This window comes from Scyliorhinus canicula, chromosome 18 (genome assembly GCF_902713615.1).
Source record: "Scyliorhinus canicula chromosome 18, sScyCan1.1, whole genome shotgun sequence".
In the NCBI taxonomy this organism is placed as follows: Eukaryota; Metazoa; Chordata; class Chondrichthyes; order Carcharhiniformes; family Scyliorhinidae; genus Scyliorhinus; species Scyliorhinus canicula.
The window spans coordinates 130519374-130591209 of NC_052163.1; the positions used below are offsets into that span (position 1 = coordinate 130519374).

The 71836-nt window shown below is 49.8% G+C and overlaps 3 long non-coding RNA genes across 5 annotated transcripts in view; 1 reads left to right on the forward strand and 2 right to left on the reverse strand.

Moving 5' to 3' along the window:
• Window positions 1-27375: 27375 nt before the first annotated feature.
• LOC119953272 lies at window positions 27376-55708 on the reverse strand. Its single transcript, XR_005457977.1, has 4 exons — window positions 55401-55708; window positions 54991-55118; window positions 54237-54437; window positions 27376-28110 (listed from the first exon to the last, which is right to left on the reverse strand). It is a non-coding gene; the product is annotated as an uncharacterized LOC119953272 (long non-coding RNA).
• On the reverse strand, window positions 33579-36742 carry LOC119953273. Of its 3 annotated transcripts, none has more exons than XR_005457979.1 (4): window positions 36561-36742; window positions 35810-35876; window positions 35590-35629; window positions 33579-35236 (listed from the first exon to the last, which is right to left on the reverse strand). It is a non-coding gene; the product is annotated as an uncharacterized LOC119953273 (long non-coding RNA). The 3 variants fall into 3 exon arrangements; XR_005457980.1 differs by lacking the exon at window positions 36561-36742 and having other exon boundaries at window positions 33583-33675; window positions 33743-35236; window positions 35810-35969; XR_005457978.1 differs by lacking the exon at window positions 36561-36742 and having other exon boundaries at window positions 35810-35969.
• A 12563-nt stretch (window positions 55709-68271) lies between the features above and the next one.
• LOC119953274 overlaps window positions 68272-71836 on the forward strand; it is a 5218-nt gene continuing 1653 nt past the window's right edge. Inside the window, exons 1-2 of the long non-coding RNA XR_005457981.1 lie at window positions 68272-69533; window positions 70412-70445. This is a non-coding gene — a long non-coding RNA (uncharacterized LOC119953274). The remainder of the gene's footprint in view (window positions 69534-70411; window positions 70446-71836) is intronic.

A 71836-nucleotide genomic window follows, 5' to 3' on the forward strand; every position in this document is an offset into this window, starting at 1 on the left:
ACTTACAATATCGGTACATATGTACAATGGGAACAGAGTGACATTGGTAACTTATAATACCGTGTGAATCTCGTTCACCACATTCAAGTCCGGCGGGGGTGGTGGCTCACAGAGTTAGTCTGTCCGGTGGACGAATTGTTCGTTGCGATCTGTGGAGCACCGGGGTTGCAGCCTCTTGCGGTGGCTGTGTGGGTGTTGAGAGCTGGGGTACGATGGCAGACTCCGGGACGGGTCTCATCCAAACTTCATACACCTCTGCCTCGACCGGAGACTGGGGGCGGGCTGGTGCTGGCGCGTGGAACCGGTGGGGCGAGCTTGCGGGATCGGGAGCGCTAGGGGGCGGCAGCATAGGGAACGGGGTAAGGGGTACCTCAGTGGGGGTGGGGGGGGCTGGATCCAGCGGGTGCCAGGTCCCGAAGGGATACTGTGTCCTGGCAACCGTCCGGGAACTCCACGAATGCGTACTGGGGGTTGGAATGGAGGAGGCGCACCTTTTCAACAAGGGGGTCAGTTTTGTGCCCCCTGACGTGCTTCCTCAGGAGGACCGGGCCTGGTGTCCTCAGCCACGCCGGAAGTGTGACCCCGGTGGTAGTGCCCCTAGAAAAAATGAAGAGCCGCTCGTGAGGGGTTTGATTGGTCGCTGTACAGAGGAGGGATCTGATAGCGTGGAGCGCGTCTGGGAGGACTTCTTGCTATTGGGAGACTTGGAGTTTTCTAGACTGGAGGGTCAGTAGGACGGTCTTCCAGACCGTCACGTTCTCCCTCTCCACCTGCCCGTTCCCCAGGGGTTGTAACTGGTAGTCCTGCTCGAGGCGATGCCCTTGTCGAGCAGGTACTGACGCAGCTCGTCGCTCATAAAGGACGAACCCGGTCGCTGTGCACGTAGCTGGGGAAACCGAACAGGGTGAAGACACTATGCAGGGCCCTAATGACCGTGTGGGAGGTCATGTCGGGGCATGGAATGGCAAAAGGGAATCGGGAGAACTCGTCTATGATGTTGAGGAAATAAATGTTCTTGTTAGTTGAGGGGAGTGGCCCTTTGAAATTGATCGCAAGGCGTTCAAAGGGCCTAGAAGCCTTGACCAGATGGGCCCTCTCTGGTCTATAGAAGTGCGGTTTGCACTCTGCACAGATCGGGCAATCCCTGGCGACCGCTTTTACCTCCTCGTTGGAGAAAGGCAGATTTCGGGCTCTGATGTAGTGGGCGAGCCGGGTGACCCCTGGATGGCAGAGGTCATCGTGGATGGCTTTCAGACGGCTGATCTGCGCGCTGGCACATATCCCGCGGGATAGGGCATCCGAGGGCTCGTTGAGCTTCCCCGGTTGATATTTAATATCGTAACTATAGGTTGAGAGTTCGATCCTCCACCGAAGGATTTTATCGTTTTTTATTTTGCCCCTTTGCGAGTTGTCAAACATAAAGGCAACTGATCGTTGGTCGGTAATGAGGGTGAACCTCCTACCTGCGAGGTAGTGCCTCCAGTGACGAACAGCCTCCACGATGGCTTGTGCTTCCTTCTCGACTGAGGAGTGTCGGAGTTCTGAAGTGGAGAGGGTACGGGAGAAAAATGCAACGGGCATCCCTGCCTGATTTAAAGTGGCTGCTAGAGCTACCTCTGAGGCGTCGCTCTCAACCTGATAGGGAGTGGATTCATCCACCGCCCGCATGGCTGCTTTGGCGATGTCCTCCTTGATGCAGCTGAAGGCCTGGCGCGCCTCAGCAGACAGGGGAAATCGTGTGGCCTTGAAGAGTGGGCGGGCTTTGTCTGCGTATTGAGGGACCCACTGGGCGTAGTATGAAAAGAACCCCAAGCACCGTTTGAGGGCCTTGGGGCAATGAGGGAGGGGGAGTTCTAAGAGAGGGCGCATACGGTCCGGGTCTGAGCCCAGGACTCCGTTCTCCACGACATAGCCGAGGATGGCCAGTCTGTTTGTGCGGAAAACGCATTTCTCCTTGTTATAAGTGAGGTTTAATTTCTGTGCCGTTTGGAGAAAACGGTGGAGGTTGGCGTCGTGGTCCTGCTGGTCATAGCCGCAGATGGTAACATTGTCCAGATACGGAAACGTAGCCCGCAGCCCGTACTGGTCTACCATTCGGTCCATTGCTCGTTGGAACACCGAAACCCCGTTAGTGACGCCGAAGGGAACCCGGAGGAAATGGAAGAGGCGGCTATCGGCCTCGAACGCCGTGTAGTGGCGGTCCTCCGGGCGGATTGGGAGCTGGTGGTATGCAGACTTCAGATCCACCGTGGAAAAGAGCCGATATTGGGCGATCTGATTGTCTGCAATTCTGGGGAGGGGATACGCGTCTAGGAGCGTAAAGCGATTTATGGTCTGACTATAGTCGACGACCATGCGAAATTTTTCCCCTGTCTTGACGACCACCACCTGAGCTCTCCGGGGACTATTACTGGCCTCTATGATCCCCTCACTGAGCAGCCGTCAGACCTCCGATCGGATAAAGATCCTATCCTGTAGGCTGTATCGCCTGCTGCGAGTAGCTACTGGCTTGCAATCTGGAGTGAGATTGGCGAAGAGAGGAGGGGGGGAGATGCGCAGCGTGGCTAGGCTGCAGATAGTGAGTGGGGGCAGGGGCCCGCCGAAGCTGAGGGTGAGGCTCTTGAGGTTGCACTGGATATCCAGGCCTAATAAGAGTGGCGCGCAGAGGTCAGGCAGGACATAAAGTTTAAATTTAGAATAACTAGCGCCTCGAATTGTGAGCGTAGCGACGGTGTGTCCTTGGATTTGGACTGAGTGGGAGCCCGAAGCGAGGGCGATAGTTTGGCTCACAGGAAAAATAGAAAGCGAAGAGCGTCTTACCAGCTCTGGGTGTATAAAGCTCTCGGTGCTGTCGGAGTCAAAGAGGCATTTTGTCCAATATCGCCAGCGCTGCGGTGTAAGAAGCGGCCGGATTTAGCTGTGTGGAGATTCTGTAGGCTTACCCTCGCGTGCAGTAGGCTGAGCTTTTGTTCCTCCGTTGTTTCAGCGGTGCTGGCTTCTGCCAGGAAGGCCTTAAAACATCTCAGCCAGTGGGAGAAAATTTCTTTAGCCTCTGCATCCTGCGGGTCGTGTTCTAGGCTTGAGGGCTGCTTCCATGATTTACTTCGACTGTTTCGTAAGTATATTAAATTGATGGAACCATCAATTCTACGGACACGTGCTTGTAGGATTAGAATAGCGATTTTAATATACTTACAACAGAGCCAGCCTGTTCGCCGTTGAACTTTCGATGAACTGGCCAGCTGGCTCTGTGCCACTGGTCTTTATACAGCAGCTCCAGGGGGAGGAGTTCTGGGCGGAACCAAGGGGGGAGCCCAGTACAAATTATCGAGTACTCCCAGAGCTACTCCCCCTGGTGGTCAGGTAGTGCAACTGCACTTACAATATCGGTACATATATATACTGGGAACAGAGTGACATTGGTAACTTATAATACCGTGTGAATCTCATTCACCCCATCTTGTGCCTTAATTTTATCTGAAAACATCTGGTGTATATTGTGTGGGCTCTTGCTGTTCGTCATCTCTTTAGAAGGCAGCCTCAGTGACTCGTTTAAAGTGTGGTCACACCTCAGCACTGAGGGATTGTTGACGATATACTAATACAACTGGACCAGCCCAGCAGGTTTGACCAAACATTGATTATTTTCATCAAATTGAACAGGGTTGTTTGATTAGTAAAAAAAAAATGATGGACGGAACCCAGATGTAAGAAATCAGGGAGATCTTCCCAAAGCTTGGTCCCAATTCTTCTGGCCAAAACTTGAATTTATTGTGTGAAGTTCTTTTCCCCCTTTTTGCAGCATAATCCATTGTACAGACGTCTGACCAGCATAGTTAAAGTCTCTGTGTTCTGTCATTTGACAGTAAACAGGCTGACGTGGTGAATTTGATACCACAATGCCATCCCCACCACATTTCCTGCTGCGTACAGACACTTGGCTGCTTCTGTGCCAGAGAGCCCAAGAGCATCAGAAATCTCGATTGTAAACAGCGTGACCCAGAACTTTGTATTTGTCTGATATTTGAACTGGAATGGTAACGCTGAAACAACCTTTGCTGGTTCAACTCAGAATCATTGCTTTTGCCTCAAGTACAAATTCTCTGCCCCCCCCCCCCCCCCCCCCCCCCCCTCCGGGAACCTCACAGTTTCCAGCTAATCAGCTCCATTTCAATGAGAGAGAAAAGTAGAGGTTGTTTCAAAGCTACAGCTGAATTAAAATACGGAAGCACAGATCCACATCTTTTGTTTTTTTTTTTAACTTGTCCAATTATCACTTCCTTTTGTCTGTTTTTAAAACATTCCCACCTGCCTAGACCTTTGCTTCCAGGTTAAGCTTTCCCTTTCCTACCCTCCTTGACCCAGGATTTGTTTTGAACTGTCCTGGGCAGGATTCTCCGGCCCTGGACCGGGTCGGAGAATCGGTGGGGAGGGTGCAATTCACGCGACGCCGCCCCAACGCTAGCCCACCGATTCTCTGGTGACTGCAGAACTGGCACCATTGGAGCCAGCGCGGTGGGCGTGGCGCCAGTCGTGGCCCGCCCCGGCGATTCTCCGCGTGCGATAGGCCGAGTGCCCTCCGAGTTAGGCCAAGTCCCACCGCCGCCGTCCACGTGTGGTCCTACCCGGCGGGAGCTCGTCATTCATGTTGCAGAGGATGGCCTGGTGGGGGGCAGGGGGGAACGACCCCAGGGGGGGGTCTCCATGGTGGCCTGGCCCGCGATCGGGGCCTAGCGATCGGTGGCCGGGCTTCTCTTGGTGGGGGCCTATGTTCCTCCGCACCGGGCCTCTGTAGCTCTCTGCCATGTTGCGTCAGGGCCAGCATGGAGAAGGCAAATAGTGCCCATGCGTGAATTCGCACCGGCCGTAGCGCACGTGTGGAAATTCGCGCCAGCAGAAGTGCGTACGCACGGACCGCGGCGCCTGTTCTGACGGTGGTATGGGCAGCTGGAGCTGTGTGAAGTGCTCCAGTGCCGTGCTGCCCCCCTGTGCGGAGCAGGATCGCTGACCCTAGGGCCTGTTGATGCCGTCGTAAAACGTGACGGCGTTTACGATGTCGTCAACACTTAGCCTCAGGATCAGAGAATCCCGCCCATCTCTTTCAGCCATGCTCAAATGTCAAAAGTTGGGGATAATTTTCCCAGCCGAATGCAGGCAAGTTTCCTCGTTGTGGCAGGATTAACTCCTTGAACCTTCAAATGCATCACACCCTCCCCCTCCCGCACTCCTCCTGAATGGCTCGGAAGCCCAGAGGTGGGATGGAATGTTCTGGGAAAGAGTGCCTGTTTCTATCTCCGTTGCTGACTTTGCCCGTGTCAGCTCATCTATTGCTAAAAATCTCATTCATGCCTTTGTGACTTCCATTTCCTGCTCTCCCACAATCTTCCCTCCTTAAACCTGAGGTCATCCAAAACTCTGTTACCTGTGTTTTAATCACAGCCAAGTCACATTCTGCTGTCACCCCTGAGCTCACTGACCTATATTAATTTAATTGTTTTAAAAATAAATTTAGAGTACCCAATAATTTTTTCTCAATTAAAAGTCCATTTAGCGTGGCCAACCCACCTAACCTGCACATCTTTGGGTTGTGGGGGCGAAACCCACGCAAACACGGGGAGAATGTGCAAACTCCACACAGACAGTGACCCAGAGTCGGGATCGAACCTGGGTCCTCAGCTCTGTGAGGCAGCAGTGCTAACCACTGTGCCACCGTGCTACCTCTTCTTGACACCTCTTAACCTTGTGTAAATAAACATTGTGAACTTACAGCATAGGTCAGAGGGACACAGCTATCAATCAAGCAATGTTCACTGTGTGGCTCAGGTCATTCAACAGACTAATGGATTCCTGGGCCTAGGTGTCACTATGCAGCTTCTAAACTTTCAAGATCTCAACACCAAAGGGATAACGTTGATAAATGCCAGTCAAGCAAAATGGACTGATACTGAATGGGTTGTCCATTTCACACCAGCCTTTCTTTTCAAGACAGTAACCCCGAGTAAAGAATTAAAGTGCGGATTTATCATGATCAAACCTTCTGCTGTCGACATCTAATGTCCACATTTTCTCGCAGGAATCACTCATTCGATATGATTTGACAAGGTCTCATGTAGCAGATTACTATGTAAAGTTAAAGTGGATGGGATTATGGATAGTGTCTTGAGATGGATAGAAAGCTGGTTAGCAGACAGGAAGCAAAAAGTTGGAATAAATGTGTCTTTTTCCGATTGGCAGGCAGTGACTAGTGGGGTACCACAGGGATCTGTGCTGTAACCCCAACTGTTCACATTATATATTAATGATTTGGACAAGGGAACTAAATGTATTATCTCCAAATTTGCAGATGATACAAAGTTGGGTGGGAGGGTGAGCTGTGAGGAGGATGTAGAGATGCTTCAGTAGGATTTGGACAGGCTGAGTGAGTGGGCAGATGCATGGCAGATACAGTATAATGTGGATAAATGTGAGGTTATCCACTTCGGTAACAAAAATAGGAAGGTAGATTATTGTTTGAATGGGTGTAAATTGAGAGGTGGATACTCAGCGAGACCTTGGTGTCCCCGTACATCAATCACTGAAAGTAAGCGCGCAGGTACAGCAGGCAGTAACAAAGGCAAATGGTATGTTGGCCTTCATAGCGAGAGGATTTGAGTGTAGGAATAGAGATGTTTTACTACAATTGCATAGGACATTGGTGAGGCCACACCTGGAGTATTGTGGGCAGTTTTTGTCTCCTTATCTGAAGACAGATGTTCTTGCTATAGTGGGAGTGCATCGAAGATTTACCAGGCTGATTCCTGGGATGGTGGGACTGACGTATGAGGAGAGACTAAGTCAGTTAGGATTATATTCATTGGAGTTTAGAAGATTGAGACGTGATCTCATAGAAACTGGCACAATTCTAACAGGGTTAGATAGGGTAGATTCAGACGGCATGTGGCACAGTGGTTAGCACTGGGACTGTGGCGCTGAGGACCCAGTTTCGAATCCCAGCCATGGGTCACTGTCTGTGTGGAGTTTGCATATTCTCCCCGTGTCTGCTGTGGGTTTCGCCCCCACAACCCAAACATGTGCAGGGTAGGCAAATTGGCCACGCTAAATTGCCCCTTCATTGGAAAAAAAAATAACTGGGTACTCTAAATTTATTTTTTAAAAAGGGAGGGTAGATTCAGAAAGAATGTTCCCGATGGTGGAGGAGTCCAGAACTAGGGATCATAGTTTGAGGATAAGGGGTAAACCTTTTAGGGCTGAGGTGAGGAGAAATTTCTTCACCCAGAGAGCGGGGAATCTGTGGAATCCACTCCCACAGAAAGTAGTTGAAAAATGAAATGAAAATCACTTATTGTCACGAGTAGGCTTCAATTAAGTTACTGTGAAAAGCCCCTAGTTGCCACATTCCGGCACCTGTCCGGGGAGGCTGGTACGGGAATTGGCCTGCTTGGTCTGCTTTAAAAGCCAGTGATTTATCCGAGTGAGCTAAACCAGCCCCAATAGTTGAAGCCAACGGTTGTGTAATTTTAAGAAGGAATTAGATATAGCTCTTGGGGCTAAAGGGATCGGGGGATATGGAGGGAAGGCGGGACCAAGGTATTGAACTTGATGATCAGCCATGATCATAATCAATGGCGGAGCAGGCTGGAAGGGCTGAATGGCCTCCTCCTACTTCTATTTTCCATGTATGTTTCTATGTATTAATGCAGAAACCTTGAATGATTTTTCCCTCACGAGCCTTGGGAGGTCAGTTATAGGATCTGAATTATTGTGCCTGGTTGAGAGCAGCTAATTCAGCACAGATAATGATTGGTCTGGCGTAATATTACATTAGTGAGGGGAACACCACTGCTACGCTCAATTTCCTCCACACGGCCATTATCCACGTTGGTGTACTTCCCACTGTTGAATGTTGGATAGTGAACCAATGCAGAAGGAATCCAATACACAGCAGGAATCCTGCTTAATTCCCCCAGACCTCTAGCCAGAGACACTGAAACTAATGTCAAAATTCTCTCAGAGCAGCACGGTGGCACAGTGGTTAGCACTGCTGCCTCATGACACTGAGGTCCCAGGTTCGATCCTGTCTCTGGGTCACTGTCCGTGTGGAGTTTGCACATTCTCCCCATGTTTGCGTGGGTTTCGCCCCCACAACCCAAAGATGTGCAGGCTAGGTGGATTGGCCACGCTAAATTGCCCCTTCATTGGAAAAATGAATTGGGTACTCTAAATTTGTAAAACAAACAAACATTCTCCCTTCTACTCCAGCCAGCTCAGCACTGAGTCAGGACTCTACCTGGGAGCTTCCAGACCTAAAATCCATTTAGTAGCACGTTTACCAAGTAAACCATTAGAATGTGGCTTGATACCACTTTCAAAGAAATTAAAATAACTTTTTGTTTCAGAACATTGACTTTAATTTGTTAAAACTGCAGATTGAAACCTCTAAATTAATTGTTCCCATAGTAATATTAAAAAAGCATTTCTCTGGGTATGGACATCACTGGCAAGGCAGAATCTATTGCCCGTGCCTAGTTGCCCTTTGCAAGGTGGTGTTTTAGTCCCTGTGGAGTGCCCTGCTCCAGCTCTGCTGTCACACAGAGTGAAAGTGGTTGCAGAAAGTGGACTTTAACATTGCAATCAAACAGTCTGATGCAGAAACCGTAGCAGTTCAACAAGGCAACTCAACATCACCTTCACAAGGGCAACTAGGGATGGGCAATAAATGCTGGCCCAACCAGCGACACCCATGAACCCTGGATGAATTTTAATAAAAGCCAATAACAAATCAACAATTGTGAGATAATGGAGAGGCTGTTCCGTTAATCTGTAAAGCTGTTGTAGGAGAATGACTTTGATGCTGTAAACCAACCAGTGACAGACTGAAGAATGCTCAGACGCACTTTACTCTGGCTCCTCACAGCAACAAACAAAAGCTGATTTTATCTTGCATTTGTTTAGATCAGAGATCTCTCCACATTTACACTATTTGTTCTCTGATTCACTCCATTAATTTTCCATGGGTCTATAATTCTCCTCTCGGGATCAGGGTGTTAGGAAATGTCAGGAACCAGGCGTTAGTCTCCCAGAACCTGACTTTAAACATGTTCTAGTGGCTGGAGCAGATTGATGATCATTCAAAGTCAAATTCAACTGTAGCTCAGAAGTGAAAGGGACGGCACTAACCCACTGGGAGTAAAGTCAAAAGCTTTATGTGTTACTGTGGAGTAGTGCAAATTAAAATGTGTCAAATCATGTACACAAGTGAATCAAAGCAGAGCACTCGACACGTCTCTGTCCTTAACTAGAAAATCCTTCACACTGTTGAGAATTGTTTTCACTTTTCCTCAGTGTAGCTGATCCCTCGCACTCACCCTCGCCCCATACCTTCATAAACTTGCTGCTTCTCTCTTTCTCATTTCTCTAGATGAAGCCTAACATAGTTAATCAGCAGTTTATAATAAATAAATACACTTTGAGAGGAAGAACAGGGACAGACAATTCTTAAAGAGGTGTAGGCGCATGTACCTGGGGGTACATGTGTAGAAATCACGAGAGGTGGCAGGACAGGTGGGGAGAGCAGTTAATGAAATATATAGAGTGCAGGAACAAGGAGGTTACATTGGACGTAGATAGACCTCAGCTGGGATATTGTGCACAGTTCTGGGTGCCACACTATAGAAAGGTTGTGAATGCATTGGAGGGAGAACAGAAGAGTTTTACAGCACTTACCTTCCCCCCACATGCTGCTCTCTGCTTCTCCTGGTCACAGCTCCTGAGATGAAAGGAATGGAGGGAACAGACTTGTTGAGGTGCTTTCAGGAGAATCTTTTTGGCCAGTATGTAGCACAACAAGAGAGGTTCTGGACATTTTTTTAGAAAATGAAACTGGGCAGGTAGAATGAGTGGCAATCGGGGAGAATATCGGTAGTAGTGATCATAGAATCGTAGAATCCCTACAGTGCAGAAGGAGGCCATTTGGTCCATCGAGTTTATACCAGCCCTCTGAAACGGCACCCTACCAAGTCCAAACCCCACACTATCACCGTAACTCCACCTTGGGCCAATTTATCACGGCCAATTCACCCAACCTGCACATCTTTGGACTGCGGAGTAAGTTGGAGCACCCGGAGGAAACACACACAGACACGGGGAAAAAGTGAAAACTCCACACAGGCAGTCACCCGAGTTTGGAATCAAACCTGGGTCCCTGGCGCGGTGAGGAAGCAGTGCTAACCACAATGCCACCGACAGTACATCTATTGGCTGCATGGTTGATAGTGGGGAGGGATACTGTAGACTGCAGGAAGATATCAATGGACTGACCAGATAGGCAGCAAAAGTGGCAAAGGGAATTCAACCCAGAGAAGTGTGAGGTGCTGAACTTGGGGTGATTAAAGAAGGAAAAGGATTAGAGAATGAATGGGAGGATACTGGGAAGGGGCCCATTCATAAATCTGTCTAGATGCATCTTAAATGATCTTAAATGATGCTATTGTACCCGCCTCTACCACCTCCGCTGGTAAAGCGTTCCAGGCACCCACCACCCTCTGCGTAAAAACTTTCCACGCACATCTCCCTTAAACTTTCCCCCTCTCACCTTGAAATCGTGACCCCTTGTAATTGACACCCCCACTCTTGGGAAAAGCTTGTTGCTATCCACCCTGTCCATACCTCTCATAATTTTGTAGACCTCAATCAGGTCCGACCTCAACCTCCGTCTTTCCAACGAAAACAATCCTAATCTACTCAACCTTTCTTCATAGCTAGCACCCTCCATACCAGGCAACATCCTGGTGAACCTCCTCTGCACCCTCTCCAAGGCATCCACATCCTTCTGGTAATGTGGCGACCAGAATTGAACGCAGTATTCCAAATGTGGCCTAACCAAAGTCCTATACAACTGTAACATGACCTGCTGACTCTTGTACTCAATACCCCGTCCGATGAAGGCAAGCATGCTGTATGCCTTCTTGACCACTCTATCAACCTGCATTGACACCTTCAGGGTACAATGGACCTGAACTCCCAGATCTCTCTGTACATCAATTTTCCCCAGCACTCTTCCATTGACCATATAGTCTGCTCTTGAATTAGATCTTCCAAAATGCATCACCTAGCATTTGCCTGGATTGAACTCCATCTGCCATTTTTCTGCCCAACTCTCCAATCTATCTATATTTTGCTGTATTCTCTGACAGTCCGCCTCGCTATCTGCAACTCCACCAATCTTAATATCATCTGCAAACTTGCTCATCAAACCACTTATACCTTCGTCCAGATCATTTATGTATATCACAAACAACAGTGGTCCGAGCACGGATCCCTGTGGAACACCACTAGTCACCTTTCTCCATTTTGAGACACTCCCTTCCACCACTACTCTCTGTCTCCTGTTGCCCAGCCAGTTCTTTATCCATCTAGCTAGTACACCCTGAACCCCATACGACTTCACTTTTTCCATCAACCTGCCATGGGAAACTTTATCAAACGCCTTACTGAAGTCCATATATATGAAATCTACAGCCCTTCCCTCATCAATTAACTTTGTCACTTCCTCAAAGAATTCTATTAGGTTTGTAAGACATGACCTTCCCTGCACAAAACCATGCTGCCTATCACTGATAAGTCTATTTTCTTCCAAATGTGAATAGATCCTGTCCCTCGGTATCTTCTCCAACAGTTTGCCTACCACTGACGTCAAGCTCACAGGTCTATAATTCCCTGGATTATCCCTGCTACCCTTCTTAAACAAAGGGACAACATTAGCAATTCTCCAGTCCTCCGGGACCTCACCCGTGCTCAAGGATGCTGCAAAGATATCTGTTAAGGCCCCAGCTATTTCGTCCCTCGCGTCCCTCAGTAACCTGGGATAGATCCCATCCGGACCTGGGGACTTGTCCACCTTAATGCCTTTTAGAATACCCAAAACCTCCCCCTTCCTTATGCCGACTTGACCTAGAGTATTTAAACATTCATCCCTAACCTCAACATCCGTCATATCCCTCTCCTTGGTGAATACCGATGCAAAGTACTCATTAAGAATCTCACCCATTTCCTCTGACTCCATGCATAAATTCCCTCTTTTGTCTTTGAGTGGGCCAATCCTTTCTCTAGTTACCCTCTTGCACCTTACATACGAATAACAGGCTTTGGGATTTTCCTTAACCCTGTTAGCCAAAGATATTTCATGGCCCCTTTTAGCCCTCTTTATTGCGCATTTGAGATTTGTCCTACTTTCCCGATATTCCTCCAAAGCTTCATCAGTTTTAAGTTGCCTAGATTTTATGTATGCTTCCTTTTTCATCTTAGCTAGTCTCACAATTCCACCCGTCATCCATGGTTCCCTAATCTTACCATTTCTATCTCTCATTTTCACAGGGACATGTCTGTCCTGCACTCTAATCAATCTTTCCTTAAAAGACTCCCACATTTCAAATGTGGATTTACCCTTAAAAAGCTGCTCCCAATCCACATTCCTGAGCTCCTGCCGAATTTTGTTATACTTGGCCTTTCCCCAATTTCGCTCTCTTCCTTTAGGACCACTCTCGTCTTTGTCCATGAGTATTCTAAAACTTACGGAATTGTGATCGCTATTCCCAAAGTAATCACCGACTGAAACGTCAACCACGTGGCCGGGATCATTCCCCAATACCAGGTCCAGTATGGCCCCTTCCCGAGTTGGACTATTTACATACTGCTCTAAAAAACTCTCCTGGATGCTCCTTACAAATTCTGCTCCATCTACGCCTCCAACACTACATGAGTCCCATTCAATTTTGGGGAAGTTAAAATCTCCCATCACGACCACCCTATTGCTCCTACATTTTTCTATAATCTGTCTACGTATTTGTGCCTCTACTTCACGCTCGCTTTTGGGAGGCCTGTAGTAAAGTCCCAACAATGTCACTGCACCCTTCCTATTTCTTAGCTCTATCCATATTGCCTCAGTGCTCAAAACCTCCATCGTGCCCTCCTTAATCACACCTGGGATATCATCTCTGACCAGTAATGCAACTCCTCCACCCCTTCTACCTCCCTCTCTATCCCACCTGAAGCATCTATACCATGGGATATTCAGTTGCTATTCAGCACTATCCACAACTCCACCGACCTTGTGTCATCTGCAAATTTACTAACCCATCCTTCTACACCCTCTTCCAGGTAATTTATAAAAATGACAAACAGCAGTGGCCCCAAAACAGATCCTTGCGGTACACCACTAGTAACTGAACTCCAGGATGAACATTTGCCATCAACCACCACCCTCTGTCTTCTTTCAGCTAGCCAATTACTGATCCAAACCGCTAAATCACCTTCAATCCCATACTTCCTTATTTTCTGCAATAGCCTACCGTGGGGAACCTTATCAAACGCCTTACTGAAATCCATATACACCACAGCAACCGCTTTACCCTCATCCACCTGTTTGGTCACCTTCTCAAAAAACTCAATAAGGTTTGTGAGGCATGACCTACCCATCACATAACCGTGTTGACTATCGCTAATCAACTTGTTCTTTTCAAGATGATTATAAACCCTATCTCTTATAACCTTTTCCAACATTTTACCCACAACCAAAGTAAGGCTCACAGGTCTATAATTACCAGGGTTGTCTCTACTCCCCTTCTTGAACAAGGGGACAACATTTGCTATCCTCCAGTCTTCCGGCACTATTCCTGTCGACAAAGACGACATAAAGATCAAGGACAAAGGCTCTGCAATCTCCTCCCTGGCTTCCCAGAGAATCCCAGGATAAATCCCATCTGGCCCAGGGGACTTATCTATTTTTACATTTTCCAAAATTGCTAACACCTCCTCCTTGTGAACCTCAATTCCATCTAGCCTGGTCGACTGAACCTGAGTATTCTCCTCGACAACATTGTCTTTCTCCAGTGTAAACACTGATGAAAAATATCCATTTAACGCTTCCCCTACCTCCTCTGATTCCACACACAACTTTCCACTACACAGCTGATCTGCTGCGTCCTGAGTGCAAGTTGAGAATATGGCCTCTATCTTGGTTTCCAGGTTGCGTCGACTGACAAACCTGTTGGACTTTAACCTGGTGTTGTAAGACTTCTTCCAGTGCGGAAGGATGTTACAAGTTACAGTGGGACATAGATAAGCTGCAGAGCTGGGCTGAGAGGTGGCAGATGGAGTTTGATGCAGAAAAGTGTGAGGTGATTCATTTTGGAAGGAATAACAGGAAGACAGAGTACTGGGCTAATGGTAAGATTCTTGGTAGCGTGGATGAGCAGAGAGATCTCGGTGTCCATGTACATAGATCCCTGAAAGTTGCCACCCAGGTTGAGAGGGTTGTTAAGAAGGCGTACGGTGTGTTAGCTTTTATTGGTAGAGGGATTGAGTTTCGGAGCCATGAGGTCATGTTGCAGCTGTACAAAACTCTGGTGCGGCCGCATTTGAAGTATTGCGTGCAGTTCTGGTCGCATTACAGGAAGGATGTGGAAGCATTGGAAAGGGTGCAGAGGAGATTTATCAGGATGTTGCCTGGTATGGAGGGAAGATCTTATGAGGGAAGGCTGAGGGACTTGAGGCTGTTTTCGTTAGAGAGAAGACGGTTAAGAGGTGACTTAATTGAGGCATACAAGATGATCAGAGGATTGGATAGGGTGGACAGTGAGAGCCTTTTTCCTCGGATGGTGATGTCTGGCACGAGGGGACATAGCTTTAAATTGAGGGGAGATAGATATAGGACAGATGTCAGAGGCAGGTTCTTTACTCAGAGAGTAGTAAGGGCGTGGAATGCCCTGCCTGCAACAGTAGTGGACTTGCCAACATTAAGGGCATTAAATGGTCATTGGATAGACATATGGATGATAAGGGAATTGTGTAGATGGGCTTTAGAGGGGTTTCACAGGTCGGCGCAACATCGAGGGCCGAAGGGCCTGTACTGCACTGTAATGTTCTATGTTCTATATTCTATATGTTTGTGGTGGCATCATGTTAGAGTTGGCAAAACTTTGTTTTTTTTAAAATAAATTTCGAGTACCCGATTCATTTTTTCCAATTAAGGGACAATTTAGCATGGCCAATCCACCTACCCTGCACATCTTTGGGTTGTGGGGTCAAACCCCACGCAATCACGGGGAGAATGTGGAAACTCCACATGGACAGTGACCCAGAGCTGGGATTGAACCTGGGATCTCAGCGCCGTGAGGTAACAGGGCTAACCCACTGCGCCACCGTGCTGCCCCGGAGTTGGCAGAACTGACGGAGGATTATTCTTTGAATGCAGAGACTGGTGGGGTGAAAAGTGAGGACAAGTGCGGGAGGTGGGCCAGACACTGGTGAGAGTCCTGTCGACCACAATGGAAGGAAAACCACGATTAAGGAAGAATGAAGATATGTCAGCAGCACCGGTTTTGAAAGTGGCATCATCGGAACGGATGCGACAGAGGTGAAGGAACTGGGAGAATGGGATGCAGTCCTCACAGGGTGTGGGGTGTGAAGAGCTGTAGCCAAGGTAGTTGTGGGAGTCAGTGAGTTTGTAATGGATATTAGTGGATAGTCTATCACCAGAAATGGAGATAGAAAGGTCAAGGAAGGGAAGGAAGATATCGGAGATGGATCATGTGAAGGTGATAGGAAATTGGAAGCAAAATGTATTAATTTTTTCAGGTCCACATGGGAACATGCAACGGCACTGAAACAGTCATCGATGTACTGATAGAGGAATTATGGGATGGGGCAGGAGTAGGACTGGAACAAGAAATGTTCCACATACGCCATAGACAGGCATAACTGGGACGCAAGCAGGTATCCAAAGCCACACCTTTGGTTTGGAGGCAATGAGACATGTCAAAGGGGAAATTGTTGAGTGAGAGGACAAGTTCAGCCAGGCGGAGGAGAGTGGTGGTGGATGGAGATTGTTCAGGCCTCCATTTGAGGTAGAAGTGGATAACATTTATTCCATTCCAATTGATGACTGCAACCATGACAAAATCCTGGAAATAGCAGAACATGAAGTGTGGTGTTGACCAACCTACAATTCTGGGAAATGCAGCTTCTGTAAAATAGAACCAAGTAGTTTTTTCTGCATATCTGTTGCTAGCGGTTGCCACAGGCAGCTGGCAATGATGCAGTGTGCTTCACTGATTTCAGGAATTGCTTTCCTTTGGGGAAAATCGTAACGGAAAAGGAAAAAGAATGGGACTGAAATGACAATCGGATTACTCTGCAATGCAGAAGTGAATAATTCACACTTTACACACCTCGAGTTAAATTTCTCCGTCTGTGAAGTAACATCCTTGCAATACCTCCAGAGTTTGTATTGTTCCATGTGTACACGTTGGGAAAGATGCTCATTAAACACTTGTCTTCCTTTTACACAACACACTTGAGGAAATCGTATCTTGAAAAAGAAACATTATCTTAAATCAGCAGCAAATGTTTGATCGAAATACTCAGACTTCCCAAGGCTAATAGAGAGACAAATCTCACTTTAACCTCTTTCCACTCATATTATTTCTGGTACAGACGGTGTTTGATCAAAGGGACAGTTACTTAGACTGTCTAATCCATGGGCTGTACATGCACCTCGGACACTCAATGATCCTATTTACTGTACTTGGCCATGTGGTCTAAAATGAACCCAGTCTGGGTTTCCTTAAACACTGACTCAGTTCATTTACTTAGGAGGGTCAAGTTTTGGTGAATTGAGCTGAATGACTTCTTTTATAAAGCAAGGAGTTAATTTGGAATCAGGATACACAGAAATAGACTGATTTCTAACCTCAGGACTCCACATTAAATGGATTTGGGTGCTCCATTCTGCAGTAAATACTGACACCTGAAAACACAGTGGATTGGAGAAACTAACCCATTGTTCATTTATATGGACATAGCTTTAAGGCTGTGTGTTTTCAGGCTGTCTCGAGCAGAGATATCACAACTGGAACAGCTGGTCCACTTGTTATAATAATACCGAGAATGGGCAGATGTCATTTTCAATGCCAAGAGCACAGCTAACACCTCATGGATTTCATTTATTTAAGATTGTTTTGAGATATGCCTCTGTAAGGAACCTTGTCAAATTTAGCTGATGACTTAAAGAAGCCAGACTTGAGCAAGCTGTTACAACACAGTTTAAAGAAACCACAATGGATCTCTTGGTTTTATTTACTGTTCAAAACAAAACAGTGTAGAAGGTGGTGAGCTAATCTGGCGTGTCAGAACATGTCACGTGACATCATGGAACTATGAGGCACAATTCCAAACTTCTTGAATGTTTTCTGATCTCAGCATTGACACAGGGATGGAGCCAGAGGCCACAGGCACTTCTTCAGAGAGAGGGAGGAAGTTCAGGGAGGGGGAGTTGCCTCAAGCAGCCTTTTGTGTGACTCATTTCAACACCTTATTGCCAAAGGCCACATGTTCACCTTGTCAGATACAGACTGTGCAGAGCACATGGGCAACTACTCGGAAAGACCCACACACATGAATATGAATCAAGGAATCAGGAGTAGGAATAGGCCACTCGGCCCCTCAAGCCTTCTCCGCCATTCAATAAGATCATGGCAGAACTGATTGCGGCCTTAACGCCACTTCCCCCGCCCCCACCCCAGACCCTCTGACTCACTTGTTAGTCATAGAACCATAGAGTCCCTACAGTGCAGAAGGAGGTCAATCTGCCAATTGAGTCTAAAAAGAGCACCCAAACCTAGACCCACTCCCTTACCCTATCCCCTACAACCCCACCTAACCTTTCGGACACTAGGGGGCAATTTAGCATGGCCAATCCACCTAACCTGCACATCTTTGAAGTTTGGGAGGAAACCGGAGCACCCGGAGGAAACCCACACAGACACGGGGAGAATGTGAAAACACCACACAGGGCTGGAATTGAACCTGGGTCCCTGGAGCTGTGAGGCAGCAGTGCTAACCACTCTGCCACAGTCAAACATCTATCTACCATCCATTTCAGTTTTTAAAAATTTTTTTAGAGTACCCAATTATTTTTTCCAATTAAGGGGCAATTTAGCGTGGCCAATCCACCTATCCTGCACATCTTTGGGTTGTGGGGGTGAAACCCACGCAAACACGGGGCGAATGTGCAAACTCCACACGGACTGTGACCCAGAGCCAGGATCGAACCTGGGACCTCGGCGCCGTAAGGCAGCAGTGCTAACCACTGTGCCACCATGCTGCCCCATTTCAGTTTTAAAAGCCTGTAATGACGCAGCCTCCACTGCTGTCTGGGAAGAGAGTTCCACACACTCAACACCTAGGGCTGGTTTAGCTCAGTGGGCTAGACAGCTGGTTTGTGATGCAGAACAAGGCCAGCAGCGCGGGTTCAATTCCCGTACCAGCTTACCTGAACAGGTGCCAGAATGTGGCGACTAGGGGCTTTTCACAGTAACTTCATACTTGTGACAATAAAGGTTATGATTATTACCTCTTGAGAGAACAAAACCTCCTCATCTCTGTGTTAAATGGGATACCCCTTATTTTTAAGCTGTGTCCCCTGGTTCTGGACTCTGTCATGAGGGAAAATATCCTCTCAGCATCCACTCTATCAAGTCCCTTCAGAATATTATATGTTTCAATAAGATTGCCTCTCATTTCTTTAAACTCCAATGGTTGCAGGCCCAGCCAGTCCAACCTCCCCCCATAAGATAATCCCCTCACCTCAGGAATAGGTTAAGTGAATCTTCTCCAAATGGCTTTAAATATAATTGTGTCCTTTCTTAAGTAAGGAGACCAAAATTGTCCACAGTGCTCTTCAGTATCATCTCACCAATGCCCTTCAGACATTTGGCAAAACTTCCCTTCTTTTCTATTCCATTCCCCTTGCAATAGGTGTCAATATTCCATTTGCCTTCCAGTCCCTTGCTGGAGCTGCAGACTCATTTTTGCTGATTCACCTACCTGGACACCCAGATCCCTCTGTACATCAGAGTTCTGCAGTCCCTCTCCATTTAGATAATTTGCTGCTTTTCTGTTCTTGCTGACAAAGTGAACAAGTTCACAGTTTCCCACATTATGCTCTATCTGCCAAAATGTTATTCACTCCTTTAGCCTCTCTATAATCCCTTTGCAGACTCCTGTGTCCTTCACGATGTATTTTCCTATCTATCTTTGTGTCATCAGTAAAATTAGCATCCTTTCTTTCAGTTCCTTCATCCAAGTCATTGATGTAAACTGTAAATAGTTGAGGCCTCAACATTGATTCCCGTGGCACTCCATTCGTTACACTTGCTAACCCGAACATGGCCTATTTATGCCTACTCTCTGTTTCCTGTTAGTTTTCCAATCCTCTATCCACATTAACATCTTACCCCCTACACCAAGAGCTCTTATTTTGTGTAAAAACCTTTGATGTGGTGCCTTATCCAATGCCTTCTGGAAATCCAAGAACACCACATCCACCGGTCCCCATGGTCCACGTTGCTTGTTGCTTCCTCAACGAACCAGAATAAAAGAAAGCAAGAGACCCATCGCTATAAGATCTCAATAAATGGATTGTAGTAGCTGGCAGCCAAGAGGTGGAGTCCCCGCAATGGACCAGTGAGTAAATGGATTCATTCTGTACTGTGCTGAAGTATATGGCTCAGGAAGATCTCAGAATTAAAATAAAATCCCTGTGAAGTAAGAGCACATGCTCGAGTGCAACAACAGCACCTACAGGAACAACAACTGGCATTTCTATGGCTGCGTTAACACAATAAAGGTGTTTTACGGAAGCATTAACACATTTTAACGCTGAGCCACATGAGGAAATTAGGCTGGTTGATGAAAAGGAAGGTTATGGAGTGTCTCAGCAGTGGAAAGGGAGATATAGACGTGGAGATCTATAGAGTCAGAATTTCAGAGTTAAAGGCAAGATTATTACAAGGGAGGAAGTGTTTTGGGAGATCCAATTCTGGCCTATAATTATCCGGATTATCCTTGCAACCCTTCTTAAATAGCGGTACAACATTGGCTATCCTCCAATCCTCTGGGAGCTATAAAATAAATGGCAGAAACATCAGGAGCATCGAGACACAGAGAGATCTGGGCGTGCAGGTCCACAGATCCTTAAAAGTGGCAGTACAGGTGGAAATGGTGGTGAAGAAAGCATATGGCATGCTTGCCTTCATAGGACGGGGTATCGAGTATAAAAGTTCAAAAATAATGTTCCAGTTATATAGAACGTTTGTTAGGCCCCATTTGGAATACTGTGTCCAATTCTGGTCACCGCACTACCAGAAGGACGTGGAGGCTTTGGAGAGAGTCCCTCAAAGCATAAGCCCCTGGCAACAGACTAGTGACTTGTTCTGGGAATTACTATCTATGGAAACAGACAAAGGTGTGCCTTTGTGCACCCCTAGGTACAGGAAGGGAAATAGGAGGAAGATGTAATTAGATTCAGAGGAGATGAATTAACTGAGAACAAAATCCTCTCGCACATCTGGCCAAGGAACTGACTGGACTGCGAAGCAGCTGTGGAACTGCAGCAAAATCTGGGAGCAATATCTGGGCAGCAAGGGAGAACTGAAAACAGAGGGAGTTAAAGGCAATCAGTGTCACAGACACAACTTGTCATTCATTGAAAGTAGCACAACAAAGTTTTTACTGGTTTTATTTCAAACAAATTGAAGTCAATGGAAAAGACAATTGATGTTTATACAGCCATGTAAGGTGGTACTGTTGTAGTGGATCAAAGGAAGCTTCAAAAACATCTTGAGATACTCTGAGTCACAATGAGTTACCATCCTTTCCAATGAAAATCCTGTAAATAGAATTCTGCCCTCTATTGGAAGAGTATTTATGAAAGGTTAATTAACTGAATAACTGACCAGTTACCCAGTGGTGAAAGGTGAGCAATGTGAAAAGGTGAGCAATGTGAAAAGGTGAGCAATGTGAAAAGGTGAGCCATGTGGACATCAACGGGACTGAAAGATCCTGGCCGCTGGAAAACCTGGAGGAGGGGGCAGCGGCGGGGGCACCTGGAGGAGGGGGCAGCGGCGGGGGCACCTGGAGGAGGGGGCAGCGGCGGGGGCACCTGGAGGAGGGGGCAGCGGTGGGGGCATCTGGAGGAGGGGGCAGCGGCGGGGGAACCTGGAGGAGGGGGCAGCGGCGGGGGAACCTGGAGGAGGGGGGCAGCGGTGGGGGGCACCTGGAGGAGGGGCAGCGGGACCGCCCCACCCCCGCCCCGCTCTTAGTCCTTGCCCATCATCTTGAAAATGGCATAATAAGCAAAATAGGGAAAAAGATAAATCCCCAACAGTAAGAAAAAATCCAACCCAAATGTTGTTTCTGGTGACTTATTGCCCCTTGTCACAGAATTATCATCAAATTTACAGTACAGAAGGAGGCCATTCGCCCCTGATGTGTTATCTGTGCTGGTCTAACATCGACTGCAACTGGATGCAGTAAAACGAGAAACAGGCTTCCGACACAGGAGATGGTCCAACACCGTTTTATTGAACCTGTTGATTGCTGTACATAATCTGCTGTGGGTTGACACTCTATTAACCTAATTGATAACCTCCTACTGGCTTGACCAGACTAGCTCTCCATCACATGGTGATGATGTTCATTGGCCTGTGCACTGCAACTATCTCCCTGGCCGTGTCCTGTGAGAGAGTCTTAATGCCCTGTGGGCTTTATAGTGGCGGTGTCCTGTCTGGTGATTGGTTGTTCTGTGTCGTGTGTGTTCATTGGTTATCCTGTGTGTCAATCACTGCCTGTCTGCATCTCATGATATACATGAGTGGATATTATGACAGCCCCATCGAGTCTGCACCAGCCCTTGGAAAAAGCAAAGCCCACACCTCCACCTTATCCCAGTATCCCATTAAGCCCACACCTCCACCTTATCCCAGTACCCCATTAAGCCCACACCTCCACCTTATCCCAGTACCCCATTAAGCCCACACCTCCACCTTATCCCAGTATCCCATTAAGCCCACACCTCCACCTTATCCCAGTACCCCATTAAGCCCACACCTCCACCTTATACCAGTACCCCATTAAGCCCACACCTCCACCTTATCCCAGTACCCCATTAAGCCCACACCTCCACCTTATCCCAGTACCCCATTAAGCCCACACCTCCACCTTATCCCAGTACCCCATTAAGCCCACACTTCCACCTTATCCCAGTACCCCATTAAGCCCACACCTCCACCTTATCCCAGTACCCCATTAAGCCCACACCTCCACCTTATCCCAGTACCCCATTAAGCCCACACCTCCACCTTATACCAGTATCCCATTAAGACCACACCTCCACTTTATCCCAGTACCCCATTAAGCCCACACCTCCACCTTATCCCAGTATCCCATTAAGCCCACACCTCCACCTTATCCCAGTACCCCATTAAGCCCACACCTCCACCTTATCCCAGTACCCCATTAAGCCCACACCTCCACCTTATCCCAGTACCCCATTAAGCCCACACCTCCACCTTATCCCAGTACCCCATTAAGCCCACACCTCCACCTTATACCAGTATCCCATTAAGCCCACACCTCCACTTTATCCCAGTACCCCATTAAGCCCACACCTCCACCTTATCCCAGTATCCCATTAAGCCCACACCTCCACCTTATCCCAGTACCCCATTAAGCCCACACCTCCACCTTATCCCAGTACCCCATTAAGCCCACACCTCCACCTTATCCCACTACCCCATTAAGCCCACACCTCCACCATATCCCAGTACCCCATTAAGCCCACACCTCCACCTTATACCAGTATCCCATTAAGCCCACACCTCCACTTTATCCCAGTACCCCATTAAGCCCACACCTCCACCTTATCCCAGTATCCCATTAAGCCCACACCTCCACCTTATCCCAGTACCCCATTAAGCCCACACCTCCACCTTATCCCAGTACCCCATTAAGCCCACACCTCCACCTTATCCCAGTACCCCATTAAGCCCACACCTCCACCTTATCCCAGTATCCCATTAAGCCCACACCTCCACCTTATCCCAGTACCCCATTAAGCCCACTTAACCTTTTTGAACATTAAGATCAATTTTTCATGGCCAATCCACCTAACCTGCACATCTTAAGACTGTTTGAGGAAACCGGAGGAAACTCATGAAGACACGGGGAGAACGTGCAGACTCCGCGCAGACAGTGACCCAAGCTGCAAATCGAACCTGGAACCCTGGAGCTGTGAAGCAACTGTGCTAACCACTGTGCTACCGTGCCACCCTATTTAGTTGGGTGACTGGCCAACAGCCAAGTGAGATGGGAAGTCCTGGAATGCACTTGTTCTGTGCCCACAGCCTGTGCATCTCCAGAGATCGGGGAGCAGAGACCAGTGCCAAGGGCCTCAACCTGTCCATTCAAACCTTGCGGCAAGGAAACAGGATGATCCCAGCAAAGGTGTCGTCTGCTGATAAAAAGTGTTACTGGTCTCTCCCGATTGTTCAATGGCAATGAGATTCACAAGGCAAGAAGCTTTCACATTGATTCCTGCTCCATATCACTCTCATCTGGAACACTGGGGGCAATCCGATGGGAGTAAGCAATGGCAGAGATGGAAAATGGGCTGCCAATTCCCTCTCACCTGTTTTACACAGTCACATAAAGTCCAGATCATCACAGTGAGCCTGGTCTAGAAAAATTAGTTTTAAAAAATTAAACTAAATCATAATTTATTTTCTCTGCCTGGTTACTCCTGAATATTGTGGCTAGTGGAGAAAGACAGGATCAACTGTGATCTCCCCCCCCCCCCCCCCCCTCCCTCCCCCCCCACCACCTGCATGTTACAGAAGCAATGTTCAATTTCATATGAGCAAGATATCAGGTACAGGAAAGCTTTTGGCATCGAGAGATCTACTGGGAGAGCAGGAACGGTAGGGGATTTAGCGTAAGGGATTAGGTAATTGTTTCTGCAGATGTGAAACCCCAATATTACAAACCCAGAACAGACCCCAAGAATGGCAGGATCCTGGTCAGAAACACCAATATATTATTTAAAGTTTGTAAGTCTGTGAGGAAAGGATATAATAATAATAATCTTGATTGTCACAAGTAGGCTTACATTAACACTGCAATGAAGTTACTGTGAAAAGCCCCTAGTCGCCCCATTCCGGCGCCTGTTCGGGTACACAGAGGGAGAATTCAGAATGTCCATTTCACCCAACAGCACGTCTTTCAGGACCTGTGGGAGGAAACCGGAGCACCCGGAGAAAACCCACACAGACACAGGGAGAACGTGCAGACTCCACACAGATAGTGACCCAAGCCGGGAATCAAACCTGGGACCACTGTGCTACTGTACTACCTCGCTCCAGGAGTGATTTCACTCACACGTGGCATATGGGGCGCGATTCTCCGCTGCCCACGACGGGTCGGAGAATAGCGGGAGGGCCTTCCCGACAATTTTCATGGACTCCCGCCATTCTCCACCCCCCCCCCCCCCCCCCCCCCCGGCCGCCCCCCGACACGAATCGCTGCTCGCCGTTTTTTACGGCGAACAGCGATTCTCCGCAGGCCGATGGGCCGAATACCGCGGAGTTTACGGCCGTTTTCACGGCCGCGATCACACCTGCTTTCAGCGTTCGTGAAAACGGCCGCTAAGTGCCCATCCCGGACAACCATGGCATCGATTGGCACGGCCGCACCATGGCTGTGCCAAGGGTGGCATGGGCCTGCGATCGGTGGGCACTAATCGCGGGCAGCGGGTCTGATACCCGTGCACTATTTGTTCTTCCGCCGCCCCGCAGGATCAGTCCTGCGGGGCGACTGAGGGGCATGACGGCCCGCGCATGCGCGGGTTTGACGCGTCTGCGTGATGACATCATCCGTGAATGCGCGGGTTGGTGCCATCCATCCCGCGCATGCGCGGATGACGTCACCGTGCGCGTCAGCCGCCGTGACTCTTGGCGGGCGGAGTTAGCAACGTCCGCTCTCGGCCTGAGATGGGCCGAGCAGCCACAACAAAAAACCCGAATCTCGCTGGCACCGTCTACGTGTGGTCTTACCAGGCAGTCCCTCGACATGGAAGGGTCCGGGGGCGGCCTGTGGGGGGGTGGGGGGGGTGGGGGGGTGGTCCGACCCCGTGGGGGGGCCTCCGCCATGGCCTGATTGGGGCCCACCAATCGGCGGGCCGGCCTCTCGGGCTGGGAGCTTCCGCACCGTCCCCTGTAGCCCTGCACCATGTTGCGTTGGGGCCGGCACGGAGTAGGGAGCCACTGCGCATGCGCGAGTTCACGGCGGTGCCACTGCGCATACGCAGCCCCTGCGGCGCCCATCTGACGCCGGGATCAGCAGCTGGAGCAGCGTGGGTCACTCCAGTGCCGTGCTGGCCCCCTGTAGGGGTCAGAATCGCTGATCCTGAGGCCGTGTTGACACCGTCGAGAAACACAACGGGGTTTACGACGGCGTCAACACTTGGCCTCAGGATTAGAGAATCCCGCCCACATTTCTGCCTGTGGGATTTTGCTGGGTGTTAATTGGCTTCTATGTTTCCCAAATTACGACAGTGACTACACTTCAAAAGCAGTTGATTGGCAGTAACGTACTTTGGGAAGTCTGGTGGTTGTTCAAGGCTCTATATAAATGTCATTTTATAATTTATAAGGATATAAAGACACTGAAGAAGGTGCAAAAAAAAAGATTTTCATGGATACTTCGTACTTGGCAAAGTTTCCCCCATTGGGGAACTTTCACTGGAGGTGAGGAATGTGTACAACTAATGATCGCATTCATTTTTAAACATTAACATTCCTCAAATTAGTTCTTTTTTTAAATTTACAGTACCCAATTATTTTTTTCCAATTAAGGGGCAATTTAGCGTGGCCAATCTGCCTATCCTGCACATCTTTGAGTTGTGGGGGTGAAACCCACGCAGACACGGGGAGAATGTGCAAACTCCACACGGACAGTGACCCAGAGCCGGGATTGAACCTGGGACCTCAGCGCCGTGAGACTGCAGTGCTAACTACTGCCCCACCGTGCCGCCCAATTTAAATGAGTTCTTAATAAGAGGACATGGAGATTAAGGTTTGTGAATTGAGAGATTGTACCAATCAGGATTGACTGAACAGACTGGGGAATGATCTGATAGAAGTCTTCAAAGTTATGAAAGAGTTTGATACGGGCAGACATATTTCCACTTGTGCTGTCTAGCACTGGCCATAAACAAGATATTGGGCGGAATTCTCCGACCCCCCGCAGGGTCGGGGAAATCGCCCGGGGCCGGCGTAAATCCCGCCCACTCCGTGGCCGGAATTCCCCGCCATCCGGGAATCGGCGGGGGCGGGAATCGCGCCCCGCCGGTCGGCGGGCCCCCCGTGGCGATTCTCCGGCCCGCGATGGGCCGAAAGTCCGGACGCTATCAGGCCACTCCTGCCGCCGTGGATTAAACCACCTCTGGTGCCGGCGGGAGCAGGCGGCGGGAGCGGGCCAAGGGGTCCTGGGGGGGGGGGGGTGATCTGCCACCGGGGGGGGTGCCCACACGGTGGCCTGGCCCGCAACCGGAGCCCACCGATCAGCGGGCGGGCCTGTGCCATGGGGGGCACTCTTTTTCTTCCGCCGCCGCCACGGCCTCCACCATGGTGGAGGCGGAAGAGACCCCCTCCACCGCGCAAGGGCCGGGGTGATGTCAGCGGCCGCTGATGCTCTGGCGCATGCGCGGACTCACGCAGACCGGCGAAGGCCTTTCGGCCAGCCCCGACGCTGGCTAGCATGGCGCCAAAGGCCGTTAGCACCGCTCGGCGGAGCAGGAGCCACTCCGGCGCGGGCCTAGCCCCTAAAGGTGCGGAGAATTCCACACCTTTGGGGAGGCCCGACGCCGCAGTGGTTCTCGCCGCTTCGGTACGCCGGGACCCCCCCCCCGCCCCGCCCCCCACCCCCCCACCCCCGCCCCGCCCCGCCGGGTAGGGGAGAATCCCAGCCATTGTCACCAATAAATAGGGAATTCAGGAGAAACTTCTTCATCGAGACTTGTTGGAATGTGAAACTTGCCACAAGGAACAGCAAAGATGTAATTAAAGAAAATCTCGATAAACAGGTGAGGGAATAAGGAATAGAGCATTTTGCTAAGAAGGTGATATGGAGAGAGATGTGCGAAGATTTGTGTGGAGCATAAACACTGACAGGTAGAGTCCTACCTGTTTTGCTGCTTTGCAATCGAGGTAATTCCATAATAATAATAATCTTTATTGTCACAAGTAACCTTACATTAACACTGCAATGAAGTTACTGTGAAAATCCCCTAGTCGTCACACTCTGGCGCCTGTTCGGGTACACAGAGGGAGAATTCAGAATGCCCAATTCACCTAACAGCACGTCTTTCAGGACTTGTGGGAGGAAACCGGAGCACCCGGAGGAAACCCACACAGACTCCGCATAGACAGTGACCCAAGCCAGAAATCAAACCCAGGTCTCTACATAAAGAGTGAACACTTCTTTTTGTTGCAAAAATATATTTTATTTATAAAATATCGGGAAGAACATTACAAACATTTTAGAATGGCCATCACACGAAGTGCAATAAAATTCAGGTTCTCTACATACATCATGTTGTACTCCGAGGTGCTTCAGTACAGTCGAAGGAACGTTCGACATTTTTCAATGGTTGTTACAAAAAATACAATGGCATTTAAGTTGTCTACATAGATCAAGTTGCATTCTGATGTTACAATTGTGATCATGTAATATTCACTGCCAGCATTCAAATTGGGGCACACAGCTGAAGTGTTCTATACAAAAAGAATTAACACTACAGGTCAATGACCTTTCATCAGAACAATGGCGTTGTAGCAAATGCTGCTTCTTCAAGTGAATGTGGCTTCTCCTCACCTTCCTCTTCCTCACAACAGTAAACTTACAGCAACACCATCACTACTTTGGCCATATTCTGTATTGGCTCAGGACATGTAAACCATGGATAGTTTCGGGCATTCCTATTTATATTCAGTTATTTAGGTCATACATGTCATAGCTGTCAGGTTGGTCTATGTTGCTGAAACATGGCTTGCTCAATTCCCTGTTCTACCTGGTCTTATCAGAGTGAATCTCGTACCTGGTACACTGGATGTGAAGTGACATTGTTCAGCCATGTGGCACAAAATGTTGTCCTATTTCCCAGCAGCAACAAAGCCTCATCTCATTTAGAAGAACTTGCTTCGATGTGCAAATGTGGCTCTGAAATGAAATGAAATGAAATGAAATGAAAATCGCTTATTGTCACGAGTAGGCTTCAATGAAGTTACTGTGAAAAGCCCCTAGTCGCCACATTCCGGCGCCTGTCCGGGGAGGCTGGTACGGGAATCGAACCGTGCTGCTGGCCTGCTTGGTCTGCTTTAAAAGCCAGCGATTTAGGATATACAAATGAAGATATTTTCAAGCATTGATTTGTACAATTTGAAGTTAATGGTCATATACTATTTGCATAATAAAGGAATGTAAACCTTTCTCGCGATATATACTCCAAGACATTCCTACATTGTTTATATAGTCACATGGTATTATCAATGACTTCCTGTTCCCAAAGCAACTGAATGTTTTGTCGAAGTGCTGCTACCTTTGTTATTACACACATTGTTCCGTGCCAAAGCTGTTGGATGTGGCCAAAATAGGGCACTTGTCACAAAAACAGGAAATGCTGGAAAATCTCAGTGGGTCTGACTGCGTCTGTGGAGAGGGAACAGAGCTGATGTTTCGAGTCTGGAGACTCTTTGTCTGAGTTTGCGACCATTTTTGTGATGACAATAGAATAGCTGCACTCACCATAGTGCTCCTTGTTAGGGCCAATGGCGTATTACTGACTGCCAGAGGGAGGCCAGTCCTGACTGAAGACAATGCCTAAGGGCAGCACGGTAGCACAATGGTTAGCACTGTGGCTTCACAGCACCAGGGTCCCAGGTTCGATTCACCGCTGGGTCACTGTCTGTGCGGAGTCTACACGTTCTCCCCGTGTCTGCGTGGGTTTCTTCTGGGTGCTCTGGTTTCCTCCCGCAGTCCAAAGACGTGAAGGTTAGGTGGATTGGCCATGATAAATTGCCCTTAGTGACCAAAAAGGTTTGGAGGGGTTATTGGGTTACGGGGATAAGGTGGAAATGAGGGCTTAAGTGGGTCGGTGCAGACTCGATGGGCTGAATGGTCTCCTTCTGCACAGTATGTTCTATGTTTAGGATGCGGTGCAGGTCAGTGACTATCTCCTGGATACCCTCTGAGATGCACACAGGGTTGCTCTGTTATGGACATATAGCCCCTTCTTAGCCAAGTCACATAGCCCTGGGTTAGTTGGTGCGGACAGTGGTGACTTCTACGAAGCCATTGCTTTCAGCTACAAAGGACCTTCTATACCTTCACTTTATTAAATTGTAATTCCGACTTCAGGTCAAGGCCGAGGGGTGGCATTAGGGAATTCATTGATTCATTGCACTTGCTATTAAGTGCCATTAATTGACAATATTGAACAGACCATTAAAAATAAGCCAGAAAATTAGTCTTTTTTCATATTCTTTCTAAGTTTCGGGGCGACATGTGGCACAGTGGTTAGCACTGCTGCCTACGGCACCCGGCTCTGGGTCACTGTCCGTGTGGAGTTTGCACATTCTCCCCGTGTCTGTGTGGGTTTCACCCCCACACAAGATGTGCAGGGTAGGACATGATTGGCTATGCTAAACTGCCCCTTAATTGGAAAAAAAATTATTGGGTACTCTTAATTTATTTAAGAAATGAAAAAAAATTCTTTATAAGTTTCATTCATATCCTCATCTTGTTTCTCTTCAGCTTCTTGCCTTTTCCACTGAAAATACATTACATTTCTCTGTGAATCGATATAATTAACCTCCATTGTGAAATGGGAACTATTTATTCTATTGTTCATTGCAATCGACCTGCCACTTCCCAATTGGATTTTCGAGTTTGCCACAATATTCTTCACATGAGGGTAAACAGGTGATTATGTCGCAGTATTATCACGTTACCTGTTTACGAGGCCAGACACCACTCTTCTGGCTGAATCCATCTCCATGGCGATCAAGATGGTATCAAAATGCATTGTGTGTGAAACACTTCAGGAGTGTTGTGTTAGATGTGACGGGGCACGAAATAAACACGAGTCACTTAATAAATAAGCTGCTTTTATTAAACAGTGAAAAAAACAATCCAATAAAAAAAAAATAGATAAAATTAAGCTTGACAAAGGAAAAATACTGGTTTAGCAGAATTATACATTCTGGGTTTATCTTTGCTCTTTAATCCATATGTGCCAGGCACACATACTCCAGCATTATTTGTTTATTCCTGCACAATGACATATTCTTCATTCTGAGCCTCTGTTCAGAGTATATTGCGGTTGCCATTAATATCCTGTGTAAAGAGTAAAATATGCTTCCAACTTGTTCCAGGGATAAGGGTTAAGATAACTGTTGGGCTGAAGCTTTGAAAAGGACCTGCCAAAAATATTTATTTTCATGACTGAACAGATTATGTTCCTAAGGAAGCAAAGCTCCATTTAAGCCTGATTGATGTACATATGTTAGGTCCACTGGCCCAACAAATATCCTCATAGATACACAGATTTGGCATTTACGTGTGTGTGTGTTTGTGTGTGTATGTACGCATGTGTGTTTGCCTGTGTGCATGCATGTGTGTTTGTGTGTGTTTGTGTGTCTGTTTCCAGTTTAAATTTTCATGACACAGTTCCTAAAATGAACGCAGCAACAATGTTTCTTAAATTATTTTGCGCCTCATTTCCCTTCCATCGTCTCCTTGCCTCCTGCCATACACAGTGCTGTCCAGGACTGGGACCAAATGTGGCCTTGAAGGGAGGTTTGCTAATGCTAGTGCAAAATTAGAAGAGACAGCAAGTGAGTCAGAAAGGCAGAGGTGTTATTGGTCAGTTACGTGGCAAGATTGGATGGCATTTATTTTAATGTAAGGAGTCTGACGAACAAGGCAGATGAATTGAGGGCACAAATTAAAATGTGGGGCATGTGTCATTGCTGCCACTGAGGCATGATTGAGAGAGGGGCAGGATTGGCAGCTCAATATTCCAGAATGTAGGATCTTCAGGTGAGACAGGGAAGGATGTAAATGAGGAGGGGTTGTCGCAATTTTGATCAGGAATCAATTATATCAACAAGGAAGTACAACATCTTAGAAGCCATATGGGTAGAACATAAAGACCAGGGAGGGGCTGGTTGGTGGGGTTCACTAAACTTTGAATCTTGGCAACCTGACCAGAACTCTTTGGATTTAGATTAAGTGCCACGCATTCCCCGCTGACACCCCCTATCTAACCGGGGGGGGGGGGGGGGGGGGGCGTTAAATAGCAGGGTGTTTCTTAGCTCTGCAAGTGCCGGGAGAATGGAGTCCTTGCAGGATGTGGGATGTGAAGAGCTGTAGTCGAGGTAGCTGTGGGAGTCGGTGGGTGTGTAATGGATATTAGTGGACAGATTATCCCCAGAAAGTGGAGAGAGAGTTCAAGTTGCGGAAGGGAAGTGGACCATGTGAAGGTGATAGAGGGGTGGGAATTGGAAGTGAAATTGATGACGTTTTCCCAGGTCCAGACGGGAACAATACGAAGCGGCACCAAAACAGCCATCAATGTATCAATAGAGGAATTGTGGGATGACCCCGGAGAAGGGCTGGAGCAAGGACTGCTCCACATACCCCACAGGTAAAACTGGGACCCATGCAGGTACCCACAGCCACTGCTTTGGTTTGGAGGAAGAGACATGTTAAAGGAGAAATTGTTGAGAGAGAGGACAAGTTAATCCAGATGGAAGAGAGTGATGGTGAGAGTGAGAGTGGTGGTGCATGGGGATTGTTCAGGCCTCTGTTCGAGGAAGCTGCAGAGAGCCCTCAGACCATCCTGGTGGGGAATGGAGGTATAGAGGGATTGGACATCCTGGTGGGGAATGGAGGGATAGAGGGATTGGCCACCCTGGTGGGGAATGGAGGTATAGAGGGATTGGCCACCCTGGTGGGGAATGGAGGGAGAGAGGGATTGGCCACCCGGGTGGGGAATGGAGGTATAGAGGGATTGGACACCCGGGTGGGGAATGGGGGTATAGAGGGATTGGACACCCTGGTGGGGAATGGAGGGAGAGAGGGATTGGACATCCTGGTGGGGAATGGAGGTATAGAGGGATTGGACATCCTGGTGGGGAATGGGGGTATAGAGGGATTGGACATCCTGGTGGGGAATGGGGGTATAGAGGGATTGGACATCCTGGTGGGGAATGGAGGTATAGAGGGATTGGACATCCTGGTGGGGAATGGAGGAACAGAGGGATTGGACATCCTGGTGGGGAATGGAGGAACAGAGGGATTGGACAATCTGGTGGGGAATGGGGGTATAGAGGGATTGGACAACCTGGTGGGGAATGGAGGTATAGAGGGATTGGACAATCTGGTGGGGAATGGGGGTATAGAGGGATTGGACAACCTGGTGGGGAATGGAGGTATAGAGGGATTGGACATCCTGGTGGGGAATGGAGGTACAGACGGATTGGACACCCTGGTGGGGAATGGAGGTATAGAGGGATTGGACATCCTGGTGGGGAATGGAGTCCTGTTTGTGGATTTTGGGGAGGAGGTAGGCGTGGGCTGTCCAGGGAAGGAGATTGAATTTGGAAGCTGAAGAGGGAAGATCTCCAGAGGAGATGAGGTCAGTGACAGTAAAAAATAAAAACTTAGTTTGATATATTCGCAGCATTGATGAATTGAGGCCAAACTTACTTTTTCTAATCAATATGAGAGAGACCACAACATTGCTAAAATAAATAATTCCAAACCCGAGAGAATGGTGGACCCAAAACACGTTGACTGATGGGCAGTGACACAGAAACGAACAGACTTTGAACTCGCCTTGTACAGTTTCTGTTACTCCAATTTTGGAATGTGGAATATGAAGCAGATTTTAAAATGTAGTGATCTGATTGATTGGTGGGTTGGTGTGCAGACTGGTCTCCTGTTTGTTCAGAGGAGAATGGTAACATTGTGCTGGAATATACGGGGTCTTAAACACCAACCAGTGCTTCAATCTTTAATCACTTCTCTAATTCCCCATCCGAGTGGAATCAATGCACACTACACACTTTCAACTCCAACAGGAACACAGAAAGACTCCTGGGGGATTGATGGTTAAAGAATGTTAGTGTTCGGAGCTTTCAATTCATGACATTTCTTGCCTAAGAGAGTGTGCCACATAAATAGATTTAAATAATAATAATAATATATTTATGTGGCACACGCTCTTAGGCAAGAAATGTCATGAATTGAAAGCTCCTCCCGGCCCTGGGTCACTGTCCGTGTGGAGTTTGCACATTCTCCCCGTATCTGCGTGTGTTTCGCCCCCACAACCCAAAAATATGCAGAGTAGGTGGATTGCCCACGCTAAATTGCCCCTTAATTGGAAAAAATAATTGGGTACTCTAAAATTTAAAAAAAAAATGAATTGAGAGCTCCGAACACTAACATTCTTTAACCATCAATCCCCCAGAAGCCTTTCTGTATTCCTGTTGAAGAGTTGAAAGTGTGTAGTGTGCATTGGTGATATTTAAAATTTCTGCTGTAAACTGACATTTCTGAGAGTCATTGGTCTTTGTATCAAAATCTCCAAAAGAGCTTTGGCCTGTGAATTGTGGAGTCTGCAATGTAGAAACACTGACCCATTACAGCACAGCAATAGACTGTTTGGCACATCGTGTTTGTACTGCTCTGTGCAAAAACAACGCATCTCGGCACACTAACCTGGCACACTCGTCTCAGCACACTAACCTGGCACACTAACCTGGCACACTCGTCTCAGCACACTAACCTGGCACACCCGTCTCAGCACACTAACCTGGCACACTCGTCTCAGCACACTAACCTGGCACACTCGTCTCAGCACACTAACCTGGCACACTCATCTCAGCACACTAACCTGGGCACACCCGTCTGGGCACACTAACCTGGCACACTAACCTGGCACACTAACCTGGCACACTAACCTGGCACACTCGTCTCAGCACACTAACCTGGCACACTAACCTGGCACACTAACCTGGCACACCCGTCTCAGCACACTAACCTGGCACACTAACCTGGCACACTAACCTGGCACACTCGTCTCAGCACACTAACCTGGCACACCCGTCTCAGCACACTAACCTGGCACACTCGTCTCAGCACACTAACCTGGGCACACTAACCTGGCCACACTCATCTCAACACACTAACCTGGCACACTAACCTGGCACACCCGTCTCAGCACACTAACCTGGCACACTAACCTGGCACACTCGTCTCAGCACACTAACCTGGCACACTAACCTGGCACACTCGTCTCAGCACACTAACCTGGCACACTAACCTGGCACACTCGTCTCAGCACACTAACCTGGCACACTAACCTGGCACACTCGTCTCAGCACACTAACCTGGCACACTAACCTGGCACACTAACCTGGGCACACTAACCTGGCCACACTCATCTCAACACACTAACCTGGCACACTAACCTGGCACACCCGTCTCAGCACACTAACCTGGCACACTAACCTGGCACACTCGTCTCAGCACACTAACCTGGCACACTAACCTGGCACACCCGTCTCAGCACACTAACCTGGCACACTAACCTGGCACACTCGTCTCAGCACACTAACCTGGCACACTAACCTGGCACACCCGTCTCAGCACACTAACCTGGCACACTCGTCTGAGCACACTAACCTGGGCACACTCGTCTCAGCACACTAACCTGGGCACACCCGTCTCAACACACTAACCTGGCACACTAACCTGGCACACCCGTCTCAGCACACTAACCTGGCACACTAACCTGGCACACTCATCTCAACACACTAACCTGGCACACTCGTCTCAACACACTAACCTGGCACACTCGTCTCAGCACACTAACCTGGCACACTCGTCTCAACACACTAACCTGGCACACTCGTCTCAGCACACTAACCTGGCACACTAACCTGGCACACTCATCTCAACACACTAACCTGGCACACTCGTCTCAACACACTAACCTGGCACACTCGTCTCAGCACACTAACCTGGCACACTAACCTGGCACACTCATCTCAACACACTAACCTGGCACACTCGTCTCAACACACTAACCTAGCACCCCCGTCTCGGCACACTCACCTTGGCACACCCGTCTCGGCACACTAACCTGGGCACCCCCGTCTCGGCACACTCACCTGGGCACACTAACCTGGCACACTAACCTGGCACACTAACCTGGCACACTAACCTGGCACACTCGTCTCAGCACACTAACCTGGCACACTCGTCTCAGCACACTAACCTGGGCACACTCGTCTCGGCACACTCGTCTCAGCACACTAACCTGGGCACACCCGCCTCGGCACACTCACCTGGGCACACTAACCTGACACACTAACCTGGCACACTCGTCTCAGCACACTAACCTGGCACACTAACCTGGCACACTAACCTGGCACACTAACCTGGCACACTAACCTGGGCACACTCGTCTCAGCACACTAACCTGGCACACTAACCTGGCACACTCATCTCAACACACTAACCTGGCACACTCGTCTCAACACACTAACCTAGCACCCCCGTCTCGGCACACTCACCTGGGCACACTAACCTGGGCACTCCCGTCTCAGCACACTAACCTGGCACACTAACCTGGCACACTCGTCTCAGCACACTAACCTGGCACACTAACCTGGCACACTCATCTCAACACACTAACCTGGGCACACTCGTCTCGGCACACCCGTCTCGGCACACTCACCTGGGCACACTAACCTGGGCACACCCACCTGGGCACTCCCGTCTCAACACACTAACCTGGCACACTCGTCTCAGCACACTAACCTGGGCACACCCGTCTCAACACACTAACCTGGCACACTAACCTGGCACACTCGTCTCAGCACACTAACCTGGCACACTCGTCTCAGCACACTAACCTGGCACACTCGTCTCAGCACACTAACCGGGGCACACTAACCTGGCACACCCGTCTCAGCACACTAACCTGGCACACCCGTCTCAGCACACTAACCTGGGCACTCCCGTCTCGGCACACCCGTCTCGGCACACTAACCTGGGCACACTCGTCTCGGCACACCCGTCTCGGCACACTCACCTGGGCACACTAACCTGGCACACCCGTCTCGGCACACTCACCTGGCACACTCGTCTCGGCACACTCACCTGGCACACTAACCTGGGCACACCCGTCTCGGCACACTCACCTGGGCACACTAACCTGGCACACCCGTCTCGGCACACTCACCGGGGCACACTAACCTGGCACACTAGTCTCAGCACACTAACCTGGCACACCCGTCTCAGCACACTAACCTGGCACACCCGTCTCGGCACACTCGTCTCAGCACACTAACCTGGCACACTCACCTGGGCACACTAACCTGGCACACCCGTCTCGGCACACTCACCTGGGCACACCCGTCTCAGCACACTAACCTGGCACACTCACCTGGGCACACTAACCTGGCACACCCGTCTCAGCACACTAACCTGGCACACTCGTCTCAGCACACTAACCTGGCACACTCATCTCGGCACACTAACCTGAGCACACTCGTCTCGGCACACTCACTTGGGCACACTCGTCTCGGCACACTAACCTGGGCACACTCGTCTCAGCACACTAACCTGGGCACACTCGTCTCAGCACACTAACCTGGCACACTCGTCTCGGCACACTCACCTGGGCACACTAACCTGGGCACACCCGTCTCGGCACACTCACCTGGGCACACTAACCTGGCACACCCGTCTCGACACACTCACCTGGCCATGCCCTCCTCGGCACGCCCCTCTCGGCACGCCCACCTCGGCACGCCCACCTCGGCACGCCCCTCTCGGCACGCCCCTCTCGGCACGCCCCTCTCGGCACGCCCACCTCGGCACGCCCACCTCGGCACGCCCACCTCGGCACGCCCACCTCGGCACGCCCCTCTCGGCACGCCCCTCTCGGCACGCCCCTCTCGGCACGCCCCTCTCGGCACGCCCCTCTCGGCACGCCCCTCTCGGCACGCCCCTCTCGGCACGCCCCTCCCGGCACGCTCGCAAGTCTTACATCCCTGGCCATTTGCAGGAATTTTTTCTGCATCCTCTCTAAACACCTTCACATTTTTCCTAAAGCCTGGTGCCCAGAACTTGGCACAATACTGAAGCAGTGTTTTCGAAAAGGTTTAACATTATTTTGAAACCTTACCCCCGATTGCAAACACATAGGTGGGATGTACCTTATACTGTAGTATGAGTGGTAGAACCTGCCCGCTGGTTCCGCCCAGCAGACGGAGCATAAGAGTCTGTGTTTCACCCACAGCAGTCATTCTGTACCGGAGCTGCTGGGGTTGTTTATTAAAGCCTTCAATTGGACTACAATCTCGCTTCAGTAGTGATTGATCGTGCATCATCATGTACATTAGCAGAAGTGTTTTACTTTCTCAAACAGTATTGGCCACAAGTTAACAGCTACTTTTCATTTCAAGGAATTTGCTGAAATTAATTAGTAACAAATGGGGGGAAATTGAAATTCAGTGTCCAATTGCACAGGAGTAAAGTTAGTTTGGGCGACATTGTAGATGTGTATTAAAGTGCGGGTTTGAGTTTTCACATTTTCAGAGTGCAGGAACTTCTGAAATAGATCACATTCTGAATGTATTGAAACAGAGCTGGCCATTGTAATGACACAGCTGCATTGAAAGTCAGTTCTGTAATTACTGTGGTGATCCCTTTACCCAGCAATGACAGCAGTTGATTATTGGAAGGATGTGGGATTTCTTGAGAAATATCTGTGCTTGACTGAAATGGTCACCAAGAGGATTTTGTCAACATTACGCTTTGATCTGAAAGTTAGGTTAGGGGTAGTTTGGTGCGGTGATCGGACTGCTGGGAGCTGGGGGCTGGTACCCTGGAGGTGGAGGTCGGTGTCATATTCTGCGCACACTTTGAGTCGGTGCTTGAACTAGTCACAAAGCTCATTAAATTTAAATGAGTGCACAGCCCCATGATTTTCTTGCAGTGTGGGAGTGCAGCACCTGTTTGAAATGTGCTTTAATGGAGACACTATCTCCAATGTTTTATAAATGGGGTTTGGTCAATATTTGGGCTGTTTAGCACAGGGCTAAATCTGGCTTTTAAAGCAGACCAAGGCAGGCCAGCAGCACGGTTCAATTCCTGTACCAGCCTCCACGAACAGGCGCCGGAATGTGGCGACTAGGGGCTTTTCACAGTAACTTCATTTGAAGCCTACTCGTGACAATAAGCAAATTTCATTTCATTTCATCTCAGTGCTCGGGCTTATTTTCCCCATAATTAGGCTCTTTGACGCGAGGTTCATAGAATTTACAGTGCAGAAGGAGGCCATTCAGCCCATCGAGTCTGCACCAGCCCTTGGAAAGAGCACCCTACTTAAGCTCACATCTCCATCCTATCCCTGTAACCCAGTAACCCCACCTAATCTTTTGCACACTAAGGGCAATTTATCATGGCCAATCCACCTAACCTGCACATCTTTGGACTGTGGGAGGAAACCGGAGCACCCGGAAGAAACCCACGCACAGTCATGGCGAGAAGTTGCAGACTCCACAGTCACCCGAGGTCAGAATTGAAGGCGGGACCCTGGCGCTGTGAGGCAGCAGTGCTAACCACTGTGCAGCCATGCCGACCAATGTTGTCTTTTCAATTTTGTGGTTAGAAACAAAGGGATTGTAATCTGCAGATTTAAAGCTGGATTCTACCTATTAACCCAGCCTTTTAGCCCAGATATATTTCCGATGTGTGAAAAGGTGTCGGCACTGCTCTAAATTTGCAAAGTTCCAGAGATAAGGAGCCGAGTTGGCCAGCCGGTTAAAATCAAAACCTTCAATGGCAGCACGGTGGCATAGTGGTTAGCACTGTGACCTCACGGTGCTGAGGACCCGGGTTCGATCCTGGCCCCGGGTCACTGTCTGTGTGGAGTTTGCACATTCTCCCCGTGTTTGCGTGGGTTTCACCCCCACAACCCAAAGATGCGCAGGGTAGGTGGATTGGCCATGCTAAATTGCCCCTTCATTGGAAAAAATGAATTGGGTACTCTAAATTTTTTTAAAGACTAATTAGAACCTTCTTTGCTTATTTAAGATGCGGCCTTCATGACCTATCACATCAGACCCAGATATTTCCATTTACACATCGAAGAAGATGGCCTGGATTCTCCTTTCCCACCGCCTGGATCGGGAATCCAGCATTGGCACAAAAATGGGATCGGTGCCAGCAGGCAGACCCATTCCCAGTCTCTGCTCCTGCCAACCATACCGAGCTCCCGGCCCTTCACCGACAGGAACATCCAAACAGCAACTTCGCATTACTTTGAGTGAAATTAACGGGCAGGAAGCCAAATCTCCCCTCTCTCCAAACACCTCTCCCACCACCCCCACGTCCCCCCCGCCGCCACCACCCCCCCCCCACCACCTCTCTCCTCTCCCCCACCCCCTCTCCTCTCCCCCACAGCACCATCTCCCCCCTCCCTCCCACCACCACCTCTCTCCTCTCCCCACCACCTCTCCTCTCTGTCACCTCCCCCCCCCACAGCACCACCTCCTCTCCCCTCCCCCACCCCCACCCCACCACCTCCCCTCCCCCACCCACCACCTCCCCCCTCCCTCCCACCACCACCTCTCCCCCCTCCCCACCACCACTTCTCCCCCCTCCCCCACCACCACCTCCCCTCCCCCACCACCACCTCCCCTCCCCCACCACCACCTCCCCTCTCCACCACCATCTCCCCTCCCCCACCACCTCTCCTCTCAGTCACCTCCCCCCACCCACAGCACCACCTCCTCTCCCCTCCCCCACCCACCACATCCCACCTCCCTCCCACCACCACCTCCCCCCCCCACAGCACCACCTCCTCTCCCCTCCCCCACCACCTCCCCCCCCCACAGCACCACCTCCTCTCCCCTCCCCTACCCACCACCTCTCCCCCCCCTCTCCCCTCCCCCACCCACCACCTCCCCCCTCCCTCCCACCACCACCTCTCCCCCCTCCCCACCACCACTTCTCCCCCCTCCCCCACCACCACTTCTCCCCCCTCCCCCACCACCATCTCCCCTCCCCCACCACCTCTCCTCTCTGCCACCTCCCCCCCCCCCACAGCACCACCTCCTCTCCCCTCCCCCACCCCCCCATCTCCTCTCTCCCCTCCCCCACCCACCACCTCTCTCCCCCTCCCCCACCACCATCTCCCCTCCCCCACCACCTCTCCTCTCAGTCACCTCCCCCCTCCCCCACCCACCACCTCTCTCCCCCTCCCCCACCACCATCTCCCCTCCCCCACCACCTCTCCTCTCAGTCACCTCCCCCCCCACAGCACCACCTCCTCTCCCCTCCCCTACCCACCACCTCTCCCCCCCCTCTCCCCTCCCCCACCCACCACCTCTCCCCCCCCTCTCCCCTCCCCCACCCACCACCTCTCCCCCCCCCCCCCTCTCTCCCCTCCCCCACCCACCACCTCTCCCCCCCCCCAGCTCTGGTTTGGCTGCATTGTCGGTGTGAAAGGTGATCACAATTTCACGTGTAAATTCCTCCTAATGGATTTGTAAATTATTATAGTTAGCTGACGGTGATATTCTCAATGTTTTTCACCGGAAGTGGGCGCCAAGGGCAGTCCCATTGAAAGTGGGAGTTATATAATAATAATATAGTAATAATCACTTATTGTCACAAGTAGGCTTCAATGAAGTTACTGTGAAAAGCCCCTAGTCGCCACATTCTGGCGCCTGTTCGGGGAGGCCGGTACGGGAATTGAACCGTGCTGCTGGCCTTGTTCTACATCACAAGCCAGCTGTTTAGCCCACTGTGTTAAACCAGCCTCTTCAGCCATTTTGAAGATTCCTGTCTCTAGCTGGCATGTATATTTACAGAACCCTTTTTTCTACAATGCTTACTCAGTTTTATCGTTATAATTACTGCCAGTCTTCGCCGTGGCCCAGTTATATATTTGCTGCACTAGTGAAATCTCTAATTTAAGTTGTCATGAGTGGGTGAGTGAGTGAATAAAAATAATGAGCTGAGAATAGTTGGAGCTCTGAGCTTCAGGGAACTCGTGCTTCAATCCCTGTATGGAACCCTGCTCCAGATCCTCTGGGTATTATCTTTATAATGATCCAATGGCCGTTTGTGTGGTTTCTCTAGGCCTTCACCATTCACACATATTATAAGAGTTTAAATGAGGCTGCAGCACTTGTGCTTGAAATGAAATGAAAATCGCTTATTGTCACGAGTAGGCTTCAATGAAGTTACTGTGAAAAGCCCCTAGTCGCCACATTCCGGCGCCTGTTCGGGGAGGCTGGTACGGGAATCGAACCGTGCTGCTGGCCTGCTTGGTCTGCTTTAAAAGCCAGCGATTTAGCCTGGTGAGCTAAACCAGCCCCTGAGCTAAACCAGCCCCTAAACCAGCTTTAAGTAAATACCAGTCGCACGTGTTATATTTCAAAAGAGTTGCCTGATTGGATTGATGTACAAAATTTAAGAAAAGCATGCTGTGTATCTGCAACCTGCACATCCTTGAATGCGACCATTTATACAGAAACGTGGCAGGCTGCACATCTTTGTCCCTCTGTGAAGAGGCAGAACATTTAATTATTATATTTAAATCTGGCTCCCACTGTGCAGAGAGCCTTATTTAGACTGAGCTGCTGACAAACAGCTTTCCCAGGTGTTGGGAAGCCTGTCAGTATAGAAACTCTGTGGCAATGCTTGTGGGTCAAATTCCCATTCTTTGCCTCCCTCCCATTTTCCTGACTGTCGCCCTCTGAATCCCTCCCACCTCCATCATACTATGCTCTGATTGTTCTTGATTACAGGGAAGCATTTCCAACAGTCCGTTTACCATTGACTTTCCCACTAGGCACCAAGCCAACCTTCTCCCCAGTCATAAATATTTGGCCATTGACATTGTGTAGGTGGCACGGTAGCACAGTGGTTAGCACAGTTGTTTCACAGCTCCAGGGTCCCAGGTTCGATTCCCAGCCTGTGAGGAGTCTGCATGTTCTCCCCATGTCTGCATGCGTTTCCTCCGGGTGCTCCGGTTTCCTCCCACAGTCCAAAGATGTGCAGGTTAGGTGGATTGGCTGTGCTAAAATTATCCTTAGTGTCCAAAAAGGTCAGGTGGGGTTACAGAGCTCTGTAACCTCTTCCAGCCCTGCATCCTTCCCCATCTCTGTAACCTCCTCCAGCCCTACCTCCCTCCGAGATCTCTGTAACCTCCTCCAGCCCGACCTCTCTCCGAGACCTCTGTAACCTCCTCCAGCCCTACCTCCCTCTGAGATCTCTGTAACCTCCTCCAGCCCTACCTCCCTCCGAGATCTCTGTAACCTCCTCCAGCCCTACCTCCCTCCGAGACCTCTGTAACCTCCTCCAGCCCTACCTCCCTCCGAGATCTCTGTAACCTCCTCCAGCCCTACCTCCCTCCGATATCTCTGTAACCTCCTCCAGCCCTACCTCCCTCCAAGATCTCTGTAGCTCCTCCAGCCCTACCTCTCTCCGAGATCTCTGTAACCTCCTCCAGCCCTACATCCCTCCGAGATCTCTGTAACCTCCTCCAGCCCTACCTCCCTCCAAGATCTTTCCCCTCCTTCAATTCTATCCTCTTGCACATCCCCAAATTTGAGCGGTTTGCCATTGGCAGCCATGCCTTCAAATGCCTAGATCCTAAACTCTGGAAATTCCTCTATGGCTCTCTGCCTGTCTCTCTTCACCTTTTAAGTGTAAATCTCTGATAATGCTTTAGTTAATCTGTTCTAACATCTCTATGTGGTTCTGTGTCAATTTGTGTTTGATAAGACTGCCGTGGATGTTTTTAATCTGCCAAAGGGGTTATATAAATGCAAATTGCTGCTGCTGCTCCTACAATCTAGGAAAATTAAAGAATACATTAACTCCACTACAGCCAACTTCCCACCCCGCTATCTCAAGTGCACCCCCCCCCCCCCCTTGCTAAAATTTAGAGTACGCAATTTTTTTCCCAATTAAGGGGCAATTTAGCATGGCCAATCCACCTACCCTGCACATATTTGAGTTGTGGGGGTGAGACCCTCGCAGTCACGGGGAGAATGCGCAAACTCCACAAAACTGTGACCCGGGGCCAGGATTTGAACCCGGGTCCTCAGCGCTGTGAGGCAGCAGTGCTAACCACTGTGCCACGTGCTGCCCTGAAGCCCATTGTTTTGAGTAAGATCTCCAGAGTTTAATTCTCAAAGTGGGTCCTGCCCTTGGCTTCGGCAGCTTCCATTTTCAAAGCTTTAATCTTTTCTAGCTGTGCAGAATTGCTTAAGCTGTGAGCAACAGCCCTTTAAGACCTGCTGAATCAATGGGGATTTAGCTTGCGAACACACCCCTGTGAATTAGTCAATCCAAGCAGGGAGTGTTTGCCAATTATTCAAAAAGGCTGACCTTACAAACACACACATCCATTTCTCTGTATCGTTTGAGCAGAGTGCACATGATGTCTTCTGGTCTCACTGATACAATGGCAAGACTGAGTAATCAATCTTTACTTTCCGTGAATGTGGAACATTCCCGACCCTTCAGTTAACAACTTCAGTAATTCACATCGATATCACTTGGCTCAGAAATCACCGGGGTGAAGTTTGTGAGGCTGTTCTGCTTGTTGCACTTGTCTAAATCCACACCCTGTTGGTCTGCCAGCTAATATCTTAACATGTTACAGAAAAGAGGAAACTGCTTTGATGCAACTTGTGGTTAAGTGAACCAACCGGAACCATGTTGTTTTGACAGAAGAATGAACTGATGGAGCGATGACAGATGATCACCCCCTTATCGTCCCAGCCCCCATCAAACACCAGGCATAGGATGACAAAGGGAAGTTCACAGGTCACAGGATTAAACACAGCTGTTCACCTGTCTGATAATGTACAGGAATTAATTAGCAATCTTTACCAAAGTAGCAAAGTTTAGCCTGCTGGAATCACATTGGAGAACAAAAACTAGTGAAAGTATGAGAGACGCATTAAACCCACTTTTACCATTTGTTTATGAAAATATTTTCAAATTCCACTTTCTCCTAATTTCTCTCACGTTAAGGCACCAAAACCATTGCTGGACCTCTGCATCATGACCATTTACCTTGACTGCCAGGGGTCACCCATCCTGTACCCTGACTAGATGGAGTGTGGAGCGGGGCCTGGACATTATTCTTCCATTATTTGTAACTACTTAGACATGCACAAAGGCATTTTACAAACGCTCCCACTTCTCCCCAGTTAGTAGATGTGGGAAGAGATGTTAGCTCGGCATCTCCACAGTTACTCTTAAACAGCAATGAAACCGTGGTTTTAAAATAAAAACAGAGGAACTGAGCAGATCTGATAGTGTCTGTGGAAAAAGAAACAGAGAGGGGCAATCTACTGGCCACGCCCCAGTGTGATCGCGGCCTGGCTGGTAGATCCCAGGAGAAGTCACCCGCGAACTTCCCGACAGCCACAACGCCTCGTGGGACTCCCAGGCCATTGTCGGCCACTGGGTGGTTAGGGAAATTGCAGGGTGGCTCACTGGCTCGCCTCCAGGAATGTGGGCACCATGGCACTGCCCAGCTGGCACCTTGGCACGGCCCATCTGGCACCTTGGCATGGCCCAGCTGGCACCTTGGCACTGCCCAGCTGGCACCTTGGCACTGCCCAGCTGGCACCTTGGCACTGCCCAGCTGGCACCTTGGCACGGCCCAGCCAAGGTGCCTAGTTGGTACTGTCAAGCCAGCAGGAGCACCACCCAGGTGCCACGCTGGCAGTGCCAAGGGTCATAGCCCGAGGGGCCATGCCAATGAAAGGAGGGGGGTATGAAGGATGGGGGGGGGGGCTGCAGGGCAGGTAAGTAGGGGACCTCTGGGACGTTGGGGGGGGGGGTTCTGGAAGGGAGGGCCTGCAAAGGAGTGTGGGGGGGGTCTGAAGAGGGGGGGGGTGTTGGATAATGCCCATGTGTGGGGGGGGGGGTGACATTGCCCATGGGTGAGGGTGTGTGGGACTCACAAGCTCACTTAGAGATCAGGGAACCCTTTCAAGGTGGCGGCCCGACGGAGTTCATCTCCCCAGTGATGAAAATAATTCTAGGGGCGCAATCGATTGGCCACGCTGCACCTGTAAAGCAGCAAATCATTGTTCCAGCACGGCCCAGCACGGCCCAGCACGGCCCACCGCAGCCCAGCACGGCACACCGCGGCCCAGCACGGCCCAGCACGGCACACCGCGGCCAATCACAGCCCAGCATGGCACACTGCGGCCCAGCATGGCACACCGCGGCCAATCGCAGCCCAGCATGGCACACCGCAGCCCACCGCAGCCCAACACGGCCCACCGCGGCCAATCGCAGCCCAGCATGGCACACCGCAGCCCAGCATGGCACACCGCAGCCCAGCATGGCACACCGCGGCCAATCGCAGCCCAGCATGGCACACCACGGCCCAGCATGGCACACCGCGGCCAATCGCAGCCCAGCACGGCCCAGCACGGCCCAGCACGGCCCACCGCAGCCCAGCACGGCCCAGCACGGCCCAGCACGGCCCAGCACGGCACACCGCGGCCAATCGCAGCCCAGCATGGCACACCGCGGCCTAGCACGGCCCAGCACGGCACACCGCGGCCAATCGCAGCCCAGCATGGCACACCGCAGCCCACCGCAGCCCAGCACGGCCCACCGCGGCCAATCGCAGCCCAGCATGGCACACCGCAGCCCAGCATGGCACACCGCAGCCCAACGTGGTCAATAAAAGCTGGGAGACCCTGGCTCCCGGGATCAACCCGTCTCATAACACCTCCCAAGATTCAACGTGATCTCGTTAGATATTGTGATGTAAATGCCGCCCACAACATGTGGGATCACTTATTGGTAAATCTGCATATTAGAGCGAGGCAGCTAGTCTCAGTTTAATGTGCTGATTCCCGAGGTTCCTGAGACTTTGCCTCAGAGATGTCAGTGAGCGCCGTTCAGCACTGGACCCCACACACAGGGAACAGATGGAACGGCGCATGGGGGGCCTCCCAGGGGATGGGGGGGTGGGGGGTGGGGGGTGCCCCGCAGGGTGGTGCCCTGACACTGCTGCTCCAAGCCTGGCAGTGCCAAGCTGAGTGATTGGGCCAGCGGTGCCCTGCGAGGGTACTCGAGAGCGTGGAGTGTGTTTTCCGCGTGCTGCTGATCTGAGCCACTGAGGGAGGTGGCCTCGTCCCCGAGCTCCATGGCTGTGTGCATTGACACCCTGGGCAAGAGTTGGCCTGTAGGACTGGCAGCACCAGCTAACAGAGGAGCCTCGGGGGATAGCTCCTTCCCAAGGAGTAGCCCGGGGGCCATTGGGAACCCAGAGGGAGGGGGGAGATGATGGGGTCCGTGCCGGTCACCCCTGTGGGAGGATGCCGAACACCACAGCACCTCAGGTTTCCCCCACCACCACCATCCCAGGCGCATCCATTGGGCAATGGGCAGAACAGGGCGACATGATGCTGCCTGGGACACCCGAGGGACTGGCGGCCCCATCCAGGCCCCGTGGCTAAAAGGGAGCCAGATCACAGGGCGGCAGCCACAGCCGGCTGCCTCCTCCACTCCTGCTGTACCATCTGGGGATCCACCGAGACACAGCGTTAGGGCCCCCAAGGCCAGAAATGTAGACACCAGTTAAGTTGGCACAGCTGCAGCACACAGGATAACGTTAGGGAGGGTACCACAAGTGAACTCACTGTCAGTAATTCCTCCCGGCGGAGGCCCCAGAGAATACCGGGTTGGGCCCGTTAATGATATGTGAACAGTGTTTACTATACATGCGGAGTAGAATGTATTGACACCGGAGCGTGGCATTCTGTCGGACGCCCAGCGCCGGCAACAATTATCGGCTCACGCACTAATCTCCGCCTAATCGTGTTTCCAGCATCGCTGGATGGGGAATCTTGCCCCAATTACGTGGATAGATTGTGGGAAATAGAGGGCCGTTCTCCTCAGAAAAAAAGTTGCAAGGCGATTTAACCGAGGTGTTCAAAATGTGAGGGGTCTGTGCACAGGTAGAAGGGGACACTGACTTATACCGGGGGACACTGACTTATACCGGGGGGCACTGACTTATACCGGGGGACACTGACTTATACCGGGGGACACTGATTTAAGGTGATTTCCGAAAGAAGCGACAGTAATTGAGGAAGAGGCAACGAGGGGTTAGGATGTGGAATGCACTGCCCGAGAATGGGCGGAGGCAGCATCGAAAGGGGATTGTAACGAGAGCGCCCCGGACGGGAGTTACAGACAGCACCTTCTGTCCTCTAACCATTGGAAGATTCAATGGTTAAAGAGTGAAGATTTTCAACACAAATCCATTTGAATGTTCATTGCCAAAACAGATTCATTTAAAAAGCAGGACCAATTTGCACTTAGATTTGTCTTTTCCTATATCTGATGACAGCTGGAAGTATTTATACTCAATTAATTGTTTGAATTCCAGTGTTGTTACAATGGATATCTGAAGAAATCCTAAAAAAAAACCACTTTGTTTATTTTTAGCTATGAGGAATGTCAGACAAATCCATGAATTAACATCTCTCCAGACAGTGGAACACTCCCTCAGTTCTGAAATGTCAGATTTGATCATCCTGGTGTGGGAATTGATCCAAAAAGTGAGACCTTGTCCTGGATTCTCTGATCCTGCCGTTAAGTTAACAGGATCCGCCTGGTCTTACAACCAGAAAGTCAACTCACTGGCAAAGGTGTCATTATTGAAACAGGCTGATACCAGTACGTATGTTTCAAAGAGTAAACTTACATTTGTATGGTGCCCTCCCCATCCCAAAGGCCTCTATAACCAATGAATTATTTTCTTGAAGATTGGCACCATTGTTTTGCAGGCACACACCGCAGCCAATTAGCATACAGCCAGATCCTACAACATCAGTGAGGTTAAAGGGCAGCCAATCAGCATTAGTGTTCATTGAGGGATGAATATTAGCCAAAATACTGAAAGACGCTTCTTTGAAAACTTGACACGAGGGGCAGGATTCTCTGATTGCCGACGCCGCAATAACGTTTGGCGATCGGCCGGGGAATCCATCTTTATGCTGGAATTGGGGGCGGTGCTGATTTTGCAATGCTCCGCTCCCTCAAAAACGGTTAACCTGGGGCGGATGGCACACGTCGTATGGACGGCCTCAGGACGTCACCCGAGGCTCTCCACCGATGGGCCGAGTCACCGACGGCATCGGTCCCGCGTCCTCACAACGTTCAGGGACCTCGCGTGGCGGCTTATGACTGTGTCCAGCGCCGCCACAGTCGGGGGAGGGGGGGGGGGGAGCCATTCCACTGGCAGGGGGGGCTTCGGCACGGGCTGGGGGCGGGTGGTCCGGGGGTGGCGAAGCTGGTTACAGGGGGGTAGTTTTGACAGGCTGGGTTCACGTGCGGCTGCGCCATGTTGCATAGTGTGGCCGCTGCTGTGCACATGCGTGGCCATGGATCCGGCCATTCTCCGGCCATATCCGCAGGCACTGGCTGGCTGCGAGCCCCCCCCCCCCCCCCCCGGCGGAGGATCAGGGTGGGGGGCGCGGCGCTGACTTTCTGGTTGTAAGACCAGGCGGATCCTGTGAACATAACGGCAGGATCAGAGAATCCAGGACAAGGTCTCACTTTTTGGATTCGATCGAATGTTTCGATAGATCACAATTACATTTCGCCATACTAAATTTCAGAACTAAAATTGCCACTTGCAGCTCCCTCACTTTCAGTGGACAGTCGGTAACTAACTCCGTGGTGTAACCTTCTCCAATCTCACTCAGGGCAGCAGAATTTGCTCCTTTAGGAAATGGAAGGGGAGATATAAATAAGCTAATGTTTCTATTCCTAATTGTTATGCTGCAAACCATCTCCCCGCCTCCCCATGTTTAATAATAAATGCTTGTTTCCAGACTTATTCAAGCTGTCTAGGTTATTTTTATACTTAGTCAATTTTAAAATATTCTCATTTTCCTCTTCCATTCATTCTGCTCAGTAAGAAGCCTTACAACAACAGGTTAAAGTCCAACATGTTTGTTTCAAACACTAGCTTTCGGAGTCCTGAGGAAGGAGCAGTGCTCCGAAAGCTAGTGTTTGAAACAAACCTGTTGGACTTTAACCTGGTGTTGTAAGACTTCTTACTGTGCTCACCCCAGTCCAACGCCGGCATCTCCACATTCATTCTGTTAAAAACCATTTGATGAAGCGGAAATGAGAATTGTCTCCTATTAAAAATGTGAATTGTCTGCTATCGATATAAATGATGTGGGTGTCGCTAAGGTGGAAATATGTTCCAGTCAGTGGAATAATTTTAACTCAGTCATTGAGATTTTGTTGCCTTTTAGCAAAAATTACTCTGGGACTGAAAAGGAGATGAGTTTTTGAGTTAAAGACAGTCTAAAGACTGGGAGCTCTTGTCCAGCCTGGAAGACCTTGGCCAATATGTCCAGCACCAAGGCACAAGTCACTCAAAACCAACTCCATTCGGGAGATATTGGTCATGTTCCTTGCGCCAGACTCCTGAAGTAACTACTCTACTCGGAACTTGGTACCAGCAGGAGACTGGCAGCATGAGAGTGGAAACACTTTAGGATGTCCCTAAACATCCCTAAAGAAGTTAAAACTGCCCCCGTGGTTGATGGGAGTCCCTGGCTTGCAACCCACCCAAATGCAGATGTTTCATTTGGGAAGGAGCAGGACACATCGAGAGACTTCATTGGAAATAGGCAGAGGTGAAGTAACGGGATTGGAGAGAGCGCGCACAAACCTCCCAACCGCTCATCCACCCGATCCTCCCAGCAGCATCTGTGCCACATCTGGCAGAGCCTGCTAAACGTGCCCTGGATTTATCCGCCATCTCAGAACCCATTCAATTGGAGGAGCAGCAAGTCCTCCTCAAACCCGAGTGACAATGCCTCAGAAGAAGAGGAGGCACGAGAGCCAGAGGTTGCTGAATCCTCTGGAAGGAGTGGGAAAGACCCAACCCCGAAGAGACAAGACTTACCTCATTAGGTACCATAATTAACCATTGATATCCACCAACTTAATTACTCATTCCCTCCACCATTGGCCCACCATGGTTGCAGTGTGTACAATCTTACTGCAGCAACTTGCCAAGGGTCATTGACAGTGCTTCCCAAACCTGTGACTGGGAATATTACTGTTGTCTGTATTGCTGCTGTATATTTATTTAAAAATAAATTTAGATTACCCAATTATTTTTTCCAATTAATGGACAATTGAGCGTGGCCAATCCACCTACTCTGCACATTTTTGGGTTGTGGGGGCGAAACCCACGCAGATACGGGGAGAATGTGCAAACTCCACACGGACAGTGACCCAGAGCCGGGATCGAACCTGGGACCTCAGCGCCGTGAGGCGGTTGTGCTAACCACTAGGCCACCGTGCTGCCCATTGCTGCTGTGTACAGCTGCAGACTGTTGTCTGCATTGTTGTTGTATCGAGCTGCAGACTGTGAAGACACTCTTGAATCTAGTCTTAAAATATTCTGAAGGAAGGAATAGTGGCTGCCCCAAAGGCAGTGTGAGCAATGGGGAAGCAGGTTCAATTTCAGTCTGGGTGCTGGTTAGCTGATGTCAGCCTGGAATTGTTACAGATGTTGTAATTGGCCTCAACACCCCTGGGTTACAGACAAAAAAGTAGCCAAGCTCCCACTCACAATTATTAGCCATGAACTCTCTTGGTGAATGCAAGCATGAGGTCCTCAGGCTCGGCTGCGATGCCTGTTGGCCCTCACTGTTGAGGTTCACACATTAACAACAATCATTGGGAAAGTGAACTAAAGGATGAGGAACACGTTCAAAACCTCAACAAGGAGTCAACACCTTCAGAAGGGGAAAGAGAGAAAATTAGCAGAGGAAAGTTCAAAAAAAGTTAACAATAATGTAAGGAAATAAGACCTCAGACTGTATATTTTTATAAAATATATATAGATATGTTCATTGCTATTTCTAAAATTTAAAATCTCAGCAAAGATCCTTAAAATGATTGATACGATATCTGTCTGTGACCCCCTCAACAAAAGAAGCCACATGTCAATTTTAGGGAAACTCACACCTCGTTATCTTTGAGGAGTCACTAACAACACACCGTGGACAGTACAGTCAAACAGTAAAGTGAGCTACACAAAGGCCTTCTGCATTTAATCACCCAAATTGGATTATCTGCTCAAACGAAGGCTCCACAATCTTGCTTTTGATTATTAATGGTTGAGACATCCAACAATAGAGTCAGAGAGTGTTATAGCATGGAAAGAGGCCCTTTAGCCCATCACGACCACACCAACCATCAAGCACCAACTATTCTGGCTCAAACTCCTGGAACTCCCTTCCTAACAGCACAGTGGGTATACATACACTCCATGGACTGCAGCAATTCAAGAAGGCAGCTCACCACCACCTTCTGAAGGGCAACTAGGGATGGGGAATCAATGCTGGACCAACCAGCGACACCCACATTCTGTACATAATTGTTTTTAAAATCCCGTTCCAGAGAGGGATCCCTTTTCTAGAGGGGGGGGGGTTCTGTGAGTGTATGTGGGAGGAGGAATATGTGTGTGAGGGATCTGTGGAGAGGGTACCTTTAGGCAGGTATCCCTGTGGGGGGGGGGGGGGGGGGGGGTCTCCTATTACCTGTTTTTTCTTTTTAAATAAATTTACAGTACCCAATTCATTTTTTCCAATTAAGGGGCAATTTAGCGTGGCCAATCCCCCTATCCTGCACATCTTTGGGTTGTGGGGAGAAACCCACGCAAACACGGGGAGAATGTGAAAACTTCACACGGTCAGTGACCCTGTGCAGGATCGTACCTGGGACCTCGACACTGTGAGGCTGCAGTGCTAACCACTGTGCCACTGTGCTGTCCTTGATGTCTCCCTATTACAGGGTCCCTGTGGGAGGGGTGTGGGGGCAGTGGTCTGGCAGATGAGGTGTGGGTAGGCAGTGCATTGCTGTGGGCGTGGGTCTGGTAGAGGAGGTGTGGGTAGGCAGTGCATTGCTGTGGGGGGGCTAGGCAGTGCATTGCTGTGGGGGGGCTAGGCAGTGCATTGCTGTGGGCGTGGGTCTGGTAGAGGAGGTGTGGGTAGGCAGTGCATTGCTGTGGGCGTGGGTCTGGGAGAGGAGGTGTGGGTAGGCAGTGCATCGCTGGGCGGGGGTCTGGGAGAGGAGGTGTGGGTAGGCAGTGCATTGCTGCGGGGGGGCTAGGCAGTGCATTGCTGTGGGAGGGGGGGTGGTAGAAGAGGTGTGGGTAGGCAGTGCATTGCTGGGGAAGGGTCTGGGAGAGGAGGTGTGGGTAGGCAGTGCATTGCTGAGGGAGGGGGGGTGGTTGCCCTTGGAGGGGCTCTGATGGTCTCGACCAGTGTTGCCCTGGCGGTGGATCCCGCGATAGGCCAGACGGGAAACGGTTGTCTCCGGCCCACCGTGGGTCCACCAAGACAGGGCCACACTGGTACAGACCACAAGTGACCCGTGGCTATGATTCCCGATCACGGGGATCAGGGAATTGCAGACGACCACAGCATCGGGCATGGGCTCGCTCCATCCGATTTATTTATATCCCACGCCGGCGCGTGTTGTGGGCCTCGTTCACGCCACCAGCAGGGGTGTCGGAGCATCGCTTTTGGGTCGGCACCCAAACATCCCACCCCCATCTCGAGTTTGATGTGGGATTGGTAATAGAAAATCTGATCATACCAAAACTGACAGACTGGGAAATGTGCAACGCCTTTTAAAGAGGGAAACACATCAAACTACCTTTCTGTTTATTTGGGAAGCAAGAGGAGAAATTAGTGCTGCTTAAATTATCCCCCCTCCTGCCTGTAACAGAAACACTTTCTAAAGATGATAAAATAACTGTTTCTTCCCTCTTACAATTAGTAAAATGCTAGTTTGGCGATACGGTGGTGCAGTGGTTAGCACTGCTGTCTACGGCACTGGGGACCTGGGTTCAAATCCTGGCCCCGGGTCACTGTCTGTGTGGAGTTTGCACATTCTCCCCGTGTCTGCGTGGATTTCACTCCCACAACCCAAAAGATGTGTAGGTTAAGTGGATTGGCCACACAAAACTGCCCCTTCATTGGAAAACTAAATGATTGGGTACTCTAAATTTTTAAAAAAGTAAAATGTTAGTTACAGGCCTGGAGATAGGGTTCTGTGATTACCATACATTTAGCTTCCCTATCCAATTACAGCTTCCCTATCCAATTACAATGTAACTAAAGAGCAGAACTCCACCCTTTGTGTATTATACTCTGGTGATTTGACTTTATGAAATACAAATACTGCAGCAAAATACTTTACTTGTATCTGAAAATGCCCCATTCTCCCTCCAGATGACTGACCTGCATAGCACCCGTGGCATCAGTAAAACCTGGGTTGATGTGTGGGATTGCCAGCCCGAGGTCACGCGTCCTCCGGATTGACACTCCTTATTAATCTGGCATTGCAGACACTATAATCATTTGGCTGCCATTCCCGTCCTCGTCACCACAGCCCCACTCACACACAGCTGCTGAGGCTTTCAGCTGAATGAACTTTACTTGAGGAGATCATTTTTAAAATGATCAAGGCGAATAAAATGGAATCATTATCTGGTTTAATCAGTTAAGGTAGGAATCTGTTTTCTAGACTGCAGATATTTTCCCAGCAAATTCTGTTAACTCATGACTTTGTGAGTGCGCACATTATACAATGGAGCTCAGTACGATGATGACAATTATCATTGACGAAAAGGTGGTATTTTATAAAATACCTCTTAGGTGCAATCCCATCTAAGTTGTTTTCAACCAGCACTTGTTAATCACATCAATCTATGAATAGAACCACTCCTGCTGTAAATCACATCTAATATTTCGGTTTAACATGAGAAACTTCTTTTCCAAAATGCCAACTGTGCTTTGCTAATGTTTAGCTTGAACTGTTGGCGAGATCTAACCACAATGTTCTCAATACACAATGGTTTGATAAAATAAGTACTGACCCAGTTAAGTGTCAACAGCTGTCTCAGAACATTTGAAAAGTTCCACAATAATACTACTCAGGAATTATCAGCATTAAATAGTGCGACCAGCTAGGTTTTATATTCAATATTAAAAGGCGAACTTGGGCAAATGAGATGCAGTGAAATCGCTGGCATTGCACAGTATTTGAAGTCTAGGAATATATTAATTCCTCACCTGTCAGGATGGATCTCTCTGGTTTTCGAAAGAAACTTTGCACAAATTACGTTTGAAGTAAATCAAATAAGCATAGTACTTTAGTACCTCTAATTTGAACAGTTGGAAAATCGTGAGATGATCCATGGCTGATGTAGTTGTTTATCCCCATTTGCTGCATTTGCTTTGTGAAAACAATTGTGCTCCACAGCCTCTCAACTCGGAGACAGAGAAACTCATCCCATGTTCTTTGTTTCTTTGAGAGCATCACAATTTTTGCTTGGCAGAAATAGAGGACCTATAATCAAACTGAAGAATACAATTGTAAATTAGGGTTGATCAAACAAGCACAGTAAAGTTACAATAGCTAAATATTAATTCACACCAAACATAAGGTTACAAAATAGTCAATTATCATCACATGTAACTTCGGATACTCTTGAACAAATATAACACTCTTGCTCTGAAACGTTATTCCATTTTTCAAATTTCCTTTTCTTCCCTAAGTTACTTTCTTTATCTCTCCATTTCCCACTCTTAGTTTATTTAATTTATTGCCTTTGTCCCTGTTGCCTTCCCCTTAGTCCTACACACCCCTTGCAAACTGCTGTTAAATCAAATGCCCCAGTTATCTGACAATGTTTGAATGCAGTGGCTTTTATATTAGCTTTGTTCATGTGATAAGCATGTGAAGAAAAAACCTTAACAATTCTAATTAATTTGGAACCTCATGACCAGGAAGGATGTTCATCTTAAGACCTGTCTCATGACCTAAAAGAAGCCAAATAAATCCATCAATAGGGGCATTCTCTGCCATCTCAGAACAGTCAAATCTCTAAAGTTTTAGTGACCCACAAACTACCTTATGATCTGTCTCCTTTTGCGGTTACACTTGCCTTTCATTATCCAATGAAATTAATATCCTGAATGCAACAGGAACTCTTCGTAGAACTTGTTTCTTTCTGCCTGTTCAATGTTTCTGATGTCTGTCTGTTAAAAGTACACGTGAAAGTTAGACAGTCAAAATGGAGGTCACCATTCTCATTTAGTTTCTGTTGACTGCAATTACAAACCCTCGGCAAAATATATGTTAAAAGAACCAACTTTTATTCATCAAGTTGAAAATAAATATTCTAATTTATGTTATGCTATTTGTGCAACATATTTGCTGAATGGTACAAATGATATAACTGCTAATTAAATGCATTCTGCATGACAAATGGCAATTATAAAGATTTCAAACATTTCCTGAAGAAATCGGACACAAGTTACCTCATTCCATTTTTGATAAATAGGATTAAAAGTACAGCACGGAATCCATTTAACACGCCATTACAGCATTGAAGGCTGCATTTCTGTATCTAAAGTAATAGAAAGACTAGTCTTTGTAAAATAATCTCATGCTCTGTCATGTGTTCCTTATCCATTCAGATTATGCTCTGTGCAATATTCAATATGCAGATCAGTTAAGTGGCAGAGCGATGTGCCATACAATGAAAAAATGTTTCACAAATGATATAGATAATATTTTGGAAAAATAATTTATCTGATGCAGTCAATGGCAATTAATCCTTAGCCGACCAATTGTTTTCCAGTCGATATCCAATTATCATAGAATCATAGAATTTACAGTGCAGAAGGAGGCCATTCGGCCCATCAGGTCTGTACCAGCCCTTGGAAAGAGCACCGCACTTAAGCCCTCCACCCTATCCCCGTATCCTAGTAACCCCACCCACTTAGAATTTTTTGAATCCATCATCTTTTAGCCTCTCTTCAGCTCTGAAGAGGAGCCAGGTGGACTCACAGGTGTCACCAGAGTCTTTCTGGTATTTTCTGTGTTCATTTTAGAATTTTTAAAAGCCCCGTGTCTGTGTGGGTCTCACACCCACAACCCCAAAATGTGCAGGGTGGATCAACTCACCTCGCTAAATTGTCCTTTTAATTGAAAAAAAAATTGGTACTGTAAAATTTATTTTAAGAAACATTAAAAAAAAATTTTCAAAGCATATTTAGACTAAAAATTCAAACAGAATTTTTAAGCACCTCCCTCGAGTTGAACATTTACATTCACTTCAATTTGTGGATAAATGTCAATCACTGATCAAGAATACCTAGGATGAAACAGATCCAGGCGACAGACTCTGAGGATTGTGGGTCTGCCCGAAGGAGTGTAAGGCGTGAGGCCGACGGAGTATTTTGCCACGATGTTGGCGAAGCTATTGGGGGAGGGGGGGGGGGGGCGATCCCTCCCGTTATGAACTGGATCGGGCTCATTGGTCATGGAGGCCTGTACCAAAGGTGAGTGAGCCGCCAAGGGTAGTAACTGTGTGTTTCCGTAGGTACAGCGTGAAGGAGAAGGTCCTGTGCTGGGCAAAGCAGAAGCGGGTGGTGCAGTGGGCTGGAGCTGGTATACGTGTATATCAGGACTATACAGTGGAGCTGGCGAGGAGGCGGGCTGCCTTCAGCTGGGTGAAGAAGGCACTGGACATCAGCAAGGTACAGTGCAGCATAGTATATCCAGCTGAGGTTGAGGGTGACCTACAAATCCAAGGACTTTTATTTTGGGAAGGCGGAAGCGGCGGAGGAGTTTGCGAAGGCAGGGCTGTGACAGAATTGAGAAATGGGACTGAGAAATGATCGCGTACCGATGTAGCCTCATGTAACTTTATTTTCCCACTGCGTGTTGGTGTATGTACTAGTTGAGTCGACGCTGTATATTTGGACAAGGGAAGAGATGGGATTTTAATTTGCAATGGTGGTTCTTTGGGGCTTGGGTGTGTATGCGGGGTCTGTGTGCTAAAGGGGATTTCTTGGTTTTCCTGGGGCCAGGCAAGGGGTAAAGAGACCCAGGCGGGGGCCTCCACGCTGGCCGGTTTAAACCGGCCAGTGAACGGGAGTGAGGCGGGGGGGAGGGGCTGTGGCCATCGGAGCCTGGCAGAACAGCTTCCGATGAGTCTAGCTGGGATGGAAAGTTGGGGAAGGAACCGAGATTGGTGGGAGGAGTTTACAAGAGGAAGTGGAGGGGGGAGTCTGGGGGGGGGGGGGTCTACAATTCTTGGCTGCCATTCACGGTACTCTGTCGGGGATTGGATGGCACTGTATATTAGGGGGGGGGGGGTTTGCGGGGGAGGTGGTGGACTATATGTGTCAACGGTCACCAGGGGCGATTCCTGATTCCTTTTTCTCTTTTCCTTTCTTTTCCCACCTTGGGAGGGTTTGTTTTATTTGATGCTTATATTGTCAGGCCGTTGTTTGGGAGGGGGGGGTGGGGGGGGGGGGGAGGATGGGATCGTTGTTGTTGTTCAAAGAGGGGATTGACATTGTATTCATTACCATTTACTGTTTGTTGGTGGGGTGTAAATTCTGAAGAAAATGTGAAAATGGAGAATAAAAATATGTTTTTTAAAAAAAGAATCGCTAGGATGCAGTCACCTTTTTAACTGATGCCTGTTGATGGGCCGAGTAATTTAACTCTGTCCTGGCTACAGCTGATTCTTGACAATCTAGAGGCTGAATTGCCGAATTGAGTTGAGGAGATGAGGGGAGGTGGGGGTGGGGCTGGGGGGAAGTGGAAGGGGGAGTGGAAGGGGGAGTGGGAGGGGGTGGGATGTGGGGGGGCGTGGGGAGTGTGGGTGGGGGGTGGGGAGGGGGAGGGGGAGTGGGAGTGGGGGTGGGAGTGGGGGGGGTGGGAAGTGGGGGGGTGGGGAGTGGGGGTGGGGAGTGGGAGGGGTGGGGAGTGGGAGGAGTGGGGAGTGGGGGGGTGAGGGTGGGCAGTGGGAGTGGGGGGGTGTGGGGTGGGGAGTGGGGGTGGGGAGTGGGAGGGGGGGGTGGGAGTGGGAGGGGGGAGTGGGAGGTGGGGAGTGGGAGTGGGGGAGTGGGGAGTGGGAGTGGGGGGGTGGGGAGTGGAGGGGGGTGGGGAGTGGGAGTGGGGGTGGGGAGTGTGAGTGGGGGGTTGGGGGTGGGGGTGGGGGTGTGGGGGTGGGGAGTGGGGGTGGGGGTGTGGGGGTGGGGATGTGAGGGCTGGGGAAGTGGGGGGTGGGAGTGGGGGGGTGGGGAGTGGGGGGTGGGGAGTGGGAAGTGGGGAGTGGGAGGGGGGTGGGGGTGGGAGTGGGAGTGGGGGGGGTGGGGTGTGGGGGGGTGGGGAGTGGGAGGGGGGTGGGGAGTGGGAGGGGGGGGTGGGGAGTGGGGGTTGGGAGGGGGTGGGGAGTGGGGGGGTGGGGAGTGGGGGTGGGGAGTGGGAGGGGGAGGGGGAGTGGGGGGGTGGGAGAGGGGTGGGGAGTGAGGGTGGGGAGTGGGGGGGTGGGAGTGGGAGGGGGGGTGGGGAGTGGGAGGGGGGGGTGGGAGTGGGGGGGTGGGGAGTGGGAGGGGGGTGAGGAGTGGGGGAGTGGGGAGTGGGAGGGGGGTGGGGAGTGGGGGGGTGGGGAGTGGGAGGGGTGGGGTGTGGGAGGGGGGTGGGGAGTGGGAGGGGGGGTGGGGAGTGGGAGGGGGGGTGGGGAGTGGGAGGGGTGGGGTGTGGGAGGGGGGTGGGGAGTGGGAGGGGGGGTGGGGAGTGGGAGGGGGGTGGGGAGTGGGAGGGTGGTGGGGAGTGGGAGGGGGGGTGGGGAGTGGGAGGGGGGGTGGGAGTGGGGGGTGGGGAGTGGGAGGGGGGGGGGTGGGGAGTGGGAGGGGGGTGGGGAGTGGGAGTGGGGGGGTGGGGAGTGGGAGGGGGGTGGGGAGTGGGAGGGGGAGTGGGAGGGGGGGTGGGGAGTGGGAGGGGGACCGCTGATGCAAACCGACGTTTCCTTCCAATCCGGGCAGCTTCATTCTTTAACATTAATTTTCAGAAGACCTGAAGCTGCCAAACCCAAATCAAACCTAAACTCTCACCTTCAATTATTTTTGAAAATGAAAGTAAAACAAATTGAGATTAACTAGTTTGAAACCTTTAACCAATTCTTATAATTAAAAAATAAATAAATTTAGAGTACTCAAATCATTTTTTCCAATTAAGGGGCAATTTAGCATGGCCACTGGACCTACGCGGCAGATCTTTGGGTTGTGGAGGCGAAACCCACAGAAACACGGGGAGAATGTGCAAACTCCACACTGTTATGGGCCAGGGTTTAGAGAACCCCAAAATATATCATGGAGTTCGACTGACCCACACCGTTTACTAGATTGTGGTATGGGGAGCACACGGCCCACTCTACAGGTGTGGTACAGCAGAAATGGAAAAGTATTTATAAAAGCAAAACAATGTTTATTCTATGAAATCAAGTTAACCTTTTTAAAACATACAGTGAACATCTTAGCAACCATTAATTCAAATACAACCCCCAAAGAATACAACACTAAGTAAACCTTTAAGCTTTCCTTCTAACATCCATAAGATTTAAAACATCTTTTAACAGAAGCACATTACATTTACATTCACTACTGAGAACAATTATAATTCTGAATACACCAAATGATCAAGAGAGAGTCTTTTGATGGCAGAGAGAACACCTGCTCTGTCTGGCTTCAGCTCCAACACTGAAAACAGACCCTGCAGCCTGCTCAAAAACGAAAGTAAAAAGCTGACAGACAGCCCACCTCCACCCACTCTCTGACATCACTGCAGTAGTAAACATCCATTTCTTAAAGGTACTCTCACTACAGATATTTATATACACACCCATTTATAAATACACATTTCTTAAAGGTACTCTTACATAACAACACGGACAGTGACCCAGAGCCAGGATCGAACCTGGGTCCTCGACACCGTGAGACTGCAGTGCTAACCACTGCGTTACCGTGCTGCCTCCAATTCTTATAATGAATAAATTGAGCTATTCCATTGGCCAGTTGAATTCTACTTTATCTTATCATTTCTTGCATTAATTGTCAACCAATCAACTATTTAACGATAAACTTGTCAAAAATGAGCTCGGCAAGTTCGCTATGTTTACAATGTAATGTACCATTTTTTTTTTAAATTTAGATTACCCAATTATTTTTTCCAATTAAGGGGCAATTTAGCGTGGCCAATCTACCTACTCTGCACATTTTTGGGTTGTGGGGGTGAAACCCACGCACACACGGGGAGAATATGCAAACTCCACACGGACAGTGACCCAGAGCCGGGATCGAACCTGGGACCTCAGCGCCGTGAGGCGGTTGTGCTAACCACTAGGCCACCGTGTTGCCTAATGTAATGTACCATTGATTAAATGATCAGAAAGTAAGTGAGGTTCTCCCCTATTAAGGTCAACTCCACTTGGTGAAGTCAAAACTAAGACACGGAAGGCGAGATTCTCCATTCCCCGATTTTGTAATCGGAGACCGGGCGGAGAATCCCTATTTGTGATGAAATTGGGATCGGCATCTGTTTTCGGATGCTCTGCCCCCTCCAAAACGGTGTCATCGAGGAGTACGCTGTTGAGACGGCCTCAGGACGTTACCTAAAGACCCTCCCCCAATGCCCCTCCCCCGATGGGCTGAGTTCCTGATCGCGCGGTTGACTCACGGTGTCAGCGGTTGGAACCCGGCGTGGCTGCTGCGGACTGTATCCAGAGCCGCCAACAGTCGTACGGGAGCCACGCTGCTGGCCGTGGGGTGGGGCTTCGGCGAGGGCTGGGGAGGGCTGGTGGGGGGGTGGCCCGGGGGGTGGCAAGAGGGTATCCAGGGGGGCACTATCTGGCAGCTCGGGTCCGTGCATGCACCATGTTGTACTGCGCGACGGCTGCAAGTCGTCACTGTGCGCATGCACGGCCACCGACCCGGCAATCCTGCAGCCGATTATATCAGGAAGGCCATGCGGTTTACATGGTGCGGCTGGGGCCTCGCTGAATTTTCCCACTTCAACCGCCACGGATCCTCCGGACAGAGCTCCAAAATCGGAGAATTCAACCAGAACCTTCCCTTACTGAGAGAGTTTATTGACCTTATCCAGTGTCAATACTCCTCACTCACACACACCTATCCCCTATTTATGTTCAAATACCCTTCACCGTTTCCCGCAACAATGTAATTGATATTAACAAACCTCAACAATGTAACTGACAAAACATTAATATGTATCAGTGTCATGTCACATTTATTGGGACCGAGCTGAGCCTTTCTAACCTGGGTTATTTACACAGGTTTTCAGATGTGGGCAGTCAATTCTCAATGATTGTGTTTGGAAATTCTCTGAGGGATAATTCTGCCTCAGTTCCTGTTGGGGATTCAGCACAAGGAACACGATTGCACAGGAATGCTGCCCAGTGAAGCCTCATGTCTACAGCACAGAATCATATACAGCTGCTAATAGTCACAACATTGGACTCTTGTTGAATCCTTGAGGACTCTGAAAGTTTTTTAAAAGACATTTTTTCCGATAAATTCTTGGATTTTTCAGTATGCTGGGTCAGTAAAGTTTGCAAATTCTTCACTTATTTAATTTTTTTGTATAAATTTAGAGTACCCAATTCATTTTTTTCCAATTAAGGGGCAATTTAGCATGGCCAATCCACCTACCCTGCACATGTTTGGGTTGTGGGGGTGAAACCCACGCAGACACGGGGAGAATGTGCAAACTCCACACGGACAGTGACCCAGAGCTGGGATTGAACCCGGGTCCTGGGCGCTGCAAGGCAGCAGTGCTAACCACTGCGCCACCGTGCTGCCCAACTTATTATTTAATTGAGAGGATTATTGAAATTAACCTGTGGTATTGTAGTGGGAAGGTGATATTACATACATCATATTTTATACCCTTCCTGAATTAGGCTGGAATTAGCTCAGTGGGCTAGACAGCTGGTTTGTGATGCAGAACAAGGCCAGCAGCGTGGGTTCAATTCCCGTACCAGCTGAGAATTCTGAATTCTCCCTCTTCATACCCGAACAGGCACCGGAGTGTGGCAACTAGGGGCTTTTCACAGTAATTTCATTGCAGTGTTAATGTAAGCCGACTTGTGACAATAAAAGATTATTATTATTAAGTTAGAGGGCTGGATTCTGTGCCGGCGGGATGGTCCGTTTTGCCGGCAGCCTGGCGATGTGGAGCTGCCCCACAATGGGAAACCCCATTGACCAGCCGGCGTGATGGAGCATCCCGCCGGCATGCTGCGTAATGGAGCATCCCGCCGACATGCTGAACCAGAAATCTGGCACGATGGGACGGAGAATCCAGCCCACGGTTTTTCATAGAATCATAGAATTTACAGTGCAGAATGAGGCCATTCGGCCCATTGAGTCTGCACCGGCTCTTGGAAAGAGCACCATACTGAAGCCGACACCTCCACCCTATCCCCATAACCCCACCTGACCTAAGGATAACTTATCCTGGCCAATCCACATCTTTGGACTGTGGGAGGAAACCGGAGCACCCGGAGGAAACCCACGCAGACACGGGGAGGACGTGCAGACTCCGCACAGACAGTGACCCAGCGGGGAATCGAACCTGGGAATCTGGAGCTGTGAAGCAACCACTATGATACCCACTGTGCTACCGTGCTACTCTGCAATGAGCAGAAACCCAATGCAATTTTAAACAAGATTGGAGAGGGAACGTTGTCTTGGCTTTTCTGCAGAAATGGGTGTTCAGGCAGAGGAGGCGTTGTCAGTCAGTCTAAGCATACCTTGTAAGGATCACAGGTGCTCAGTGCCTCAAAAGGAAAGTCATGCCTTCCTGCACTCTGACCCTCCCGCTCTCCCCACCCAAAGCCCGCTTACCTGGCAGTCAATACCTGTTAGCAACAGCCGAGTCCTCCTCACAACATTCAGGATGGGACGTTCATTATTTAACTGAGGTGCTGCATCTGAACTCACCATGGCTTCCTGCTGTCTCTGCTGGCTGGGAAATTAACTCACCCTCGTGGTTTCACCCCAGAAACCAGTTCAGACTAAAATCCGCCCAGGAGAGGATTGGTGCATTGCTACTGTCGGCACAAACATAACGAGACAACATTGTACTCCTCAGATACAAATAGATTGTATGTACTTTCAAAACAGAAATAGACTGCAGTGCGATGCATCATTTATTTTAAGATTAGTGGGGATTTCAGACAACTGGGGGGATGATGGGTTACCGAACTATCATTTCATGTCTTGGGTTCAAGACCAGGGTGGACCTTAGGTATAAAAGCACTGCCTCTCCCACAAGCTGTAATAGTCCTGTGTCAAATTAGTAAAGGCAGACTATAAGAACATAAGAACTAGGAGCAGGAGTAGGCCATCTGGCCCCTCGAGCCTGCTCCGCCATTCAATTAGATCATGGCTGATCTTTTGTGGACTCAGCTCCACTTTCCGGCCCGAACACCATAACCCTTAATCCCTTTATTCTTCAAAAAACTATCTATCTTTACCTTAAAAACATGTAATGAAGGAGCCTCAACTGCTTCACTGGGCAAGGAATTCCATAGATTCACAACCTTTTGGGTGAAGAAGTTCCTCCTAAACTCGGTCCTAAATCTACTTCCCCTTATTTTGAGGCTATGTCCCCTAGTTCTGCTTTCACCCTGCCAGTGGAAACAACCTGCCCGCATCTATCCTATCTATTCCCTTCATAATTTTAAATGTTTCTATAAGATCCCCCCCTCATCCTTCTAAATTCCAACGAGCACAGTCCCAGTCTACTCAACCTCTCCTCATAATCCAACCCCTTCAGCTCTGGGATTAACCTAGTGAATCTCCTCTGCACACCCTCCAGTGCCAGTATGGCCTTTCTCAAGTAAGGAGACCAAAACTGAACACAATACTCCAGGTGTGGCCTCACTAACACCTTATACAATTGCAACATAACCTCCCTAGTCTTAAACTCCATCCCTCTAGCAATGAAGGACAAAATTCCATTTGCCTTCTTAATCACCTGTTGCACCTATAAACCAACCTTCTGTGACTCATGCACTAGCACACCCAAGTCTCTCTGCACAGCGGCATGCTTTTATATTTTATCGTTTAAATAATAATCCCGTTTGCTGTTATTCCTACCAAAATGGATAACCTCACATTTGTCAACATTGTATTCCATCTGCCAGACCCGAGCCCATTTACTTAACGTATCCAAATCCCTCTGCAGACTGCACTGGTAATGTCCTCAAAAAATTCCACTAAATTAGTTAGGCATGACCTGCCTTTTACGAACCCATGCTGCGTCTGCCCAATGGGACAATTTCTATCCAGATGCCTCGCAATTTCTTCCTTGATGATAGATTCCAGCATCTTCCCTATTACCGAAGTTAAACTCACTGGCCTATAATTTCCTGCTTTCTGTCCAGGGGCGAAATTCTCTGCAGACCGTCGTAACGCCGATTTCCGGCGAGCAAAATTGGAGTAGATGACTCCGGCGTGGGGGCCTTCTTTTAGGCGGCTATTCTCCGTTCCCGGAGGGGCCAGCAGCAGCAGCGATACGCGTCAGTTTCACCAGCTGCGGAAGTGGTGAGACCCGGCGTTTTTTGGAGGAGGAGGAGAGAGACAGACCGGCATTTGGGGGGGGGGGGGGTTCCGGCATTTGGGGGGGGGGGGGTTCCGGCATTTGGGGGGGGGGTTGCGGCATCGGGGGAGGGGGGGGTTGCGGCATCGGAGGGGGGGGTTTGGGGGCAGCGGCGTGCAGAGAGGGGGGGCGACGGATGCCCGGGGCCAACGCACCGTCGCCCCCCCCCTGTACGCCGCTGCCCCCTACCCCAACCACCCCCCCTCACCACCCCTACCCCCCTCCCCACCACCCCTACCCCCCTCCCCACCACCCCTACCCCCCTCCCCACCACCCCTACCCCCCTCCAACGCCGCCCCCCCCATCTCTCGCAACGCCGCAACCCCCCCCCCTCAACGCCGGGTCTCCCCCCCTCTCAACGCCGGTACCCACACTCCGTCCCCCTCCCTCTGAAGGCCGGTACCCACACCCCCCCCTCTCTCCTCCTCCCCCCCTCCTTCCTCCTCCCCCCCTTCCTTCCTCCGTTAGTGGGGGGGGGGGTACGGCGTTAGTGGGGGGTGGGGGGTGGGGGGGTCCGGCATTGGAGGGGGGTAGGGGTGGTGAGGGGAGGGGGTTGGGGTAGGGGGCAGCTGCGTGCAGAGGGGGGGCGACGGTGCGTTGGCCCCGGGCATCCATCGCCCCCCTCCTCTGCACGCCGCTGCCCCCAAACCCCCCCCCATGCCGCAACCCACCCCCCCCCCGATGCCGCAACCCACCCCCACCCCCCCCGATGCCGCAACCCACCCCCCGACACTGAACGGCGTCAACCATCATCAATGGTTGACGCCGTTTTAAAGCTACTGTGATTTTCGCCGACGTGACCCATGGCCACGTCGGCGGGACTTCGGCCCATCCGGGCCGGAGATTTGTGGAAACTAAAAAAAAATGAAATCCCGCCGGCGCCAGCTGTTTTCAGAGGCTGCCGGCTGGATTTGCACAGCGCCGGTTTTTGGCCGGTCAGAGATTTAAAAACCCTGCGGGAGCGGGAATAACGCCGCTGCCGGCCGATTCTCCGACCCTGCGTGGGGTTGGAGAATTTCGCCCCTGTTCTTAGACAATGCAGAGCCTGCCTGGGGGTGTAACTTTGTGGTCAGTTTGGTTCTGCCAGTGAAATCATCGGGTCACAGTCGTGGGTCACCATTGCTGAAGATTAAAGCCACATAGTTAAAGCTATGTTGGAAATTCTTCCAATCTGATACTGACATCCTTCACTCAGTAGCACAAGGAAAATCACTTAACAAAATAAACTTGGAGAATGGGAGATTTCCTTCAGGTTGAATTTTCCGTTTAGAGGTTAAACAAAATCTGCAGGGGGTAAGAAATTGGTCTCCTCCGTCCCACTGGTGTTAATGCCGTGAAAACTCTGGAGCAAAGCTCGGACCTGAGGAAAGGATAGCACCAGCATGGACTGGACGGAGTGAATGGCCTGTTTCTGTGTCGTATACCTTATGTACAGATAATGGCAGAACCCTTGCTCCTGACCTTTTCTGATGTGACCTACATGACATTCCCATTGCTGAGGCGTCTGTGCCAGAGGCGTCTGTGCCAGAGGGGTCGGTGCCAGAGGGGTCGGTGCCAGAGGGGTCGGTGCCAGAGGGGTCGGTGCCAGAGGGGTCGGTGCCAAAGGCGTCTGTGCCGGAGGGGTCGGTGCCAGAGGCGTCTGTGCCGGAGGGGTCGGTGCCAGAGGCGTCTGTGCCGGAGGGGTCGGTGCCAGAGGCGTCTGTGCCAGAGGCGTCTGTGCCAGAGGGGTCGGTGCCAGAGGTATCTGTGCCCGAGGGGTCGGTGCCAGAGGGGTCGGTGCCAAAGGCGTCTGTGCCAGAGGGGTCGGTGCCAAAGGCGTCTGTGCCGGAGGGGTCGGTGCCAGAGGCGTCTGTGCCAGAGGGGTCGGTGCCAGAGGTATCTGTGCCCGAGGGGTCGGTGCCAGAGGGGTCGGTGCCAGAGGCGTCTGTGCCAGAGGTATCTGTGCCCGAGGGGTCGGTGCCAGAGGGGTCGGTGCCAAAGGCGTCTGTGCCGGAGGGGTCGGTGCCAGAGGCGTCTGTGCCAGAGGTGCCGGTGCCAGATGCGTCTGTGCCCGAGGCGTCTGTGCCCGAGGGGTCGGTGCCAGAGGGGTCGGTGCCAGAGGCGTCTGTGCCAGAGGGGTCGGTGCCAGAGGCGTCTGTGCCAGAGGGGTCGGTGCCAGAGGGGTCGGTGCCAGAGGGGTCGGTGCCAGAGGGGTCGGTGCCAGAGGCGTCTGTGCCAGAGGGGTCGGTGCCAAAGGCGTCTGTGCCGGAGGGGTCGGTGCCAGAGGCGTCTGTGCCAGAGGCGTCTGTGCCCGAGGGGTCGGTGCCAGAGGGGTCGGTGCCAGAGGCGTCTGTGCCAGAGGGGTCTGTGCCGGAGGGGTCGGTGCCAGAGGGGTCGGTGCCAGAGGCGTCTGTGCCAGAGGGGTCTGTGCCAGAGGGGTCGGTGCCAGAGGCGTCTGTGCCAGAGGGGTCGGTGCCAGAGGGGTCGGTGCCAGAGGCGTCTGTGCCAGAGGGGTCTGTGCCAGAGGCGTCTGTGCCAGAGGGGTCTGTGCCAGAGGGGTCTGTGCCAGAGGCGTCTGTGCCAGAGGTGTCGGTGCCAGAGGCGTCTGTGCCAGAGGGGTAGGTGCCAGAGGGGTCTGTGCCATAGGGGTCTGTGCCAGAGGCGTCTGTGCCAGAGGTGTCGGTGCCAGAGGCGTCTGTGCCAGAGGGGTAGGTGCCAGAGGCGTCTGTGCCAGAGGGGTAGGTGCCAGAGGCGTCTGTGCCAGAGGGATAGGTGCCAGAGGTTGGGGGGGGGGGGGCCGTATCTGCAGCAAAAGCTGCGAGATTCACTCCGGGTCCTTGCTAGCCCCCTGCAGAGCTGGGAACTCGTGTCCCTTTGATCCAGGAATTTCAGGAGTAAAACTCCACCGTTTGACGCCGCAGTGGGGCATCGTCCCAATAATGGAGAATCCAGCCCATCATTTTTTTCACCACCATAGGACACAATCTGAGGCTGGATTAAGAAATAAAAATCTTGGCCGTGTCCCACTGCTAACTGCAGCTAAATGAACAACTGGGAGATTACTCTGCCTTTTGTATGAAACCTCAGTATTCTCACTTTCTCTCACTCTACTGATGTATCGGTCAATTTCCATAGATACAATTAGCGGTAGCTTTGGCTGAATTATCCATCACTTACACGGAGGGAGTTGGATGTTAAAACTCCCCATTCCACATGTGACAACACATCGCTCCACCTCTTCACCAACTGTCTCGCAGCCTCTGTGTTGTTGTTCTTGCTTGTCGGGCATTCATCCCTGAATGAATCTCACTCTCTTTAGGTTAAACATCAGGGAGATCAAAAAACACCCCTTCAGCCCCAAAATATTTCCTTTCTCTCAGGGTTGTGAGTCTTTGGAACGCTTGTCCCTGGAGAGTGATGGAGGTACGCTGACTGGATATTTGTAAGGCAGAGGTAATAGATTCTTGATTAACACGGAATCAGGCGAAGGCAGAATGTGGAAGTGAGGTCACAGTTAGATTCAGTCATGGTCTTATTGAATGGTGGAGCGGGTTTGAGGGGCCGAATGGGCTACTCCTGCTGCTAATTCATACTTCATATGTTTGTATGTCACAAACACTGTTCACTGCCCATCCTGACTTGGGAATAATTCGCCGTTCCTTCACTGTCACTGGGTCAAACAGCACCGTGGGTGTACCTACACCACATGGACTGTCGGGGTTCAGGAAGACAGCTCACCACCACCTACTCAAGGGCAATTATGGATGGGTAATAAATACCGGCCTAGCCAGTGAAGCCCACATTCCGGAAAAATTATTTTTTTTAAAACCTGCCACAGATTCCACACTCCCCACCCGTCCATCTCAGTTTGAGGCAGGTGACTGGCAACCTCGATTTACTCTTTGATCCTGAGTTGAGTTTCAGACCCACTGCCTCACCACCAGGAGGCAGCTCTTCCATCTTTGTAAACCCATCCATCTCTGCCCCAGATCTGCAGCTGAACCCTTATCCGTGTCCTTATTACCCAAGTAAGATGTCTTACAACACCAGGTTAAAGTCCAACAGGTTTGTTTCAAATCACTAGCTTTCGGAGCACAGCTCCTTCCTCAGGTCCTTATTACCCGAGGCAACGATTGCAATGCTCTCCTGGCCAACCCATTATCCTCCATCATCCATAAACAGCCCATCCAAAACCCCGCTCTCTCTACTCTGCACAACATCAATATCCACTCACCCAGCAGCCCTGTTTCTGCTGATTTATATTCCATCTCCGCAATACCTTCCGTTTTAAATCCTCATGTTCAAACCTTGCCTGGCTTCAGTTGGCAGCTTTTGTCTGGTTGCACTGCCGTGAAGCATCTTGGGGAATGTTTCAATGTCAAAGGCGGTATATAAATGCGAGTGGTTGTTGTTCCTACAACCACCATCCTGGAAATCAGAAGAGTTATTGGAATAAACCGAAACTTGACCCAATGTCCATTCTTTCCTTTTGTTACAGATGGCAACCAGTAGTAATAATAATAATCATAATGATAGTAATAATCGGGAAGTTTACCCGTCTGGGACTTTTGGAAAAAAAGAAAAGGAAATAAAATTGTCGTAACAGCAAGTAAATCGCTGCAGTTAATTGCTCAGTCTTCACAATGACGGGCTCTTCCTTTGCTTTTATCCCTTTCTTAGAATCCATTTCTTTATCTAAGATGTGCTAAGTATTCTTGTTTATTAATAAATTCATTCATTTTTTAAGTTTAGAGTACCACATTCTCTTTTTTCCAATTAAGGGGCAATTTAGCGTGGCCAATCCGCCTACCCTGCACATCTTTGGGTTGTGGGGGTGAGACCCACGCGGACACGGGGAGAATGTGCAAACTCCACACGTACAGCGACCCAGGGCCGGGATTCGAATCTGGGTCCTCAGCGCCATGAGGCAGCAGTGCTAACCACTGTGCCACTCTCGCTAAGTATTCTTGTAAAGGAAAAGTGAGTTACAGGTAAAGTATTCCCCACCAAAGGGCAAGGACATCTTTTTCCAGAAACTCCCTGTAAGTGTCTTGGTTTCTGGAATCCCCTGTAGTTGGATTCAGATAGAATCTAAACAGTTATCCACTAACCTAAAGGAACTTCCAACAGCTAAAGTAATTAGCCTGTATTTGACCTGTGGATGTGCCTTGCTGTTTGACCACTTTCCCACAGAGTGTATCTGAGCTTTGGCCTCGAATAGTGAGGCTGGATTAGCAAGTGAAATTCTCAACCTTGTCCCACTACCACATTCACGTAGATAAACGAACAATTGTGAGATTACTGTGCCTCTCATGTGAGGTCGCAGTATTTTCTCTTCCTTTCACTCTACTGATCTGTCAAATTCCATAGATTCCCAATTAGCCAATCACTGACCTGTGTACAATTAACCCAATTTGGATTTAGCAATGTGAGTGGCAGAACCTAAATGAATAATATTCTTTCCTTTACAAGTTTAAGTCCAAGGAACAACTTGCAGATAAAAGTGGAGGGTTTAATACCAGGGCCAAGACACTTTGCGACCCTTCCTCACCTCCACTACACACCCTGTGACCTCACTTTATGCCTGGGTTCCATTACCAAACTTAATGCCAATGTCATTCTGATTGTTTAACATTGAATGGAAACTTGGACCTTCATCTTTGCTGCACTTCCAGGTCTCCAACTTGTCGGAGCCCCATTCTTGGCATCGTCAGCTTGTACCCAGCCCCGGGACTATAATGGCATTAACCATGGGCCGACTGCTTCAACCCATCTTCCCTCGTAACTCTCCTTCCTGTTATTCTCTTTTTACCTCTCCAGCCTTTCTTTTCTTTTTACGTCTCTAGTTTTATGTTGTCTTCTCTTCCAGATAAACAGGCAATGAATGGATCCCACGTCAGATGGTAAAGTATGAATCTGGACACAAACCTTTTACCTGATAGTTCCGTTACTTACAGACATCAGAGTCCTACTTACTCACCAATCCAGTGTCCCTCAATTACTTTTTCAATATAAAAATTAACCCAGAAACCTGGTAGATTGCAGAGCAGGAGGAGGTTACAGACATGGGGAGGGAATAGGCCATACATAGATTTAAAAACAAGGATGAGAGATTTAAAATTGAGGTCTGTGCCGGCTGAGATCCTCCATCAATGGACACAGGAGGGCGAACGTTGAGTTAGGATTTAGACAGCAGAGTTTTGCACAATCTTAAATTTATAGAGGGTGAAAGACGAATGCTTGTCATGAGGTTGCAGAGATAGTGAAGTCTAGAGATAACAAAACCTGGAGGTCAGGTAATTTCAGCAAAGAAGACTGATAAATCTGAGCATATTCAGGCCCTTTAGAGAGCCCCAGGCAAGGAATCACTTTTGTAGAGTTTTATGAATAGTAATGGATAACTTTTGAGTTTCTTTTGAAGTATATGATTATTAATATATTTATTGTGCTAAATGGCAATCATTTTAAGAACAACATTATTTTCAGTCCTGTCCATTGCATTTAAAATCCTCATCCTGGTTAATTCCGTCCTCGGGCAAGTCCTCTGACACCGTACCTTTGGCGAATGGCAGCAACAGACCATTTAACTGTTAGAGTCACTTTTGGGAACTCTCTTCCTAAACTCTTCCTTTCTGCATTTCACCTTTAACGACCTTCTCAAAACCCATCTTTTCAAACAAGCTTTTGGTTGTAAAATGGAAACAGAAAATGTTCGAAATATTTGACAGGTCCTTCAGCATCTGTGGAATGTTTCAGCCCGTGAACTTTCATCAGAACAAGGTATTGGTTACCTTTCCCAACACTCACAGCGCGACTCAAACACGACTCAACCACGACACGGGAGGCAGAGGCAGTGGCAGAATGGTGACACTGGACACCAGATATCCAGATAGCTCAGATAGTGCAGCACAGTGAAGCAATGGATAGCTCAGCTAACGCCCTGGGGACCCGTATTCCAATCCCAGATGGTGAAGTTTCATTTCCCTAAAAATCTGGAATTAAAAGTCTAATGATGGCTATGGAATAGAATCATGGAATCATAGCATCTCTACACTGCACTGACCCTTGGAAAAGTTTTTAAATTTAGAGTACCCAATTCATTTTTCCCAATTAAGGGGCAATTTAGCGTGGCCAATCTACTTATCCTGCACATCTTTGGGTTGTGGGGGCGAAACCCACGCAAACACGGGGAGAATGTGCAAACTCCACACAGACAGTGACCCAGAGCCGGAATCGAACCCGAGTCCTCGGCGCCGTGAGGCAGCAGTGCTAACCATTGCTTCACTGTGCTGCA